The 71,717-nt window shown below is 48.2% G+C and overlaps 1 protein-coding gene across 1 annotated transcript; it reads right to left on the reverse strand.

Moving 5' to 3' along the window:
* Positions 1-12,206: 12,206 nt before the first annotated feature.
* Positions 12,207-57,151, reverse strand: SMAD6 (SMAD family member 6). Its single transcript, XM_054388046.1, has 5 exons — positions 57,037-57,151; positions 56,368-56,877; positions 54,075-54,131; positions 51,825-51,902; positions 12,207-12,748 (listed from the first exon to the last, which is right to left on the reverse strand). Exons 1-5 carry the CDS (start codon positions 57,149-57,151, stop codon positions 12,207-12,209), a joined length of 1,302 nt encoding a protein of 433 aa, XP_054244021.1.
* Positions 57,152-71,717: the final 14,566 nt, after the last annotated feature.

Genomic DNA, 71,717 nt, shown 5'->3' on the forward strand with positions numbered 1-71,717 from the left:
ACCAGGGACTGTAGGTTCATCTGCAGAGCAGCAAGATGGCTTTATGACCCACAGCCTCACCAGGACTTCCTACTGACCAGAAGGTTCTAAGAGGTCTCCTTAATATGCACCACACCAAGGCCACACCCACCACAATATTGCCTACAGCTGACTTCTCCTGGAGAAGTGCAGTCGTTAAGAGCTAGGGGAGGGGGCTCCACGGGAGGGTTTTACTCCAAAAGAAGACATGTTCTTCCTGATAATGTGTTCCAGTTTCCTTTTCCCTACTAACATCTGGGATATATTTATAGGTAGCCAATTTAGCTCAGCAATTGCACACATGGTGCTGTAGCATTGCCTTCGAGCCCTCACTGGGTGCCCTCAGAGCTCAGAGAAACCTTTCTTCTGGAGAGCAGCAAGAAACCATCTCCAGCACTTTCTAAAGTTGAACACATGAAGAAACAACAGGGGGGAAAAGGAACAGAACTGTGAATAAAGTGGTGCAAAAGGTCTGGAAAAATAAAAAACCCAGGCACAAATTATCCAGTTTGTCTAAGATATTCCAAACCCCAGTGTCAGTCCATCTTGGTTTGTATTAAACCCAGATGTATATCATCTTCTCATCAAAGAGAAGTGGCTGTAGCTGTTACAGTTGGCCAGCTGGTTTGAAGCTCCCCTTTCCCCCGTAGTGTAATATATCCCATCCTCCTTGGAGCTCCCATCCCATGGAATATCTTTGCAATTTGCAACCAGCACACAATAGGCTCAGCTCTAATTCCATAAATCACCCTTCAGCCTCCGTTTGATCATAAATCTTCCCATAGCTCTGGGTTGCAAGGGACCCAGCAAAGAGGCTTGAAAGTGGATTTTTTTTTCCTTTTGAAGGGAGAGTTAAAAAAAAAAAAAGGAAAGAAAAAAGAAGCTGCAAAGACATTTGCAAACTCCACAAGGGGTCAGTGTCTTGGCAGAAATCCTCCTTCCACGTTCAGCGGAACAAGCGTGGTCCCACATCCAGGATGTTTTTAATACTCCCAAAACAAGGATAGGATTTGTGGGGGCATAGAGTTGATTTTGATGTTTCTTCCTCCCTTTTTAATGAAAAGAAACACCAAACCCAAAACTCGAGAATCAGCTCTGCTGTTCTGTGCTATTTTTCTGTTTGCTTCAGCACAAAGGGCTTCTTAGGAGTGGGAGCACCCAGGCAGAGCCCTGAAGGGTGATGCTGACCTTAGACCTGTGTTGCTCAATCAGGATGGATGCTGGGGCCCGGCAGGGGGGGGATGTCAGCATCACCAGCCCTCCCAGAAGAACTTTTCCATGTCAGAAACGTTCTCCTTGGCAGGAGAGCAATGCCACAAAGTGACAGCAGGATCACAACCTCTTGGGTTCATCTAGATCTCAACACTGGTACAAACCCATGGCAACCTCAGGGTTCTCCTCACCTGTCCTGGTGCTTCTCAGTTTGGTGGTGTCACCCCCACCACACCTGGAGTCATCAGCCAAGACTGGGCATGAGTGAGGATGGAGCAACATGAGGCTGCACAGCAAAGTCACAGTGGATCAGTGACAACCTGACTCGACCCAGAGAGCTGCCCAAACCACTGCCCAAACCCACATCTGGCCATGGGGCCTGTGGTGCAGTGAACTTGTGTACTCCTGATGCCTTGCAGCATCACACAGAGCTTTCCATAACTGAGCTTTGGAAGTTCACCTGCTACATCTCCCTGTACCATTCTCCTGCCCATGTGGAGGACTGCGGGATTGTTCTGCAGATGTCTTCTGTTGACTCAATGACCACAGCTCCTCGAGGCGATGTCCAGAGGCTTCGAGTCTTTGTTTCCCTTTCTGTTGTGTTGAACAGAATCAGCTCAAGCACTGAAGTGGGTTTATTACAGGGCAGTGTGAGTTGGTGAGGGGGAGGGAGAATTACCCAAATCATACTCAAGGAGCAGCTCTGACTTTCCGCTCCTCCTCCACACACCACCACTTGTCTTGAAGAAAACATTTCACATCATCACATTAAAAAAAAGAAAATAAATTGCTTCAGAGCTTTGTTTTACATTTAATAGACCAAAGTTAGTGAATGTTAAGCTGATACCAAAACCTTCTGGAAATTTCATCTCAGCTTGCCTAGTTCCATGGATGGAAGACTGCACTCCTGCAGAGAAATTCTCCTTACGAAAGCTGCTGGAGGTTTATGTGGAGGACACCACTGGGACCTTCATGCTTTGCACCTAGTACTGTGGGGGATCCATGCAAGGATGCAAAACCTCAATCCCCAAATTCCAAGTGCAGAGGAGAACACTTTTGAGCTCTAAAGGAGCAGAGGACAGCTCCAGCAACTGCTGGCACAGGGTGAAGGATCTGGCAACAAGGAGCATGCCACAGCTTCAAAAGTCACTTCCAAAGCAAGGTTAGCAGCCACTGGCTGCCTATAGTAGAAACAAAACTACTGATTTTATTAAACAGAGTCCACTGGAAGAGGAATCTCCATTTTGCTATCTGTTATGCTGCTGCTTCTTGGGCTTTTCAAGAACTTCACAGGCAAGACAGGCAAACCCAAAAGTTGGTAACTAACTATGCATAGATCTTTCCCCAGACACACAAGGCAAGGGAACAGCAAAAGCAGAGGACATTAAAACAGTCACATGAGCCACAAGAAAAGCCCAGAGCTCTTAAAATTGAGAGAGTACTTCTTGATCAGAAAGCTCTGATCTGATAGAACTGGCACAATGTGCAAGATCACAGCCTTTGAGATTAAGTGTAGGTGGAAACTGCAAAGCTGAATGTTCTTCAAACTAATCAGGTTCCCAGTTTGATTAAAGCAGGAAGTTCAAGAAGTCCAGTGCTACAGGAAAAAAAGAGCTCTTGGTTCAGAAGGGCATTCTGGACATCCTTTCTCTGGAGAAGTAATTTGGATGTTTCCTTTAGAGTTCATCCTCCAGTTTACACATGAAACCCCTCGACAGCAGTCTGGTGGTGCTACCAGATTGCTGATCTAGATCATTAATTCATCACCATGCACACATCAGAACCGAGTGACAGGTCGCAGAGCAAGCAGACAGAAATCTGGCACCCAACACCACTGAAGCCAGAAGACTCAGGTGGATGTGTCTCCTGCTGTAATCCACATTTCATCTCATAGTCTCCAGTCTGAAGAGAAGGAAAGCCTTGCCAGGGATCTAAGGCCATAATCTCAGGCAGCTGAACACCTTTCTACTCCCCCTTGCCAAGCATCATAACCCATGGAGGCAGAGACCAGCTGTCAAGGCCATGCTTTTTCAAGCAACTGGTTCCTTGACTCATCCAAGAGGCTCCCACCAGGCACCCAAGCAGTCTGCCACTGAGACTACACAGACCCACAAGGCACTGACAAAGCTTTCAGAGCTACTTTAGATCAATGAAGTCAAAGGCTCCTTCCAGCCAATTTCTGGAGCAGAGTGTAGGCCATGTAAGGGTTTTACTCTGCAAACACACAACCAAGTGGAGGAGGAGGATTAGCCCTTATGAAATACCAGAAGCAATGACCAGAGGGGAGTCTTTGTGCAGTTCATTGCACGCAGCAGAAAGACAACTCAGCAGGGACTTCCCTGGTGAGACACATTTGGAGTGAAGCAGAACAGTCTCACTGACCATCCATGCGCAGCCGCTCCTTGAAGAGCTGCAAGTAGAGCAGCTGTAAACCAGAGGAGCACAGGGAGAGAAGCATGAGGGACATTTTAGCAATAAAAGCATCAACCCCCCAAAGTTAGAGCTCTGAAGGCATTCACACACACTTCTTTCACGAGAACAGAGAAAAAACATTTGTGGGAGGAGAAAGCTTTTTAAAGTTTCAGTGCTGAGGGTTCAACTCCCAAAGTGTCAGTTTGCAGGGGTCCTCCTCTGCTCTACACCATGGTCAGGACTGAGAGAATACTTGAGCAGCCTGGAAGGCCTTGGGGTCTGCAGCACAGCTTGAAGAGGAGCATCAGGACATGAGCCACAAAATAAACCACAGAATCATTTGGGTTGGAAGGGACTTTTAAAGCACATCTAGTCTATCCCCCTCCCCTGCAGTCAGCAGGGAAGTCTGCAACTAGAGCAGGTTGCTCAGAGCCCCAAAAAACCTGACCTGCAATGGTTCCAGGGGTGGGGCATCTACCACCTCTCTATGCAACCTGGGCCAGGCTGTCACCACCCTCAGTGTCAAAAAACCATCACTCCTTGTCCTGGCACAAGAGGTCCTGCTAAAAAGTCTGTCCCCAGATAATTTCTAAATGATGATATGCTTCAGTTTCCAGTTTAATTTCTAAGACTTCAAACCAAATCACCCTCAGAGACCAGTGTTATGGACTACTTTCTATTGACATAAGTATTTACCTCCACCTCCTTTGCCATGAGGTTTGGGGCTCTTGAACCCCAGCCATGCCTGCATGGACCACGGTGTTTGCAGTGAGGGAGTAAATCAAATCTCTTGAGGCACCATGACAACTGTGCCTGCTGGGAAAAACAGAAACGTTGGTACCCAGGAGACCAGACATGGACCATACATGAGAGAAAGGATGATTCTATAGGATTCAGACATTCAACAGTTCTAAGAAGTTTCTGCCAAAATCTCTAATGCGTTTTATCTTGATTCTTGGTCTACCTAGGCTAAAAACCAGCACTCCCTAGGAAAGCAAACCCCTTCCTGTGAAAACTGTCCCTGTGTGAATCCAAAGAGTACACAAAGACCTCTGCAGAGGTGAGCAAGAATAGGGCCACTGAAAGGTCCAAGATCCATCAGTGCCAAGCATACGTGGAGAGACTGTCCCACAGATCCAGCATCAAACCATTGCAAACAGCAATTCCCATGTGGGAGTTTCCATAGGCAGCAAAGGGTTAATTATTGACTCACTATAGCTATTTTTACAGTGCTGCTGTGACAGAAGAACTGCAGAAGCTGCTATAGCATCAGCTCCCCTGCACCGATGGTCCCACTCAATCCCCACCACGCAATCTGGACCATCAGCTGACTTAAAAGGTCCTCAGAAGAAAGAGAAAAATATGCTGAATTCTCCAGCACTGGGATCACATCAGTGTGTGCCAAGAATGGGCCTCCCTCGTTAGGGTTTCATAATTCTTCAGCCCTTCCAGACTGGCTCAGACACCGTTTGGGTAATAATTAACTGTTCCCCGTGCTCAGCGCCTGCTCGGTAGAGCTCTGCGTGTTCGAGCTTGGCATGAGAGACCTTCAAAATTAACAGCAGTGCAAAGCTTATTTCTGTTAATTATGCTATTTTGGAAGCTGAAAAGGAAGGGGAGGCATTTCCAGAGATTAGTGGGGGGTTTCTTCTCACCCTTCCCCCTCAGTGTCCTGTGGGAGAAGGCACTTCATGCTCATCACGTATCTTCCTCCAGAAATGGGTAATGGTTCCAGTTCTGCATCCCAAAAGTGAACATGGTGACATGTCAGTTATCCCTGCTGCCATGGGGGGAGGCACAGCACACACAGTCCTTCACGTGGTGGCTTAACCCTAGTCCAGGTTTCAGTTAGCTGCCCAGAGCAGTTTGTACAACCTGGCTGAAAAGCCTCATGTCCCAGATGCCATCCCATGCATGGCACCATGACCCAACCCAGGCCAGTGCTGAGAGTGAGAAGTATCATCCATCTTAAAACATACAACCTGAGTTAGAAGATGATGAAAGACATGAGTATCGGATTGAAGAGACAACCAGACACAAGTTGCAGAATCTTCTTCTTCCTAGAGTCCTTTGGGGACTCTTTTCTACCCATGTTTTCTCCCACTGCACATGCTCTTCCCTATGATGCTTTAGAAACGTGGCCAAGCTGTGACCTCCTGTCACTGCAACTGAGTGACATTACCACATGGCCTCCTCCAACACAGGCAGGACATCAAAAATGTTTTGTGGCCATTTCCTTTGGTTCCTGCCCCACCATGGGTCCCTGGTGTGAAGGCACTGGGTACTGAGCAGTGCCAATGTCCCCTGCACCATTCTCACATATTACTCAGCAATAGCAATGGGCACCTCCACTATGGCCATACTGGGAAGCAGACAACAGCTCAGAGTTTATCTCAACTTGTTATCTAGGGGAAAAAATAGGGAAAAAAATCAGGAAAGACATTTCTGGGAGTCTTTCATATGGACTGAACAATCCCATTTCCTCTTTCCCCTGTGTAACAAGTCAATGTCCACTTTCTGCAGGAGCTGTGGAGGATCAGACAGTCCCATCATATATTCCACAGGGCCATCAGCTTGTTACACAACTCAAATTGGCAGCTGAAGGCTGCTGAGCTTGAACCCACAGGGCTCTCACACCAGGGAGTGGTGGAAGGAGCTGGGAAGTACCAACACACAGATGAGGAACCTCTGAGCAGACCCTTGGCAGCAGTTGTAAAGATCTGAGGATCCTTTATCAGGACCACAGGCTGAGTGTGGGATGGAGAGATTCCACCAGCCCATGAGCCCTGGCAGTAGATATTCTGGCATCCCAGAGATCATTTCCCAGTGCCAGTGCTAACCCCCTCCTGCAGCTGTGACCATGCTGAACACAATCCCATAAACAGCATCCAGATGTGATTTGGAAAGCTGAATAACAGCTCTTGATCTTCTGACAATGGTGCCCAGAAGGATTTGGGAAACTGACAAAAAGCTTTGAACTTTTATGTAATGTGCTTAGACCTTCCACAGCAACAGCTTCACCGTCCCTGTCCCACCCAGCTAAGGAGCTGAGCACCCTTTCCACACCCAGAGGTGCTGCTGAGTCCAGAAATGCCTAAATTCTGGAGAAGTCTTGTTCTGTGTGTTCAGGAATTGGGCAGCTTGGATGCTGCCCTGCTGTTTATCTCCATCTTGGTGGTCTGGAAACCACACCAATGTTACCCAAGAAGACCTGCACTTAAGACACTTCCTATGTTTCCTGGTTTGGGTTGAAAACACTGTGGGGAAAAGTTATTCCCAGAAAAAAATTGGATAGCTCTAAAGCTGGATTGACAGCCAAGGGAAAGGAGGAGGCAGGAAAAACAGAGCAGCAACTTCTCAAAGCTGGAGAACAGGTGATGGGGTTTATCTTTCAACCAAGTTTCCTAAGGAACCATGGGAGTGAGCTGCCCTCTGAGCATCCCAGTGGATGGAGGTGGAGGGAGGGGATTCTGCTCTGCTCTGCTGAGACCCCACCTGCAATGCTGTGTCCAGCTCTGAAGTCCTCAGCACAAGAGAGAAATGGAACTGTTGGAGCAGGGCCAGAGGGGAGGCCACAGCAATGCTGGGAGGGCTGGAAGCCCTCTCATGCCAGGCTGAGAGAGTTGGGGTTGTTCAGCCTGGAGAAGAGAAAGCTCCAGACAGACCTACTGGTGGCCTTTCAGTACTTAAAGGGGCTGAGAAGAAAGTTGGGGAGAGACTTCTTATCAGGGCCTGTTGTGACAGAAGAAGGGATGATGGTTTAAATTGAGAGAGATGGAAGAAATTTTGTATGCTGAGGGTAGTGAGACACTGTCCCTTGTTGCTCAGAGGTGGTAGATGCCCTATCCTTGAAACCATTCCAGGTCAGGTTGTCTGGGGCTCTGTGCAACCTGCAGATGTCCCTGCTTACTGCAGAGGGTTGGACTAGATGAGTTTTCGAGGTTCCTTCCCACACAAGCCATTCTAAGATTCCATAAATCAGAAGCCTCCACAATTGGGATGCATTTCTCATTCCCCTCAAGCACATACCAGGTTCCACCTCTTTTCTCAGAGACTTGGTTTCAGTTTTGTCCCTCAAGCCCCCCTGAGCCTGGGTCAGAGGGTGGCTGCAAGATTCTCATTTCCCCAAGAAATTCTGGGAAAGGCACTCTGGTTTCTAACAAGAAGACTTCTTTTCTGCTGACTTCCATGGCCAAGCTAATAGAAATGGAGAGCAATTAGAAATTCCAGCAGAAGGCAGATGTGGGGGTAAGGAGGAGAGGGAAGACACCAACCATTTGAACCTCTCCTAAATTGGAGAAGATAATTAGCCCCATAGATCCCAGAAATTCTAGCACCAGCCTATGCAACTATTGGGAATGCACACTTTAAGAGGGCTTGCCAAAAATGCCTGCTTTTATTAAAAAGGAATGGTTTCACAAAGGCCCAACTGTAAGAAAGGTTGTAATTTGCCCAAATAAAACTTAATTTGATCCATGAAATAGCTGTGGTTTATTGTGTAATAGATGTGCTATGTGTTTTAATTTAATAGAATCCAATCGGATTGTCAAGCCAGGCGAGTTCTGCAGAGCAATTTTTGGGTTGTTCCCACAGTGTGTACACAGCACAGATGCGACTTTGTGCATCCCACCAGCACATCCAGAACTCGGGAATACAGAAGGGATTATCCACCCAGCAGCCAGCCATGCCTCGGCACGCACCGAACGGAAAATCAGACCTCGGAGGGAAGCGCAAGTTATTTACAGGAAATAACTCTGGATGCTCCACAGTTAACCACTCAGACTCCTGGATTCAGTCTCATGGGGCTGGGAGAGGGGCTGCAGGGATCAGCTCTGGGATGCCACCCAGCACCAAGCGATGCTGCAAGACCCCACTGCTGCAGTGCCATGTTGTCACCCCGCACACCACGTTTATCAATCCGATTTATAGATTCATAGAACGGTTTGGGTTGGAAGGGATCTTAAAGACCTAGTTTCAACCCCACTGCCAGGGGCACGGACTTTCCACTAGACCAGATTGCTCAAGGCCTCATCCAACCATGAGTATCTCCAGAGAGGGGGCATCCATGACCTCCCTGGGCAACCTGTTCCAGTGTCTCAGCCACACTTCCTGGAATACTGCCAGATTCAGCAACCCAGCCCACCTCAAAGGGAGATGAAGCTGTATTTTAGCCTTCTAGGAACGTCATGGTCCGTGTTGGCCATCTGTCAGATCAGAATCATGTTCAGAGCAGTGCAGTCCTGCTCAGGAGCAGCCATACATTGTGTCCTTCAGGGACTTCTTTGAGATACCATCGATGGCTGGAACCCTCCCTGCTGTGAGGCCAGGCTGAGAGAGTTTGGATTGTTCAGCCTGGAGAAGGCTCCAAAGAGACCTTCTGGTGGCCCTTCAGGACTTACAGGGGCCAATGAAAAAATAAGGAGAGACTTTTTAGCAGTGCCTCTTGTGACAGGATCTGGCTCCTGAGGCTTATACCATAACTTTTGGAAGCACCAGAAGCAGCTCTCCACCCTCAGCCACCCCAAGGGCTGCTCCAAGTGCTAACTTTCAGTCACCAAACAGTCATCCAGGTTCCAACTTAGAGCTAGAGATTGCAGCTGAGCTTTGTGAGGGTCCAGCGTGGAGCTGAAAAGCTTGGAAGTCCTAAAACTTCTTTAAAGTGTCTTCTAAATTTGAATGATTACTCTAAGGAATTAAAGGGGAGAAGTGGGACAGGAAAGAGTATTTCATGTTCTGCTCCATTGCCTCACCATCAAATCCTTTTTATTCTCTTTAAAGCTTCACTGTCAAGTGAAATAAACCCCCAGATTTATTCCTGGGGAAGTGCATGAGTAGTAACAAGAAGGAAAAATTATGTGGGTTGGAGAAGGGAAACCTCAAAGCTAACCCTCAGACTTCAACCCACAAAAATCCTTTTGCTGATACAAACCCAGAATGGATCTGAAAGGTGCCTGGCCAGCCTGGCCGCTGGAAGGAGTCAAGGATGTGAGCAACAGCTTCTGTGGGCACCAGGACAAGGTCTTCTGTGGATGGTATGAAAGCAAAAAACAAAACAATCAAAATTCTTGGTGTTATTTTGTCCAAAATATGGAAGAAGCTGGTAAGAAGTGGGAAATGATGGCACTGTTGCATCCGTGTGGCACACGAGGAGAAGGAGGAAGGCAGCAGCTTGAGATGTGAATGCAAAACTACCTGGATGGGAAATGCTTGGAAAGCACAGCAAAGGAAATAGGGAGAAACAACTCATCTTTTGGGTGATTCTTCCCAGATCAAACGAGGATGGTGCTAACAAAAATCTCTTTAAAAAAACCCCAAAGCCTCAGAACGGCCTTTTGACCAGGACTGCCTGAAATGCTGCAGTAGGTGATGGGGCAGGACTCACCAGATCTAAGCCAAAGCTCACAAAAGCCACCCTGTGAAGCTCTGGAGAGCTGGCTTTAAGCCATGGTGACACACTGTGGCACCATTCCCTGACAACAATGGCTGCAATGCAATGCAAACAAAGCTTCATGGTGTCAAGTATTAGCACTGATGTTGCAGGAACTCCACCAGTGTGGTCCCAGTTAGGTCTGGTTATAATCTGACAAATGGCTGTGGAAACGTCATTGAGACATTCCCTGCTCGTGTCTCTTCCCAACAGCCACCCTGTGTCTGTGTGTTTCTCTGGAAGCATGAGGCCCCTTCCTGGAGGGATGAAGTCCCTTCCCTAGAGGGATGAGGTCCCTTTCCCTGGTGGTATGGTTCCCATCCCTGTTCCCACCTTCCCCACCCTCACTCATAGCTGCTGTAGAAACACCAAAACGCACAACCCTGACCTGCATCAGGAGAGCTAATTTTTAACAGTAAGTTCAGTCCTGTTTCACCCTGAGGAGGTATTATGACATTTTTCTCCACAAACAGGAGCACTACAAACACATCCTCTAATGCTGAAAGCTGAGGAGCTCCTGCAGACCCTGGGACTGTAAGAGAATCAATGCAGAGGGATGTGCAATGCAAGGCTAGGACTTGGCAGTGCTCCTCACTAGCAGTAAATAACTTCCCCAACCAAGCAAAGCCAGACAATGTCCAACCTGCCCATGCAGGCACATGGCCACTGCAGCACTGACAGCAGTGGAGCTCAGGCAGAAGTCAGTAAAGAGCCTCATTTTAGCCAAGAGTTCCAAAAAGAGCTCATCAGCCAAGACAAGAAGCTTGTTGGACCAGGACTTCTTCTGGCTGCAGCAGCTTCTCACTGCCAAGTATGTTCTTCCCAAACAATTCTTTATCAGTTCATTGCCTGCACTGGGAGATCTACAGGACAAATCTGCAAGCAACTCATCCAATCTACCTCTGTCTTACCACAGTTACTGGAGAGGTTCCCAAAATTCAGGCCAAGCTATGGTGTCTACAACAGAGGATCCACCCAACCATGAATTGTCCAAAATCACCATTTGCTTCTCAACCACAAAATATGACTGGGAGACACCAGACTCACAGACAATCCCTGTGAAAACTGGTCCTACTGGGCAGCTTTTAGGGCCATGCTCTTCCCACCAGCACTGATACCCATCAGTTTGCAGAAGCGTGAACATAAACACTCATCTTCATGGCTTCCCCATCACACTGTGGTGCTATCAGACAGATCAGAGAGCCCAGAGCAAGAAGAGCCATGGGAGATTTCCTTCCCACCTTTGCTCCCTGGCTCTCAAGTTGTCCTCACTTACCCTTCTCTTGGAGACAGCTTGCAGCCTTCCTAGATAGAAGGAACAAATATTTTACACTGATGATGGCTTGACCCTGGCCCAAGCTGCCCAGACAGACACATTACCCAGGAACACATCCAGGCAGTTTTGAATGGCTCCAGAGATGGAGAGTCCGCAACCTCTCTGGGCAGCCTATTTCAGTGCTCTGAGTGTCACTCTACGGTCCCAGCAACTCATTCATGGTTTTCCTATGGGTCTTGGTTGGAATGGGGGACCATGGTCACCCCTCTGGCAACCCCCTGACTGTAGAAAGTCCAAGCATCCCCTGCTGCACACTTCAGTCAGCGGAGGGGTTAAAAAAAAAAAAGACAATTAAAATCCCCCCCTATAATGCGAATACTTTATTATCAATGAGTGACTGGTATTAGCTTTTTGTCTGGGTATTAATATTTCCAAAAAAAACCAACCAAAAAACAAACAAACCAAAAAAAACCCAAAAAAACCCCAAAAACTATACATCAAAAATTAGGGTTTTTCTCCTATTTTTTTGCTGTATAATTTTTCTTTTTTTTTTCCTTTCCTTTTTCTTAAAAAAAAAAAAAAATCTGTATTGAAAGAATTCTATTAGCCAAAGTGCATTTTCTGTTCTTTGTCCATATACACATTGCACCGTACATAAATAATTACATTGTAAAAATGACTCCATAATTACAAGTATAATATATATTTTCATATAATATATAAAACTTTATATTAAATCTAGGTAGATGATATTTGGGATAGTTTATGTCTCTGGGTTGGGGTTTGTTTTTTTTTTGGGGGGGGGGGGGGGGTTGGGTTTTTGTTTCCTTTTTTTGTTTTGTTTTGTCAGAGGCTTGAGCGTTATCGATTGTTACTGAGTAAGATCTCCAACCAACACGGGCAGGAGGTGATGAACTGCCTGGAGTAACACGGTCCCCAGCCCTTGGCGAAGCTGATGCGGACGCTGTTGGGGTCGTAGGGCCCGTCGGTGTAATCCAGATCGGCCGTGTGCTGCAAGAGGCAGGACTTCTCATAGTCAAACACCTTGATGGAATAGCCTGGCATCACCTTGCGCACGATCAGAGTCCTACAGTTGGGGATGTCCAGTGTCGGGGAGTTGACGAAGATGGGGTGCTCGCTGCGGTTGTAGGCCCACACACCGTCTGGTTCTTTGCTGAGTAAAATCCCGTAGCCGATTTTACTCCGAGTCCTTCTCACAGTCTCGCTCCTGTTCTCCAGGTTTAGCTGTCCGAGGCAGAAGCCATTTCCTTGAGGTAGGTCATAAAAGATACTGACAGACTGTTCGTACACTGTGTAGAGGCGGCCGACGCGCGTCCGGTGCTCCCAGTAGGCCACGTTGCACCAATGGCTCCTCTTCACGGCATCGGGGGACGTGCTGGCGTCTGTGGGGAAAGCAGAGGAGGAGTCAGGGTGTGCTGTGACCACCGGGGAAAGGATGGGTATGGAGGGTAGGCAAACAGCTCCTCCCACCCAGTGGCTTTGCTCACATGGGAATTGAGCCTGTGTTCGACCCAAAACTTGTGTTCGACCCAAAGCCCATCTCCAAACCAAAGCCTGTCTCTCAACCAGAATCTGCCTTCAACCCAAAGCCTATCTCCAGCCCAAAGCTGATCTCCAACCCAAAGCCCATCTTCAAACCAAGTTCATGCTCAAAGCTAATGCTCAAAACTCATGCTGAACCCAAAGCCCACCTTCAACTCAAAGCCTGTCTCTAACCCAAATCTCACCTCCAAACCCAAAACTTGTGCTCAGTGCAAAGCCTGTCTCCAACACAGCTCATGCCACCAAAAAAGAAGGCTCAAAAAAAGCTGGTGACCCAGTGGGCCACCCACCAGCTCCCAGGGAGCTCAACACCTCTTTCTCTTCTCTAATTTCATGCTCAATCCTGTATCCAGCAGCTAAGACCCTATGTACTTGAGATCTGCATTTCTACCATCAAGAGCTGGCACCAATATTGTACCACTGCAACTCAGCCACCCCAGGACCTGGTGGGTCCCCAGGCTCCTCCAGCGTTGCTGTTGTTGGTGTACCCTCATTTGCAAAGGCCAACTTGTGTCCATGAAGTGCTTGGATGACTGACCCAACAGTTATCTCTGCTATGTAATACTCTTTGACAGCAATGCCGACGTTCCCACAGGGAACATGAAATCTGAGGAGGCTGCTACGAGCTATACATGTCCTTCTACAAAGCCATTGGAACAGCAAGAAATGTCTCTTCTTTCTAGGAATTACATTCAAGGAAGATGGGAGAGATACAGACTGCCAGAAAACTGTTGAATTTATGATGCCTCTAGAAGGAAGATGGAAACTCTCAGTTCTTAAAGCACCCCAAAGAGGGCAAATTAACCTCTCCCTGAACATCATTCCACTGGTTAGCAGAAAGCCACCCTGGGATTTGAAGCAAGGAGCTCTGCTCCATGCCTGGCATTAAGCTCCCTGACAATCTATCACACGCCCGTGGCCTGCTGACCCCTCTGCCTTCGTGCCATCAGGTCCGATTAGCTCGCACGCGGGGTGATGCCATTATTTTGCTTCACAGACCCCATTGACACACCGGATTTCGAGCGTGGCCCTGCAGCCCCCGCTCCTTTTCAGGCTCAAATTACCCCTGAAGGGAAGGGGCTCTCCTCCCCATTAACGATCTTTGAGCTCAGCAGCTTTGTTAGAGTTTAACTCCACTTGGAACCATACAAATTTGAGGGAAGGGAGATGGGGGGTAATTGGGCAAGTGGGGAGGCAGCGGGGCTGGTGGGACGCCTTTTGCCTTGGGCAATGCTCATCATCTTGCACCCTTCACATGTCTAAAGCACATCACAGGTCTAAAGTACCTGCCATATGTAAAAAGAGAAGTTGGTTTTGTCAGCCTTGAGCTTAGGGGAGACCTTATCACCATATACCAGTATGTGAAGGCTGGCTACCAAGACAATGGAGATTCCCTTTTTACGAGTCCCAGAGAGAATACAAGGGGCAATGGGTACAAGTTACTGCTGAGGAGATTCCCACTGGACTCCAGAAGAAAACGTGCCCCCATGAGAACAGTCAGACATTGGAATCATTTCCCACCAGAAGTGGTGGATTCCCCTACATTGGACTGTTTCAAGACTCAGCTTGACAGGGTGCTGGGCCAGCTCATTTAAACTACATTATCACCTAGAAAGGCAGGACCAGATGATCCTTGGGGTCCCTTTCAACCTGGCATTCTGTGTGTAACTCTGGGTTAGAACCTCCCCCAGCTGCCTAATGCCCATATGATGCACTAAGATCTCCACCAACAACAGAAACTTTGATGAAATTGGTGATAAGAAGTTTCAGAATCTCTTTGCAGTATTTCTCCTGCAGCTGCAAAAATGATGCTAACCAAATTTATGGCATTAACACAAGTCTGACCCAAACAGTCTTATCTAACTGAACATTACTGAAGCAAGACCATCCTTAGCTACATTTGGACAAGCCCCTGAAATCAACAGCTTCACTTGGACTAAAATCTTTTGACCTTCTCTGATAACATCCCCTGGTCCACCACCATGCAGACAGTGCACATGCACTATGGTGAATAGTTCCAGATTTTAAGAGGTGAAACAAGATGTAGCTCATGAAGGACACAATAGCAGAAAAAAGAGGTACCAAGCAATTGAACTTCATCACCTTCCATAGTGCCCAGTTTCCACAGTCATCTTTCCTGTGGGACATCATGCAGCTGAGATGCTCCCAATGCCTTTCCAAAATTCTTCTCCAGCTCTCAGTCTTGCTGTTGTCCCCCTTGAATGATGCTGGGGGGGTTACAGGCAAGCTCAGAGCTTTTCATCTGCTGAGCCCAGGGGCTGGTAGCAATTACCAAGCTCTGCATCTGTTTAACCTCCCAACCTAAACAAAGCCCTGCATGCCCATTAGCTAAGTTGGTTTTGTTATTACATTTTGTAGAAACTACCACTCAGCCCCTGAATTTCCCTTACAGACTAAGAATGGGACAACTTCAAACCTCAAGTCTCTCCATCAGCTGAATTAACTGGAGGAACAGCCAGCAATAAACATTTAAATAGGTGTTTCCCATGGTTTATTGCAAATTAACATACCTAGTGGAGAAAAGTAAAGTGGGAGGAAACCAGTATCTGTTCTACCAGAGCATCTGTTAGGACCAGAACATTGTGATAGGATGAGAGGGAATGGATTTAAGCTTAAGGAGGGCAGATTTAGACTAGATATTAAGAAGAAATTCTTTACAGTGACGGTAGTGAGATATGGGAACAGGTTGCCCTGGGAGGTTGCAGATGCACCCTTCCTGGAGGTGGTTCAGGGTCAGGTTGGACAAGGCCTTGAGCAGTCTGATCTAGTGGGAGGTGTCCCTGCCCATGGCAGAGGGGTTGGAACTAGATGATCTTTAAGGTCCCTTTCAACCTAAACCATTCCATGATCTCACTGTAGGAGCCACCATCCCTGCTTTCCAAGAACTGGCAAGTATCTTGGCAGAGCCATCACACTGAAAAGAGGAGAAGGGTTTTTTCACACCTCCTGCTTTCATGCATCCAAAAAAGCACTTTCATGCGATTTATGGCATGAGCTTCATGTACCCACCCATCTCAAGGGGTGAAACTTTCCTTTCCATCTCTGTCACCCTGTCACAGTTCCTGCCCAGCAGTGACAGCTCTGCTAGCTCAAAGCAGTCCTGGAGATGCTGAGTTATCCTTCACACAGACATGAGTTTTAGGTAACTGCAGAACAAGATGCTAAAAGCTTCCTTCCCACCCCTCTTCCCCTGGTCAGGGGTGGAAAAAGGCTTTCAAAACCATGCACCAGATGCTAAATCAACCTGCCTGTGACCCACAAGACAATAAAACACCTTGAAAGGAGTCACTAAAAAGGTTCATCCGAAAAGCCTCTAGAAAGCCTTCATCATGTCCTTCTTCTCCCCCAGCCCCATCCATCGCCGCCCTTGCTGTCTGCCTTGCTCCCAGTGCCACAGTGGGTTCCTTTCCCTTCTTTTATCTCACAGTGCACTCAAGCAAACCCTGCTGAGATGAACTCGTCGTGCAGCCCTGACATAAAGCAAGAGCTTCAGCAAGGCCCTCAGACAGGGGGGCCTGGGCTGTATCTTATCCCCTGCCAAGGATAAGTTTCGCCTCCAGCTATTAGCCACTACCACTGGCAGAGAGCAGGGGCGGCCAGTAGTGAACCATCTCCTCTGCCTTTTAAACACACACTCTGGTTTTATCTATCCTTTTTTTTCCACGCTGCTCTTTATGCACAGACAAGAAAGTCTGGTATTTTTTTGGAGCTCTTTTCCCTTTTCTGCTGGAACAGAAGCAGGATTGTTAGCTTTCTGTTGGAAGAAAGGAAAATGTTTTGGTCCCGCAGTGCCTCCCTCGATGGTAAGGAGGCATTTTTAACCACACCATTGTAGGCAGCTACAACTTCCAACAGCTACATTTAGGCTGGCGTCAGGGCTATCTCCTCCATCAAAGCCACCTTGATCAGATGGTCAGACTGAAACTCTGGCTCTTGTTTACTCCTTCCTCCGAGTCACCGTTTCCGATGGCTCGCAGCAGACACAGCCAAAAGGAAATTCAAACAATTTAAGATAAAAAAAAGATAGAAAAGTAAAATGCAGAATGAAAAGCAGAACTTCAGAGAGAAAAAAAAAAAAAAAAAAAAAGTCCTGCATGGCTCAGGCAAAAGGAACCTGGGAAATGGGAATAAATGCAAAGAGCAAACACTGTGAATCCTCGTGGTGTTAGCAGCACTGCTGCTTTTGCTCCCTGCAAAGGGTGGAGGTAAAGAAAATAACTTGAGGTTTTGGGTTATTTGTGATTTGATGGCATTTTATGCCAGTAAAGTTCAAAGCAGTGCTCTAAAAGAGAAAAGAAAGACGCTTTTTTTCCCCAAACAAAAGGCTGCACGTTCCCACTGCTTGATGTTGCACTTAAAAGCAGGATGGAAAACATGGGCAGATCACAAAAGGCATGAAATATCTCTGATTCATGCTTCAGCTCTTCTGAAGCCACCAAAATCTCTTTTCAGCAGGTCAAGTCGCCCCCACAACATATGGCTGCAAGTCAGATCTTGCTACAGAAGGAAAGGAGGGTGAGATAAGAGATGAAGTGGGCTGTTCAGAAGTGTCCCCACGACTCAGCTCACCCCCTATTTTCACATACCATACTCTGGTACTCCTGCATCACAGGCAGCCTAATGCTCCTCTGGCCATGGAGCTCCATTACATCTTCCCATCCAGTTTTATTCCACTTTAGACTCTATTAGGTACATGCTGAGTCTTTTTTCTTCTCTCTGCTGTAGGTAGCTTATACCCAACAGGCAGGAGCATGGCAGCAGGAAGTTATAGCCTGTGAACAAGGTGCTGCTCTGGAGTCCTGAGCACCAGAGAGACATGGACCTGTTGGAGCAGGGCCAAAGGAGGCCACAGAAATGATGGGAGGGCTAGAAGCCCTCTGCTGCGAGGCCAGGCTGAGAGAGTCGGGGTTGTTCAGCCTGGAGAAGAAAAGGCTCCAGGGAGACCTTATTGGGGTGGTGAAACCCTGGCCCAGGTTGCCCAGAGAGGTGGTAGATGCCCCACGCCTGGAAGCATGTCAGGTCAGGTTGTCTGGGGCTCTGAGCAACCTGCTCCAGTTGCAGAGGTCCCTGATGACTGCAGGGATGTTGGACTAGATGACCTTTAGGGGTGCTTTCCAATCCAAACCATTCTATCATGAGCTGAGAAAGTCTCAGGGAGCATGGGCTTTTCCCCAACATCTTTTAACAGTTCACGAGGGAGCCCTGGGTTAAAATAATCACCCATTGAAAATGTTAGAAACAGGCTCCATGGTAAGGAAGGGCAGAAATGGAATTTTTATGGCTTTAAGTAAAAACATAAATTAATTGTCAATCTGCCCCAGCAAAGCTCACAACTGTTTTCTTTAAGCCAATACATTTAAAATACCTCTGCCTCACCACTTTCAGCTGGAATGCATTGCTGTGGCCCCCCAACAGACCCTGAGCTACAACCAGCACCACGACAGGTGCCATCATCCTGCCCATTTCAGTGGGGAAAAGCTGACTAGTTCAGTTCACTCGTCCAGTAAAAACCAACACCAAACCAAAAAGAGCCCTTGATGCCGTCATACCCACTATGGAGGAGGCATCTTCCTCCTTCTCCTTCAGTCTTTACCTTGGAGGAGATCTCTGGTGCTCCCCAGCCTCCTCTGTGAGCCGATTTAATTTGTTAACCCAGTAGATGATTAACTTAGAAGAACACTTGAGCTGGGCTAATTAATTAAATTAGTTCAAAAAAGGGTCTGACGGGCAGCAGAGCTGGTGGAAGAGACGCGTGGAGAGGTCTGGGGGGGAGAGGGGGACATTTCCATGGCAGCCCAAGAAAACAAAAGCAACACAGGACAGGAGCCAATGCCAAGAATTAAGATGAAAACAATTTTCTCTGCATAAAAGAAACCACTCTGCAAAATCACCAGCTCATGTTCACTGTTTTTTTATATCCTTCAAAGAAAAACACAGCCCCTGTTTAGTTCTGCCCGGAAATTTCGAAGTCATCATCACTTAGTTTATTTTCAAGCTACATTCAAGGAGTTTGCTTTGTACCTTCTCTGGCCATTAAATACACAGCCCAGAACATAATTTTAAGGTATTTTAGCAGTTTGGGTTTCTTTTTTTTTCTTTTTTTGTCAGCTCCCCTGCATGGTTTACAAAGGTCTTTTCAGCTGAGGGTGAAAAGTCCTAGAAAGAAAAAAAAAACACAACTGGAAAAGCCTAACTCAGGTATTTTTCACTGACATTTTTATGTGTTACTTCTCAAGCAAATGTTTTCAGAGATTTAGGTGAGTTTTGGGTTGGTTTTGAGTGGAACAGTCTCCATGCAATCTCAGTCTCCTTTGCTCACAGCTTTCACAGGTATATTCATCGCTTTCAAGTTGCAGGGCTGTGCCTTGTAGCTGGTGTGTAAAAGTTAACACAACAATGTAAATACCATCTTCAAAAGGAGCCCAAAACATAATCACCTATGTTGAGTTGCCAATTATGAAAGCACCAGACCCGTCATCAAACAGAATTTGGCTGAGACTTCTCTACTCTTGGAAACCAGCCCTGGGTAACTTCAAGCTGGGTAAAATCCTGGGGTGATGCTTGGCATCTCCATCAGTAACATCCCTACCCTGTACCCCAGCCAGCTGAAAAAGTGGGAAGAGAAACAAGCTGGTGAATGACATGGGGGATAAAGTGGGAGGAAGCTCATAGAACCATAGAATTGTTTTGGGTATAAAAGACCTCTCAGATCATCAAGTACAACCATCAACCTAAGACCACCACGGCCATTAAACAATATCCTGAAGTGACATGTATACATATTTCTTGAACACCTCCAAGGATGGTTGACTCCAGGTCTCCACCCCATTTTTCTGTAAAATCAGGGGGCTGAAAATATTCCAAGCATTGTCTAGTTGGGAGTGGATTTTTTCTCTGTCAGCTGGAAAAGGCACTATGTTTGGTGGAGAGAAGGTTCACAGAATGGTAGGGGTTGGAAGGGATCTCTGGAGATCACCAACACCTTAGCCAAAGCAGAATCACCCATGACAGGACACACAGGAACGTGTCCAAGCAGGTTTGTGATCTCTCCAGAGAAGATTCCACCACCTCCCTGGGCAGCCTGCTCCAGGGTTCCAGCATGCTTACAGCAAAGAAGTTGAGGTGGCACTTCCTGGATTGCAGTTTGTCTCTGTTGCCCCTTGTCCTATCACTGGGTACCAGTGAAAAGAGACTGGCCCCACTTTCTTGGCACCCACCCTTAAGGCATTTGTAACCGCTGATCAGATCTTCTCTCAGCCTTCTCTTCTCTAGTTCATTCCCTGAGTGCCTCCCACAGGGCAGAGACCAAAAAACAGGGGAAAAAAAAAATCCCTTTTCATCATTTCTAGGTGGAGAACTTGCATGTGTTCAGCTCCTCCAAACAATCATGCACGCAATCCCTGCTCTTTTTCCTGAGAGCCTGAAAAACATTGAGAATCCAGGAGAAACCACCCCATCAATCACCTGGTGGCAGGTTTCCCTTTTAGCCTCCACATCGTCCAACGCTCCCTTCGCTGCGCTGCTCCTGCCTGGCCCTGCTCCAGCCCTGGCTATTAATTAATCCGGGGGCCGCCGGCTGCGATCCCAGCGATGCCAACCACATCCGACTTGGGCTGGGCTGGTGGGCAAGAGCTGAGCTGCCCAAATCCTGTGGGAGCTCCTGAGCTCTCTCCTGCTCTTCCAAGCTGCTTTGGCTTTGCAGAATAGTTTTAGGTGCTCTTAAAAAATCCTGACTGTTGCCCTCAGGGAGGGGAATAACCTGCTGCAGGACCAGAGCTGCGGCACATTGGAGCATCCCGCGGTGGAGCAGAGGCTCTGGAAAATGGGATAAATAAATAATCATCGTTTTTGCTCACAGAGAAGTTTCGGCTGAGAGCTTCAAAGCGTTTTAAAAGCAGAAACTAATTAGTAGGTCCCTCTGAAGAGAAACAGGAATAACACCTCTTTCCACCTCCATCATGCCTCTCAGGCAGAGCATGCTGGGTGCTGGACTCGGCTCCTGGCTGAGCCTGGGAATCATCCTACCAGAGGGTGATGGTCCACAGGCTTGGGTTGTAACTGGTTCACATTGGCTTTAAATGAGGGGATTTCTGCCAGGGTGGAGAAGGGACTGAGGTGATAGGAATGTTTTAGAAAGCCAGATGCTGAGCTGGTGAGTACATCACTGAGGTGGCTGCAGAGATTACCCAGGTGGCAAAGAAAGCCAACAGCATCCTGACTGGTATTGGCAATAGCATTATCAGGTTTAGTGGGGACCTGGCAGTGCTGGGTTGGACTTGATGATCTTAAAGGAGTTTTCCAGCCAAATTGATTCAGTGAATCTATGTTCAAGCTTCCCCATTCCTTGCTGCCATGCTTGCTAAGAGCATCAGAACATCCCCATAGGCAGCAGGATCACTGACCCAGCACAGGATGCCTCTCACAGAAATGTCCTCAAGAGAAAAGCAGCAGCCTGAAAAAACAGGGTGTTTTTTCCCTTCAGTTGTTAGATAATTCAAGAGCACTGAGCTCTCCTGAACACAGAGGGCTGTCCTGCAAAGGCCACACAGCCAGGCAAGGAAACTGTTACCTCCTCACACTACTCTCTTCAACCCCAAACTGCAGTTCAGCTCCCTTCTGCAACAACTGAAATTTGCTATTTGATGGAGACAAATGCTCAGCAGTTTCCCTACAGGAGGCCTCCTTCAGATGTCCCAGGCTGGCCATGCAAAACCCACTCCCCAAAACACCATCAAAGCTCAAAGCTGTAAGCTCTGGGCTTCAGAGCTTGCAGAAGACATGGAAAATGAAGAAGGGCTGTGACTGCAGTAGCTTTGCCATGCTCTTCTATTTTAACAAACCTGAAAATGAGTAGAGACACTACCCGGGAGGCAAATCAAAGCAATACCAGATAAAAATGTCACCATCAGACAGATTTTGAGAGCTGCAATTGTGCTGCAGCCTCAGCTGTTCCTCCTGGAGCAAGCCTGAAGCCATCCTCTCCCTGCTACCTCAGCTCCATGGGATTTAGGGCTGAGAAGGAGCTGTGGGGTCTCAGAGTAGAGGCCGATGATGGTGAGAAGCAGCAGATGGTCTGAAAAAACCCAAGGCCACCCTGATTTCTCTGCAGCAAGGACGCCACATAGCCGTGAGCAGCATCCTGGAGAAGAGCAAGGCGCTGGAGGCAGATGTCTGTTGGCTCCATGCCAATACCACTGCAAATATCAAGGGCTGTGAAAGCTTTAGGAAACTATCACCGACCTGGAAAACAAGCTGTGATGGAGGAGTGCCGGGCTGGGGAGACTCCCTGGGGGCCACAAGCAGGAGTCCATCAAGTGTTTTTCTCCATATGGGCTGGGAATGAGCTGTTTTGCTCCTCCCTGGCTGGCTGGGTGCAGAGTCTGGCCCTGGGAAGCTCTAAGACACCAGCCAGGCACCTCTGGGAGAAAAGAAATCTTGGGCTTTCATTCACAGAATTATAGAATCACAGAAGTTGGAAAAGAGCTTTAAGATCATCGTGTCCAACTGTAACACAACTGCCCATACCACTAAACTATACCCTGAAGCAGCACATCTACAGCTTCTTGAACACCCCAGGGACAGTGACTCCACCACCTTCCTGGGCAGCCTGTTCCAATGCCTGACCACTCTTTCAGGAAAGAAATTGTTCCTAATAGCCAACCCAAACCTCCTCTGGCACAACTTAAGCCCATTTTTCTCTCATCCTATTCAAACCCTGCTGGTATCTCTACTGGTTCTGGCTTCCCCATCCCAACCCAGCCTCTGCTCTCAAGGACTCTGGCTGATTTACTCCGCTAAACAATTCTACCCCAGCATCCTTATAAAAGGGTTTTTTTCCCAGACTGGTTATGAGTGCCCTCACATATATGGGAAGCTTACAGAGGTTGACAGTGAAATGGCAAGTCAGGCTTTGTTCTCACTGGCCAAAGCCCAAGATCCTTCCCCTGATAAAGCTCTCCCTGAGCCTCACTGTCTGAGCAAGATGGGGAGTCACGGCTCCATGGCTGCCACCACATGCCACGTCGTTGTAGTTGCTTCACATCCTTGCTTGTGGTGGATTTGTCCAAGTTTTAGAGGGAATTAAAGGATTTTTGGCACCAGCAGGTTTTTGTGAGGGAACAGTCTCTCTAGTGTACAAGCCAATTTGGTCATGCGGAAAGGATAAACCTGTATGGGGAGGTCTTGGGGCTCTTATCTGTTGGAGAGGAATTAAAAGCTATGGGGATGGAGTCCGTAAGTGGTGTGAGCAGCCATGGGAAGAACCCAGAGGCAGGTGGCCAGCATCAGGGATCTCAGGGCTGTAATGGAGCATGGGGATGGCTCCTGCCCTGCTGCTCACACGTCTGCAGGGCTGCAGCCAGGGCAGGAGGAACGTGCAGAGGGATGCGTGCATGTGTGTGCACCCACACACACCACATTTTCCGATAGCTAGTTCATCTATTTATGTGCAAACATCTTCTGGGTCTAGTCCAGCCCTTACTCTAAGCAAACAGCTTGCTCCACTTGTGGCCAGCATCCATGGGTTCTTACTCCCACTTAAAGCAAAGACTAAACAATGACTTAAGCATCTCTAGTTGGTCCCTCACATCCATCAGTGAAGTAGCAAGGATGCTGTGCTAGTGGCTCCTACTTTGCAGGAGGACCTATCCCACCATGACTACGGTGGACAGTAAGCCTTGTGCCATCTGTGTGCCATGGAAGATGCTGCAGGAGGGGCCTCCTGCCCCTTTTTCTGTAAAATTCACAAATCAGCAAGGCAGAGGAGCAGATGCAGCACAGGGCATGCATTTCTGCTGACCTGGGATATGATCACCCCCAAAGACCAAACATACCTTGCCTTGTTTTGACAGTCCCTTGAATGGCACTTCAGGACATGGTTTAATGGCCATGGTGGTCGTTTGGACTTGATGATCTTAGAGGTCTTTTCCAACCAAAACAATTCTATGATTCTAAGCTGTCAATCTATTAAAGTGTGGATAAACAGCAAGAAAATTTGTGCAAGGGATAAGAAGGTGATAGAGAGGGTGAAAACTCAACATATCTGCATGAAATCCACAACACCTGCAAGCATCACTGCAGCAACATGTGGCCTCTGAAATTCCCTGAAAGCATCTATCACAGTCATCTCCCAGATGACAACTCTCCTAACCCTGTACTTGCGCATGGAGGGTGGAGGTGACTCATGCTAATTACCCTCCCTGGCCAAGAAGGAGATGTTTTCATTTCTCAAAACCACAGTTTCTGTTAAAAAAATGAGGGGGGGAATAGGAAAATACCAAAATACACACAGAACTCCATGGGATACATCCTGTTCTGTTGCACTAATAGAAATCCCAGATACCCTGATACTCCTGCTTCACTTGGGATGATCAAAGAGAAAAGGATTAATGAGCTATTATATATAATATTAGATATTTTATATATATAGCACAGCCAGAGACACAGGGCAGAGACACTGTCAGCATTAGAATTATAGAATGCCAGGTTGGAAGGGATGCCAAGGATCATCTACTCCAGGTCTCCTGATTTCCAGTAATGCTCCTTCAGTATAACCCAGAGAAAATTTGTAAGTGGATGAAGGTCTTCCTTCAGATTTAAGACCCTTCCACACTTCTTGGACAAGTTCTCATTTTTCTTAAGAGGGCAGCTGAAATTTAAAGCTTAAAATAACCTTTTCAAGACTGGCCAACATAGGGTTTGTGGTTGCAACTCCTCCATGAGGTGTTTCAAGGGAGGGAAACGCACAAGCTGCAGTCCTAAACTCTGTAAATTAGGAACCAAAGCAAATGACCTTCCCATCAAGAGGAAAATGGGAAAGAGAGCAGGCTGGGCTCTCTGTAAATCAAGGACAGGGAGATTAAAGAGAGCATGTGAAAGCTTCATTACAGCTAATGAGTTCAAGACTGCACACCCTCAATGCAGCCCAGCACTGAAACACCAAATTCTTCTTCTTCCCTCAAGGGAAATCCATTAAAAAAAATAAAGGCATATTGGGGGAAATAGGCCTGGTATTGCACATTAAAAAGGCAGCCTGTCAGCAGCCTAAAGCAGACTCATTTCGCTTCCCAATTCTATATATATCACATATAAAAAATGTCCACATGGATGCAAAGAACCCCCCTGCACAAACCCCAAAACGTAACTCAGTGTAAAATCGGGGCCAGCTACTTTGCAGAAATGCACTCAAACCAGCAACCCAACTCCTACTTTGGACAACTTTTCCTCAGTATTTTCACCATTTCTGACTATATCTGATGTGGAAGCCTCATTGTTGCGTGGTATGAACAAACCAATGCCATCGACGTTACAAACTCTGTCGAGTTCCTGCTCCAGAATCCTTAAACTGTTAAAAATAGGAAAGAAACTGCACAGTTCACATATTTTATAAAGCTGGGTTAAATCAACATCTGCAAAAAATATCCCTGTTAAACGAAATAGCAGGATTTCATTAAGTAAATTGCAAGTTGGCAAAAATTCTGAAAGAAAGGGAAAAAGCCACAGCCAGCCCCATAATTTAAACCTTATTTTAACTGTGACAGCATGGCTGTGAGAGGCTGCATTTCCCCACCAAAAAATAAAGTTTAGAAACCCAGTACCTGTTCTCCTTGTTTCTCACCTCAGCACACCACAGTGTCTACAGCTATCATGCTAATGAGCTCTTCCCCAGGGAGATGAAGAGGGTGTAGGACCTGCTCCTGCCCTCGCATCCTCGTCCTGAACCCATCAAATTCAAAATCCATGATTTTCTACCACGGGAGCACCCAGATGCTTGGATGGTGGTGAGAGGTGATGGGTGACAATGTCTGTGGAGCAGCCAAGTGGGCTTGGGTATAGCCCTGTGGGTCTCCGAGACAGTGCTGAGCAAGCCCTTTGCCTGGAAGCCGAGCAGCTGAAAGCTGGGATTAGACATCTGTGGGTCTGAGAGACAGCTCAGTCTGGGTGGCACTTCATCACTTTCTACATTTTAAGTGCACCCTGCTCCTCTGCATGAGGCCAGGATCCAGCCAGGGGCCGGTGTCTGGGGAAGGGTAGCAGCACCTACCACATCCTGTGTGGGCACTCTGGTCCTCATGGGTACTCATGGGGTCTGGGTGCTGTGGGGCAAGTTGTGTGGCAGTAACTGGGCTCCTTAGGTAGGTATCATAGCATGGTTTGAGTGGGAAGGGACGTTTGAAGGTCATCTAGTCCAACCCGCTGTCTCCATCTTTCTTCTCAGCCCCTTTAAGTTCTGAAATGCCACCAGAAGGTCTCCCTGGAGCCTTCCCTTCTCCAAGCTGAACAAGCCCAACTCTTCTCAGCCTGGCCTCACAGCATAGGACTTCCCACCCCCAGAGATATGTCCTTGAAGGGACAGAATGTATGGCTGCTACTGAGCAGGACAGTGGTGCTCACCCACAGGGAGCTGATTTGGAGATTTCCTTTGGAACTGTTTTTTTTTAAATTTTTGGGTGGTTGTGGCACCATGTGCACAAAGTCAGGATGCACCACCAGCCCCAGCTCCAGAGATTCAGGACTAACCTGCATCTCCTGGGGAGGCAGAGAACAGGCAGGGGGGAGGCAGGGAGCAGGCAGGGCATCGCCTGCCCTTCCAGCCAGTTCTCCAAACCTGCCGAGCGCCTTTCCTGCCTGGGGTGACTCAGGAGGGCTGGGCTAGAGACGCTAGGCTCTTCCCACAGCACCTGCCAAAAGCCTCTGCAGGAGCTATTCCACAGGGAATGGGGACAGACACGGCCCAGCTGGGTGGGCTTCTGCTGCGAGGACATCCCAGTGGGCACCACCCTAAGTAGCCACTGCCTCCAGGGTAACACCCAGCACTGGGCACCTGGGGTCCAAATATTGTCTCCAGAATTACAGTTTTCCACCCAAAACCTCTACTGTCCTAAGGAAACCACCTGGAAGCAGCACTCTGAGATGAGTGAAATCTCTTAACTGGCACGGACTGCATCTCTTTCCTTTGAAAATAATTGCAAAAACTCAATCTAAAACCTAAAGCCAGCCATGCCAATATGCAAACTGAGGAGCTGAAGAGGAGACCTTTAACAAAAAGAGCAATTATTTGCTTACAACATTTTGGCTTTTCTATTTTTCCTGGCACTTACGACACGGGAGTTATTTTGAAGGGCTGTTTGCTTCAAGAGGAGCCGAGAAAACAGCGATCCTGTTTCCTTTCTGATCTAAACATCCGTTTGCCGTGCGAGCAGGAGGAACAAAAAACCAACACAAAAAAACTCCCTGCATCTCAGGAAGCACAAGGAAAGGAGTGCTGGGTGCCAGCAGGGAGGTGAGCTGGGAGCACCCACCCTTCTGCTCCCCACTCAGCAAGCTTTGACTGACCCCCTGTACCTGAGCACATTGGTAAGGATTCTCTACAAGAAGGACACTGAGGTACTGGAGCATGTCCAGACAAGGGCAACAAAGCTGTCAAGGAGTCTAGAGCACAGCTCTTCTGAGCAGGGGCTGAGGGAATTGGGGTGGTTCAGCCTGGAGAAAAGGAGGCTGAGGGGAGACATTCTTGCTCTCTACAACTACCTGAAAGGAGGTTGGAGCCAGGTGGGAGTCAGTCACTTCTCCCAAGTACTAAGTGGCAGGACAAGAGGAAATGACCTCATGTTGCCCCAGGGGATCTTTAGGTTGGACATGAGGAACAATTTCTTCATGGAAAGGACTGTCAAGGTTTGGCCCAGGCTGCCCAGGGCAGTGGTGGAGTCCCCATCCCTAGAAGGCTTTCACAGCCATGTAGATGTGCTGCTGAGGGACATGGTTTAGTGGTGATCTGTCAGTGCTGGGTTAAGAGCCAGACTCAATGATCTTAAAGGTGTCTCCCAACTCAAATGATTCTATGGTTCTTTTGCCATCCAAGGGGACACCCATTCCACACCAGCCCTAGATAAAAGGGAACACCCACCCCAAGGGATCTGGCCCAGGACTCCTGACTGAACCCTTGCATCTTTCTCAACACCTCCATGAAAGCAAAAGGCTGCCCAGCTCAACATCACCAGCAGCTGCCTTCTCTTACAGCAGGACTGAGCAGGTCCTGTGTGTCTGAGCAACAGGCAGTCTCACAGTCTTGTGCCACATGAAGCAAAAAATAAAAGCTGCAGGAGCACCCAACCCCCAGAACTCCGTAACAGGAGACCCCAAGGCTGCAAGTCATCAAAATCAAACCCTGCCAGAAGATGAGATCTTGCAGGTACAGTTGCTGCATCTCCAACAAGGTGCCTCCTGCCAGGACTCAGTGGCTGTGGGCATTGCACCTCCCCATTTGGAGACACATGTGTCACCCCAGGACCTGTGCTGTTCTCATCAGCATCTCCTCCCAGCTATAGCTTCCACCCTTCAGTGAGGGAAGGGCCAGCTTGCCGTCATGTTCCTAAATTTCCTGGCTTTTGAGGATACAAGCCAGGTCATTAACATTATTTATAGGTTCCTGTGTATGAGTTTCCATTTGTTTGCCTGCTTAAAAACAGTTAGGTGAAAAAAAAAATTCTGGAGGTCAGACAGTTAAAAAAACCTCCATGTCTATGGTCTGATGGACCTAAAGGAAGAGCAGCTCCTTTAGAGACATAACAGTTTCCTTAAATGCTTATTGTGTAAATATTTAAGCTACTTTATAAAATTTTTACAATGTCCTTAGGAAGCATAAATCTCCCCATCCCAGCACAGCAGGCATCACTGCAGAGGCTTCTAAGAACACAAAGAGGGACATTTTCAATGCTAATGCTGGACCCAAGAGGCCCTGAGGTCACAATCCTACGGAAATAATCACCAAGCTGATCCCCTTCATTCACCCCAAAACAGAGACTGGTTTTGTGCTGCAGCAAGTTAGTGGAAGAAGTGTAACTCCAGTGTCACTGGTTTTGAAAAGATCTATTCCCAGTTGCTGTGTAGTGGTTGGAATTATGGATGAAAGTCCTGAGATTCTTCTCTTTTGAAATGCAGATTTAGTGTCATACAGACACAAATGATCTAAGTCCACAATCATCCACTAATATGCATCAATCTCAAGAATTAAATGATTTTTCTTTGGAATGCCATGTGGCAGGTTCAAAACAAAGCCAAATTCACCCCAGCCCACTTCTGCACCCCTCTCTGGTGCAGATGACCACAACCAAACCAGCATCAACCACCCACTGCAGCTACTCTCATGGGTGCTACACGCAGAGATCATAGAACAATGGGAATTGGAAGAGACCTCTGGAGATCACTGAGTCCAACCCCCTGACAAAGCAAGATCACCTGGGGCAGGCCACAAAGAAATGCATCCAGGTGGGCTTTGAAACTCTCCAGAGAAAGAGACTCCACCACCTATCTGGGCATCCTGCTCTAGGGCTCTGTCACACTCACATCAAAGAAGTTTTTCCTTATGCTGAGGTGGAACTTCCTGTGTTCCAGTTTGTATCCATTGCCCCTTGTCCTATCTCAGAGCACCAGTGAAAAAAGACTGCCCCTTCTTGACACCCACCCTTCAGATATTTGTGAACATTATTAAGGTCCCCTCTCCATCTTCTCTGAGATGTGCTTCTCAGAGGTGAACACTCCCTTGCATCAGGGAAGAGATGATGTTGTGCTCACTGACACGTCTGCATTCAGGGTGGTTTCCATATGGAAAACTGTCTGGCTTTATGAGATTTGCTTGGAGACGGTGTTTCCCAGCTCAAACTCTTCAAAATACACACAGATCTTCTCTAATGCAGGAAATAACATTTAGCTATTTTTTTCCCTTGGAATGGCTTCTTTGCTCTAATTTAGGTGTGTTTGAGGCAAGAACAGCAACAAATGAGAAGGGGGAACTGGAAGTTTACTCCCTTTGCAGAGCACAGCTCTCTGTTGTATATGATGAAGTACATAGAAAGTCCTGAAAAAACTTGGATGGGAGTTCAAACAGCAATGTTGTAAAGATGAAAGCGTGCTCCTCGATTAAATGTTTAAATAAAGTTCTCTCATACTAAATCATTTAAACATTTTCACATTCCTGGCATTTCTAGAAGTGCTGCTCACTTCTATTTATTGTCATAACCCAATGCCCTCAGCAAGCGACCACGGCTATTTGAGGCAACCTGCTTTCTACAGGGAAAGTTCTTGCAGGACAGTAAAACTTCATGATGAGCAGGGTAGCCTTGACTCTTCGTTCTCCAACCCCCACTTATTCTCCAGCCACCATCATATTTTCCTCTTTTTCTTACAAATAAATTCTTCCACACTGCAAATGGAGACAGCCATGGCTCTGCTCTAAATATTGACTAGAAATTCAAAGTAACTCAACTGACTTCACCATGGTTGTATTTAGACAGCTGTAAGTCAGGGCAGAAATTGGCCTGGGTGTTCAAATTGTCTTTTTTAGAAGCACTCAGGCTGTTCCAGTCTGCTGTCAGTGATGAGGTCAGCCTCACTTATCCAAACAGGGACTATGGTGCTGCCACCAGCACCATGATACAGCCCCAAAAGCTTAAAGTTTGCATGTAATTCCTTCTTTTAATGGTGCATCTACAGCCAGTGGAAGTGTCTGCCCAGGTAATTTCAACATTTGAAGACAACAGCAATGGCCAAGAAACGGGTGTTCTGCTGCCACCATGATGTGAGATGCTGTGACTATGGAGCCATGCTCAGACCATGCAGATCTGTGATGTCTCATTCACTGAGGTGCCCATCTCAAGTCCTTGAGTTTGTGGAGAAAGTAGACCTTCTAGGACCATGAAGCACAACGTTCAAGCACTGTGATGCAGTGAAGCTCTAACCTGCCCTCTCCCAGCCTATGCTACAAACCTTAAAGTAACTACAGAGAGATCCAGAATAAATGGGGATGAACGTGCAGTGAGGCAATTCAGAGCAGAAACACCAGGAAGGCTTCTATGGCAGGACTAGGGGGCAGTGGTAGAGGAATGGAAATCTGAATTTCTTTCAAGACTTCTTGATAAACATTAATGTGGTTTCTAAAGACAGAAGGTAACAGGGCTAAGTCATCCAGCATGCTGTTACCAACCTTCACGTTCTTTCTTCCTTGAAAATCCATCATCAAAGAAAAAAAACAACAACCTAGACCCAAGGGGACATTAGTCTTCATGACTCCCCCATCCCACTCAACACTCAGGGTGCCCTGATGATTTCATCCCCGCTGTACTCCACTGAACCTCTCCCCACGAGCTCACAGGGCTGTTTAGTTAGCGTGTCCCAGTATAAAACTCCCTATTTATTTTGGCACTGGTCATTTAGAAGGCCCTAAAACCCAAATAAAGTCCATTCCCCTTTCTGTGTATCTCCAGCTATTGACACTGCTCATGACCAATTTGCAAAACCAAACAAACGCGCGTTGTGTAATGGGGCTGGAAAAACAATCAGGAAGGGGCTGGAGATCTGCTCGCAGGTTCCCGCGGGGAGGGCTGGAAGGGGCGGCAGCCCAGGAAAGGATTACAAGAAATTAAAACTTTTACTCTGATAACAACAGGAGCTATTTTCTGCCCATGACATCATGCTCCTGACCGCTATTAAACAATGGAGGTAGTCCCGCGCTGGTTGAAGTCGTGGAGAACTTCGCTGCTTGTTTCAGTGGCCAGCATGGTTCATTTCCCTCTTTTAAAAATAGATTGGTTTTTTTTCTTTTGCCTTTCACATGCCTCACAACCACCCAAATCCACTCAGATGACACAAGAACAAATCAAGGTGACCCAGGTCCACATGAAGCAAGCCTAGACCATCATGGCTGCACTCCCAAGCAGCAAATCATAGAATTGTTTTGGTTGGAAAAGTTGAGCCCAACCATCAACTGAAGACCACCATGGCCATTAAACCACGTCCCAGAGTGCCATGTCCATACGGTTTTTGAACACCTTCAGGGAGGGATGGCGACTCCACCATCTCCCTGGGCAGCCTGTTCTAATGCCTATGTTTCCTAATACCCAACCTATACCTTCCCTGGCACAGTTTGGAGCCATTTCCTCTTGTTCTGTCACTTGATACTAGGGAGAAGAGACCAACCTCTACCTGACTACAGTCTCCCTTCTGGTAAATGATGAGAGAGAAATCCTTTAGGGGCACAACTCATCTGATTTTTAGACTTCTCCCATACAAAGAAGAATTGTGCCCCAGACGTGGCTCTCTCTCCCTGCTGACCACAGTTAAGTATCTAGAAGAACAGCTCAGACATGGACATCTGTATTAATCTAAAGTGAAGTATGAGGACTGCTGCTACCCAGACAGCATTAAAATGGGCCCCCAAAAATCTCAGCTCTTAAATTACATCCAAAAGCAACACCTCACTGGGAGAATACAAACCTTATGGGTAATGTGTCATCCTCCTACATTACTCTGGCTATGAGATCAAGCTGGAAATGGACTATGAATATAAATACATTAGTGGATCCTTCTACCTGCAGACACAAAATTGAAGTGTAATGGGTGGCATTTAGCTACACCCAAATGACTAAAGGATGTCTTCTGTATTTTCCGGTGTTGCTAAAAGCAAAGCACATTCCCATGCTTTAAAGAAGGTAAATGAGATCTCCCTGATGGTCTTTTACAGCTACAAACTGCATGCTCCAGCTTGGCAAAAAACAGAGGCTGATATTAAGATTAAATAGACAATTAGGAGGAACATGGGGCTGAAAAAACACAGTGCTGGAGATGGCAAAGGTTGAACTCACATTCATGCATGCCCACTCAGAATCAATTCTTCGACATCAGAGCTGTCACTAACTTCTCTCTTGCAGTTTGAAGGACCCAGTAAATGGACAAGCCCAGGATGTTATTGGAGAGACCCACCCCAGCCATGAAATGGTCTCTGCACCAGCAGAAAAGGGTTTCTTCTCATGTACACAATGCAAAAGGCAGAGCATTGAGTCTTTTTTAGCCCTGTTGCTAAGAAAGACATCTACAAAAGTAAGCTGTGCTTGTACCTTCCCTTAGGCACATCCTCGTTCCACTCCACAGCATGGAGATCTGGTAGGAGATAGGGTGAGGAGTGACACAGCCCCAGACACCTTCCCTTGCCTCAGCCAAACTCACCTGGTTTCAGGTTTCCTTACAAACCCCGAAACACAAATAGGATCCAAAATCTGCTGGTGGAGCTGAGCCAAGTTTCTGGTAGGGCTGTGCTTGGGATTGAAGCAAGAGGGGGAAAAACCCACAATGTTTTTGACCCAAAACCAAGATCTCCCCCGCAAAACTTGGCCGTTCCCACTGCCTTTTATTTTGTCTCAAAATTCAAGGCTCCAACACCCTACTACTTTGGGGAAGGGTAGGATTTTCAGAGCCCTGCAAGACACCCAGCTCCCTGCCTGATACAGGACATCTTGGACACATGCTGCAACATCCAGTGCGAAGATGAGGCAATCTCAGCTTTTAATGCAGCATCCCAAAAGGATGGGAACCCCTTGCTAAGCCCTCACTGCAATCCCATCCGTGCCCAGAGCCCAACTCTGCAGTAGTCAGAGGCTGCACACAAATTTAGCTGCAGGCATCGTTCCGACTGCTGCAAAGCCGAGTTTAAAAGCAGGATGTTTGGCTGAGCTGCTCTTCCCTCAAATAAACACCCACAACCTTACTCAAAACAGAGAGGCACCGCTCTGGGAGTACTCGAGTTGTCATATTCACAAAAACTCAGCCTTGAATTTTCCCCCCTTTGCTGCAGGAATGTCACAGGGCTGGATACAACCTTGGGAAAGGAGCAACTGAGAGAGCACTCCAAGGGACACAAACAGCATCCCAGTAACACATAGACAAGAGTTTTCTCACCAGTCCTTTTGCAGTGAGCTGCTGGAACTAGCCAGAAAAATCATGTTTCTGAAGCTCTGGAATGTTGAGTTGTTGAGAGTTTCTCACTGCATCATCCCTTCCACCATGATCTCCTTCACCGCACCACAGGAAAGTAATTCAATGTATCAGAGCGACTAAATGCCTCAAGTCTGGGAGTTCATTTGCATTTAACACTCACTGCTGCCTTTGTAGCATCAAAGTAAGCCAGTCTGGAGACCACAAAAGTCTCTGGTCTTGTACAGTTCCACAATGGTCACAGCACCAGTGCAAAAGCATCACACTGTAGAGCTGCAGTTCCATCCCTGTACCATCACTTAAGATGGAACAAAGCTGCAGCACTTTGGAAAAACATTTCTGCTTCCTGCACGTTACGCACCTTACAGAGTGTTTCAGCTTCCTCACATGAGACAAGCATTAAATGCAACTTTAAAGGAGAAATAAGTAACAAAAGCTCAAAGTTAAGCCCATGCTGCTTACTGCAGATGAAAGTACTTATTCGGGCACTGGAGAAATGCTCATTCCCTCTGTCAGGGCAGTAATTTGCAGTTCCTTTGCCACCCGCAGGGCTCAATTGAAGCCAGCAAATATCCCTGCCTGGGTGAGGAGTCCAAGATGTTAATCCTGATCTGTGTTCCAGCTACACTCTCCGGTTCTCCAGTTTGTGCTGCCTGCACCCTTCTGGGGCACTGAAGGCTGGACCTAAGCAGGCATTTTGGTACACAATGAAGCATAGTGGTGTGAGTCGCTAATGCTTTAACCAATTTCGGTTGCTGCTAAATCCTCAGCTTGCTCACCTGCTTTGAAAGCAGCCACTGAACGCCCAAAACCTTCATGGAAAACCTGGCTCAAATTCCCAGTGGATGGTTTCTGAGCTCAACACACCAGAAGCACTCACACCCAGGGATCTGCAGAAAGCAGCCTCACCAGATAGCTTGAGGTACATGTCTTAACAACCTGCTAATCAAAGCAAGCTTTTGCTGTGATGGCCACAGCACATCCTGCATCCCAGTCCTCACTCCACATGGGCAGCCAGGAAATGCTCTGACACGGGCTGGCTCAGAAGCCAACCCAAGATGCCACGCATGAAGCCACTATGTTTCAAAGAGGAGGGAGCCAGGAAAAAAAGCATTTTGATGCTGAGGAAGAGAGCCAGGCAGCAGTGAGGAGGAGTAAGGGCTGAACACGCCCCAGCACTGCACGGTGCCAGCTTCGCCCTCGGCTGGCCCCTCTGCGCAGCTTGTTCCTGCTCCGAGGGGAAACTCGCTTCTCCAGCCAGATGTTTCTCATTGTGTGCCTCTTGCAGCCGGCATGGGGGGAAGACAGCCTGCAGGGAAGGGGAGAGGGAAAAGGAGGGGCTGGAGTATGGGATTAAAATAATATTGTGTAGAAATCTCAATGAGAGGGAGAAAAGGAGGGGGGAGAGGAACAAATGTTTTCTGCAAGGCAGCGATGGAGTGGCAGCAACTGGAGCCATGGCTGATATGGGATTATCTTCTGGCTCTCAGAACATGCTGGTCTTGGATAGTTTGTCCTCATTTCAACCCTGATTGATCATATCACACACATCCAGCCAGGGCAGTCCCTTCCCATCAGAGCAAGTGGGCAGCCCAAAAGCATCATCAGGAATGAAGCCTCTGTGTCTATAGAGCCATTGAACTTTTGAGGTTGGAAGACACTTTGAGATCATGAAGTCCAACAGTCCACCCAGCATTCCCAATCCCACCACTATCAACACCAAATCATGTCCCTCAGCACCACATCCACAGTCTTGTAAATCCCTCTAGGGATACTAACTCCACCACCTCCCTGGGCAGCCCGTTTCAAGGCTCAACAACCCCTTCTGTGAAGAAGTTTTTATCACAGACCACACACTCTCTGCTCACATCAAGCATCCATCTTCACAGCCCAGGACTTTTGAGAAGTGACATCCCTTCCACTAGCACCTTTTTTTTGTTGTTGTTGTTGCTGCTGCTTATGTATTTTCAAATGAACAATTAAGGTTTGCAGCACGTTGGGATGAGCATGCTCATGTCAAGGCTGGAGGGGAAAGGGCTTCCTGCCCCACCATGAACAGAACCTGTTTGGTGACAGATGTGATCCAAACATGCAAAACACCCCAACGTTAGACAGGTTTTTGCAGTTTTACTTTTGAGATTACTTCTGGAAAAAATAGACTTTAAGCCAAGAATCTGGAAACTCTCCTTAATTATTTTCACTGTTTACCTTTTTTTAACAGCTATGGTGCAACTGCATCTCTTGGGTTGGCTTCAGGCTGCAAAGATCTCAGCTGAACTGTGTAGGACCAACTTCTCCTAAATCCCCAGATGCCATGCAGGTCACCCACAGGCTCCTTTAGTCTGCTGCCAAAGCAAGCAGGAAAGGGGTGGGGAGGGAACCACATCCAGGGCTCTATCAATCACAGAGACCAAACCCAAGGTGACAGCAACCACCCAAATATCTGACTACACGCTGCAGCAAAAAAAGCTCCAGTGACCCCTCCAAACCTCCCAGCTCTAAAATGCCCATCTCCTCAATCCTGAACATCTCATGGGTCAGGGGGCCAAACTGTCCCAGGTCAGCATGTAAGCCTCATTTAGGACAATTAAAAAGGCAGCTAAAGCCCCACTGCATCTACAACATGTATGTAGGTATCTCGTCTCCATGCAGCCCCCACATGGGAAGGCTGGTGGTGCATTGCTGGAGCAGGGCCAGAGGAGGCCACAACAATGCTGGGAGAGCTGGAAGCCCACTCCTGTGAGGCCAAGCTGAGAGAGTTGGGGTTCTTCAGCCTGGTGAAAAGAAGGCTCCCAGGCGACCTTCTGGTGGCTTTTCAGGACTTAAAGGGACTGAGAAATAAGATGGGGATAGACTGTTCAGCAGGGGCTGTTGTGACAGGACAAGGGGTGGTGGTTTGAACTAAAAGGGGCAATTCAGACTAGACAGAAAGACATTTTTGATGCTGAGGGTAGTGAGACACAGTCCTGGGTCACCCACAGAGGTGGCAGATGCCACATCCCTGGAACCACAGCAAGTGAGGCTGTTTAGGGCTCTGAGCAACTTGCCCTAGTTGAAAATGTCCCTGCTGACTGCAGAGGGATTGGACTAGATAACCTTTGAAGGTCCCTTCCAACCCAAACCATTCTATGATCCTCACATGTGTATTACAGGACAGGGGAAGAGAATGCACACCAGCACATGTGAGTCCCTGACAGAGCTCCAGCACCAGTTTCCTACCAGGAATGAGCTCTGGGCATCCAGTTTCCTTGAGGGCTTCGAACAGCTACGCTCTGCTCTTCCTTCCTGCCCATTTTAACGAAGCCATTAGAGTCATTAGCTGACGCTCCCCCCCGACGAAGCAGAGCCTCACAGACAGCAGAGCTCAGCCTATGAAACGCCCAGAGCAAGCAGCCTTTGAAGCCAAGCCCTTCAAAGACAGACACATACCAAATCCACTGAGGTTTTTTTTTTTTTTTAACACAAACAAATTCAGCATAGCAAGAGCAAAACTAATTTGCAAAGATCTTTAATGTTGAAAGTCTCAAATGACTGACCCTTTCAAGTACAGCTGAATTCAATCCAGTTCTGAAGGTCTACAATGATGATTCAACATGGAAAAGACCATGGATTCAAAATACGTGGCTGGAATTAACTGGAAATGAAAAAACTCCTCAGATTTTCTTGTTTCAGCACTGAAGAAGCTGCCCAGAGCTCTAAAGCCAGCGATGTGAATGACTTTTTTTTTTTTAAACATACTTTTGCTGACATTTCCCTTTCATTAAAATAGCTCAACAATGAGGGGAAGAGCAACTCACCCAGCACATAGGATCTTTACCTTACTTTGTGCTCGCAAAGGAATTTCCTCACTCTCCTCTGGGCTGGAAGCTTCCACATTCACACGCAAGTGGCTTTAGCTGAGTGACCCATGGCATCCCAGGCACTGGTTCACTCCCTTTTTCCAGGGGATGGCCATAAATCTTTCAAGGCTGCATATGAACCAGCTCAGCTAAGAGAAGTCTGGGGACTTCTCCTCTGCACAAGCCATCACCTGACTGAGAAACAACTTCGGGTTTCAGTGGGGCCAGGATGTCTCCACCAGAGACATGGGCTTGAGAAGTAAAGCACATGGTGCATCAACAGCTCACTGAGGAGCACAAAACAGCCTGAGAGCCTTCTTTCTTTTGCCCACCCCTTATCCCAGGAACACCTCAACACCAGAGCAACACTGCTGTCTCTGGTGGAATTAGGACAGGGATCTAATGAGGGATTAAGAGCCAGATTGGTCCCACCCAGTGCTGAGGACCCAAAACCAGAGCAGTCCTGTGGCTTGGACCCCTTGGGTGCTTCCTGAACAGCTTAATGTGAGCCTGTAGTTTCCTACTACATGAGAGCATCAAAATGCCAAAGTCTTGGATCAGGTTCTTGCCAAGTGCTGGTGAACCACTCAATACACCTAACTCTCCTTGCAACATGCCTGCATCAGCATGCCCACCACAACCCAGCTCTTCTGCTTGCATAGAATCTGGAGAGAAGACTGAATGTGCCATGGATGTAACTCATCCTCACCTGCCCTATGGAAACCCAGCAGAAACCCACCTGAGACAGAGCAGAAAACCCCCAACTACGTTTTGCAACTCTGGAGCTAGCTAGAGCTGTCGCCCTTGCCCAACTTGGGCCCCAACCATAAAACAAGCTCCACAATAGTGTTATTTATTTTTTTTGAGTCACAAATTATTTCCAGCAGCAGGAGGGTAGAAGGATGCAGCGTGCTGGACCCTGCTTGCCGGCACCCAGCCAGTCTCATAAATGGTTGGCAGCCAGCAGAGCAGCAAACCCATTTCTATTGAAATGAGCTTGTTACTACTAATTTTTACTGGCTTCCTGGTTGATTCATAAAGTTTTGGTGGTGGTTTGGTTACCTTTTTTTTTTTTTTTTTTTTTTTTTTGGTGTTCAGTTGAGTTTTTTGCAGATCTCAGAAAGCAATTCCTGAGACACTTGGGGAAAAGCAAGGCCTAACCTCCCTATGAATGGCTGCTCCTGCACCCTGGCATAGGTATGTACATGGCCCTCAAAACTACAGCATCATGTTTTCAGGGCTTCATAAAAATATTACTAGAAAGAGTTCTCCAGATTGGACCAAAACCAAAACCTCATGGATTGAGTTTTACCATTATCAGCCTTGCAGCAGAACCAGCTCAAGAGTCCAATGTCAGCTGCAGACTCACATTTCATTGGGATGGTTTGGGGCTGAGACATTGAAACTCATCTTTCCATCTGCTCTCTCTCTCCAGAGCTGAAGGCACCAAGATACTGCACTAGACAAACCCAACCTGACATAATCTTGGAGCCCAGGCTTTTTTAAGCACCAGCGACCATTAGCTATGAGTCTCAGCACAGTGCTGCTCACTGATCTCAACATCTGCATGGAGGAAAGCTCCTCATTTTGGATGCTCAAGGACAGCCACAGTGATATGGCCTGCAAGCATGAGAAGAGCCACAGCAGTTTTCCTCCATCCAAAACCCCAACACAGCCCGTGTAACACAACACATACCCACTTAGCACTGAGATAGGCCCCTAGACATCAGCTGAGAGCCTGACCTGGAATGATTCAAGGGATGGGGCATCTACCACCTCTCTGGCCAACCTGGGACGGTATTTTACCACCTTCGTTGTCAAAAACTTCCTTCTCTCTGGTCTAAATCTCCCTCTTTTAGTTTAAACCATCACCCCTTGACCTGTCACAACAGGCCCTGATAAAAAGATTGTCCCCATCTTTGTTGTTGGCCCCCTTACGTACTGGTAGGTCACAAAGTCATGTTCTGATATGGCTTGTCTCATTTTAAGAATGGGAAAAACCATGTTCATATCACTCATTTTCAGATACAGCTCAAAGAGTAACAAAGATAAAAGTCATAGGAAGAATTCAGGGCATGACTGTGTGTGTCTACAGAGCTCAGGGAAAGATGTGATGGTGCTGTGCAAGGCATCACTGGAGATGAGTGGAACCATGTCTTTAACTCCAAAGCAAGAGAAAGCAGAAGCAGGGGAACTCCCAGACACCAATGTCCAAGTCTGCCTTCCTTGCTGTTGGTGGAAGAAGGGAGGCAGGGATGCTCCCAAGATCCCACAGCCCTTTCTTGAGATGACGAATCAACCACCTCATTCTTCCAAGTGGACAAACTCTCATTTTGTCACCGGGGCTCTCACAGACAGACTGTTGTCTGAGTGCAGCAGCAGGAGCTCCCCCTAGAATAGGCCATGCTTTGTAACAACCAGAAGCAAAAAAATTAAGAAAGGAAACCAAAGCGATGTGCTCTAAGCAGTACATCCACCCCTCCAGGGCCCTCTGGAGACAGGTGGACCAAATCCACAGACAACACAGCATTATCATCACCCCTCAGCCAGACACCCAAGTGCTGTATCTGCTTGCACATATCTACAGGGCTTTTTTCAAACCCTTCACTCAGTGCTTTTTCTTCTTTATTAACTAGACAACAGTGGTTTGCATCACTATGTGTGAAAGCAGAAAGCAGATGGCATTTTTTAAAAGTCTTTAACATTCTTTGGCTCCTTGAATGGAAAAATCTTAGCAAATGAGCCCTTAATAAATGGAAAAGAGCTGAAAAATAGCCTTTCTGCTGGCACATTTCACTCCTGCTAATGGAATATGTAGATAAAACTGACACATTGTGTCTCAAACCCTTCCGTAGTGCTGCTACGAGAAATCCCGCCCAAGTATCCCCAGTGTGGTCCTCCTTGCACAAAGAGGTGCCCCAGCAGCAGGATAAAGCCTTCCAACTCCTCCTCTAGTCTCTAAACCACAGGCAAACTGAGGAAAGGGCAAAGTGATCTTCTTCAGCTGATGAGGAACAATGAAGAAGAGAAACATCTCTGAACCCATAAAACTCAAATGCAGGCAGAGGAAGGGGAGAGCAGCAGTTCTCCAAAGCCTGGGCAGGGAGATGACCAAGCTGCAGTGCGCCCAGCGGAGCATCAGTGTCCAGCTGGGAGTGGAAATGTGACATGAGGGCACTCGCATAAATTGCCATTTGGGGAGGGAAAGGTGGCTTTGGTCTGGGGTTTGCTCTGGGAATGATGGGGAGCAGGACAGGGTGGGCTAGAGCACAACTCTTCTGAGTCATGGCTGAAAGGAGCTCAACAAACCATATGGCAGGAGCTGCTTGCCTTGAAAGGTCTGAAAAAGGGCTGATGAAAGAGACGCTCAGCTGGGAACAGGGTCTTGGTTTTAACTGTATTTATCTCCTGGTGCTTTCCCATAAGCAAAGCCAGGGATGAGGAACTGAAGCAATGCTCAGCTTTTCACTAAAGGAAAAGCACCTCTGGGAAGGGGGCAGCAGGGCAGCAATGTGCTCCAGAGCTTCAAGGCTGGAGACCATTTAATCCTTGCTCCAGCCCCAGGAGCTGCAAAGGCCATTACAAGTCAGTGTTTAGCAGCTCTGAAGAGGTCAGCCAAGACAGGCATTTCCATGTGAAATGTTTTTGTTCTTACAGAAAAAAAACAACCCAAGCAAACAGGAATTCCAACGGTTCTCAGCATCCAGAGTCCAGACCCCAGCACTCTGCAGTGCATTGTACAATTCCTCAACCACCTCTCTCAGTGCTCAGTCCCCACAATAATGCTTTTTCCAGGCTGAACACCCAATTTGTGGTGGAATTAACAAAGGGAGCAGTGTAGAACAGGAGGGAATGAGCACAGCTTGCTAATGGGACAAGCACCATCCAAACCCCATGGGCAACGTGGGACCTTGATGACCCAGCCTCCTTCCTTATCCTCAGTGACAAAATACCTCAATCCCCAGAGGACAGGGAGGCAGCAGGCTCTGCTCCTCCCTCCCAGAGCCCACTGCATGGCAGGACACACGGCAGGGCTGGGAATCACAGCAGCCGCATGCCTAATCCCTTTCAATCCCAAGCACTTTGGAAGGACAAAGAGCTGAGTCTCCTTTGCCAGTAAATTGAACCTGTGGTTCCAGGGACTCAAGGCACTTCAAAGCCCACAGCAGCCTGGCCAGCAGCAGCAAAGGGATGTACTTTTCAGCTGTCGAGCAGCAAAGTCAAATCCACACAAATAAGCAGTGTTCCAGAAAGCCAGGTTTAACCATCAGTGGCTCTGAACCACAGGAGATGTTTTTCCTGAAGGGCTTTCCCCCCACCCCCCTCAACTCTTCTTCCTCTTTTCCAGTTTGTCTTGTGTGTTTTTTTATTTGTTTTATTATTCCTTACTCAAAACACGTCCCAGGCTTCCGTACCACCTAGCCTTTTCAGGTCTAAGCGTTCTCCAGAGGCAAAATGCTGAGTTAGGTATTGGAAGGCTGGGAAAGGAGGTGCCTTTGATGAACAGCAACATCTACAGACTTCAATCGTTTCGGTGAGCGCCACAGATTTAATAAGTTATTTCCGTGGAAAACCTTAGTAACTCGGTTATGAATCAAGCCTATAAACACCTCTCGCTCATCAAAGTGCCACCAAGAAAAAAAATAATCTCTTACTGTAACTGTGAATACAAGCCTCTCTCTACAGGTCCCTATAAGAAGCCAAAATCCCTCCTTCAAAACATTCACCATTTTCAAAGGTCATAAATACACTGCATCCAGTATTCAGCAAATCTGGATAAAAAGCAAAACACAGGCACGGGGGGCGGGGGGGGAAGTGAAGTTCAAACAAAGAGGTACCCTCAGATACACACTGTTTAAAAGACAGAGTGACATCAAAAGAACTTTTTACTACCTAGAAAGCCATTTCCAACTCCTAATAGGGTGCAAGAATGTAATGGTTTGGCTACAAAGATTAAACTAATTTACTTTTAAGTAACTTGCTTACTTCCTGATGTTTCTTTTTTTTTCCTTTCCCTTTTTTCTCTCTAAAGTGTGATGCTTAGGTGCTTGGAGAAGTGAGGGATGTGAATATTCTGTGATTCCAGGCCAAACATCATAACTACTCAATGAACCACAGACAAAACCATATTTTATCTGGGTGTTGCACTTACTCCAAGAACTTCTAGGCTGAAAATAGCCTGGTTAGCTGCAAAAAGTCATCCCAGTTCCAGGCGAGGGAAGAAGTGAAAGAGCAACTCTTTCTCCTTCTCTACAGAACATACTGAGAAATTCAGTGTATTGCCAACAAAAAAAAGGTGCTCCCCAAACACTGCCCATGGTACTTTCATTTCAGGTCCTCATCCTACCTGGCTCCAAAACTGCAATATCCTTCTGAGCTGGGGTGCTGCGTGTCCATGCACAAAGGAGTAATTTCTAGCTTTAATCCCTGCAATAGGCACAGGGCCAAATACTGATAAGACTAACTTTCTTCCACCCCTTGTGCAGCACCCTATCTGTTACCTCAGACATGATCCTAAGGCTCCAACATCTAGTTTTGCTCTTTTCTTTCTTTCTGGATTAAGGACAGCTCTGATTGTCCACATTTTTCTAAGTGCTGTCTGTGTTGGAGGGTTAAAGCAGTAGTATCCTAATAATTAAAGAGGAAAGATGTTCTTGGATGTGAAGCAATGCAAGCAATGGATGGTGATGGGAGATTTCACAGCTCTGCAACATCCACCTGGGAAAATCACTGACTCCCTGGCTCCTTACAGGGGAAGGAGACATGGAAGGAGGTTGACCACTGTTTTGTTAGTTCAGATGAACTTCGCTGGAACTATCTCAACTAAAGATGTTCCTTGGGGCTGGCAGGTTCCTGGGACACAGCAGCCCCAGCTGAACATAGGATGCCACAGGAGCATCCTCCTGTCCTCCCTGCTCAGCATGATCAATGTGTGTGAGAAGCTCATTGCTCTCACAAACCATTTGTGCAGTAGCGAAGGGACTCTTCATCTCCCAGTCTAGAAAACATCTTCCCTCCTGGAAGTTCCTATTTTTAGAGGCTGGTGTGATGCTGCCGCTGCACAAGATGCAAAGCCTCAGAAGAAACTTTATTTCTGTCCTGGAGAGACTTTCAGCACACATCACCTCTTTCCCAGCTCCACCCAATTCCCCAGAGGCCACTCATCCTTCACAAATTGATTTCTCCTCCTCGTTTTATTATCCTGGCTCAGCCCAGAATTCTTTTGAGACCAAAAGGCTTCCACTGCAAGCTCATAACCTGTAGGGTATATTTTTGTGAACAGGTGTCACTTGCTTTAGAAACCCTTCTACAGTTGCATGGCCACTGCTGAAATGTCATCTTCCTTCCCATGTTCCACACTCTGCACAGATTGGGTCATCAGCACTTCTGCTTCTCCAAACAGGATGTTGTACCACTGACATCACCCAACCATGGTCATCCACAAGCTCTGAAACTGCAAGCTCCTGAAGACCTCAACACTGCAGCTCTTGGGTTTGGTGACCCAACAAGAGCTGCCCTGCAGGGGTTTGATGAAGAAGCAAGCACATGCAGGGAATAACTTCCCCAGTTTTGATCTAAGGTGCTCTTTAATTAATAGACATGGGTGCATTTGCTCAGCCTCAATGCTCTGGGCAACACAGAACCATTTTGGTTGGGTAAGACCTTTAAGATCAAGTCCCACCATTATTACAGCACTGCCTGCTCATCACCAAACTATATCCACCAGCACCGCAGCTACAGGGCTTTGAAAGCCCTCCAAGGCTGGGGACTCCACCAGTGCCCTGAGGAGCCTGGGACAGGGCTTGACAACCCTCAAGGAGAAAAAATACTGTTCCTCATGTCGAACCTAAAGCTCCCCTGGCACAATGTGAAGCCACTTCCTCTTGTCCTATCACTTACTACTTGGGAAAAGAGACAACCTCCACCTTGGCTTCAATCTCCTTTCAGAGAATTACAGAGAACAAGAAGGTCTCCCCTCAACCTCCTTTTCTCCAGGTTAAACAACCCCAGTTCCCTCTGCCCCTGGTCAGAAGAACTATGCTCTAGACCCTTCAACAACTTTGTTGCCCTTCTTTGGGCATGCTCCAGAAATTCATCATCTCCAGCATCTTCAACTGCATATTCACAACTCAAGTGGAGCAGTCTCCGCTGGGTTATGTTGCTGGTGGAGCCATCGACAGGCTTTGGACAAAACATGGAGCCACCAGGCTGCAGGATCAATGATCCCTTCCCCTTCAGCTCCAGAGAGAGAAAAAAAAAAAAAAAAAAAAAAGTGTTGGAACTTCAGAAGCTGCCACCTGAGTCACCTGCTGTGCTAAGCATAAATGTAATAAAAAAAACCTGCAGCCCTCCTGTAAATCTGCAGGCTCCACTGAATTTATCATCAAGCCAGAACAACATCTGCTGAGGAATAAAACAGCACACCTGCACCTCTCTGAAAAGGACAAGGCACTGAAAGCCCAGGGATGCTGTCTCCAAGAGCTTCCTTATATTCCCTTTCAGGGATTAATTCTGTGATTCACTCTGTAGTTTCCAAAGCTGTCTTTGATGTCAGCCCCAGGCAGGGCTAGAAGCTGCACATGAACAAACCCAAAGCAAAGGTAGGTTATTGTTCTGAAGTTCAGCCCTTGGGAAGGATACTGCTCTCTAAAGGACATGACAACCTTTGTGGCCATCCATGGTCATGTGGGGAAAACCCTATTGCCAAGCAAAGAGCTGTGCACACTGGAAAATAGATGCACTTTATTTCCCATTGGCAAACTAAAACTATGGAGGAAAAATGTTTAATATAAAAACATCTGACAAAGCACCTCCAGGATGTATTTTTTTGCATCAAAGAAGTAGCTCTTGGCAACAGACTCTCTGCTCCAACAAGAGAAGTTTTTAGCCAAACCCTGATTGTTCTAGACTGTGCTGAGGTAAGACACACCAGAGAAAGAATTTAAAGTTAAATATGAAAGAAAAAGGAAACCAAAACCATTACTGGCCCAAACAAACATCTGTCTGTGATTAAACTGGATTCACAGATATGGTCTGCTTAGATTTTTTGGGTAGTTTTTTTTTTTTTTGCCTTCTAAATGGATTTATGTTCCTGCAATTAGATGGGGGGAAGAAAGGATCAAAAGGCTCCATGGTGCTTTTGGGTCAGACAAAACATGCAGTCCCCAGCCCATGGTCCTGCCACCTCAACCCAGCATCTACACCTGGTGCTGTGATGAGTGCCCAAGGACTGAGACACACCAAAGCCAGAAGAGATCACAGAATCTTTTTGGTTGGAAAAGAACTCTCAAGATCAAGTCCAACCATCAAACTAAGACCACCACGGCCATTAAACCATGTCCCCATATGCTGTGTCCATGCATTTCTTGAATGCCTCCAGGGATGCTGACTCCACCACCTCACTGGGCAGCCTGTTCTGAATGCCTGACCACTCTTGCAGGAAAGAAGTTTTTCCAAATACCCAATCTAAGCCTCCCCTGGCACAATTTCAGGCTATTTCCTCTCATCCTATCGCCTGATACCAGGGAGAAGAGACAGACTCCCACCTCCCTCCAAGCTGCTTTCAGGGAATCGTAGAGAGAAATGAGATCTTCCTTCAGGCTCCTCACACCCGAAAGAAATTGCTGCCCTATTACTGAGGAAAAAAAAAAAAAAATCTTATTTTCCTCTATTAACAGGTAATTTCCCCATCCCTGCTCCGATCTGGAAAGGCTGATGTTTGATGTTTGCCCAGTTTCCACACATATCCGCCTTAAATATTTAATGGGCTTTTTTTTCCCCTACTCCTAACACACAGGATCTTCATAAATTTCCTTGTTAGCATAAATCTGTGCAGTCTGTTATTTCTGGGGGGGGGAAAGGAAGACAGACCTTCACTTTCTCCATTCAGTGGGTTTTAAAATATGCTTCCTTAAGTTCATCCTAAATATTGCTGGAAGCAGAAAAAAATCCTCCGGCTCTCTTGTTGGAGATGTGGCACCACTCCAGCAGGACTGAGTCATCAGCCAGGATGGATGGAAATGCTCTTCCTTTTCAGGGTATGGGGACCCTGCTCCCCAAATCTAACACTTCCAGCACCATCACTGCCCCACAAGCAATTTCTCCATCCTCCCAAGCCTTGTAAAAACTCCAAAATGAGTAAAATAAGCTCGAGGCCATTCAGACTGTTTCTCCTCTATTAATTCACAGTTATCCTCCACCAACTTTGGAGTGAATAACAGAGTAAGTCATGAAGCAAACCCCGTAACTTCATGGAGCACATCATCTTCTAGGGTTCAGAACTGCTGCTCAAAGCAGACTCCTGTGTGCTTCCACTTTTGGGAACAGCCCCCCACAGCTCTGGAGTGCAGAGGAGATAATCACTGCTCCAGCAAACCATCAACTCATGATTTCTTCTTTCAGATTGCATGTTCCCAGCTACAGATGGGTTCACCAGAGCTGAAACTCTTAAACAATCTGAGCACACAGGAAGTGAATTGATTTCAAGGTCTGAAAAAAAGTTACTAATTCTGGAAAAATCAAAAGCACCTTCCCTAGCCTCCTCCAAAGCTGCTGATGCAAACACCACGGCTGGCCCCTCCTGCCTCTCTCCCGTTCCCAGCTCTCACCTCTCCCCAGCAGCACTTATTTCTCCTCTTGTCTCTCCCAGGTGCCCTGCTCAGCACCAATCTGCCCTCACTTCTATCTGAATCTGCTTGGTGCCAAGCATCCCCAACACTGGGTGCCAGCCTGGCCAGTCAGATGCAGGATGTGGTTGGAGGCAGGTTGGACACCCCACACTCAGCAAGGAGCCCTTTCCCTCTGGAATGTCCTGCCAGGCTCAGGGCTGAGCCTCACAGACAGCAGCACTTCACAAGGGCATAGAGGCACACCACCACAGAATCATAATCCCACCACTACTGCTAAGCTGCTACCACTAAAACATGTCCCTCAGTGTCTTTTAAATCCTTCCAGGGATGGTGACTCTACCACCTTCCTGGGCAGCCTGTTCCAGTACCCTTTCTGGGAAGAAATGTTTCCTCATGTCCACCCTGAACCTCCCCTGGCACCACTTGAGGCTATTTCCTCTTGTCCTATCACTTTTTCCTTGGGAGAGGAGACCAAGCCTCACCTAGTTCCAACCTCCTTTCAGGAAGCTGTAGAGTGAGAATGTCTCCCCTCAGCCTCCTTTTCTTCAGGCTGAACAACCCCAGGTCCTTCAGCTGCTCCTCACAAGACTTGTGCTCTAGACCCTTCACCAGCTACTCTGCTCTTCTCTGGACCTGCTCCAGCACCTCAATGTCCTTCTTGCAGTGAGGGGCTCAAACACAGGATTCAAGGTGTTGCTTCACTAGTGCTGAACAGAAGGGGAATTTCCACACCAAGAAAGGCATTTCCATACCAACAAAGAGCCTTTCACACTAACATTAGTATGAGTTCCAATGAAGCAAGGAGTAATGAGCAGACGTGTAGGGACACATGAGGCAGACTCCAGTGACAAGTGGCTGGCTCATTTTGAGGGAAAAAAAAAAGAGCTCTCACCAGAGCTTGGCACTGATTGCTGCAGGCACAGTCATTGTTAAGGATCTTCAGTAGACACCCAACTAGCGTGGCACTTCTGCATCATGGCTGGAGACCTTGCTGCAAGGCAGTGGTGAGCTGCACCCATCATGACCTATCAGCTCCTACAGCTCATTACTCATCCTCAGTTATTACTGCTCCAAAGAAAACCCATGTCCCAACATTTCTGCATTCTCTAGAGGATTGACAAGTTGCTCCAGATCTGCAGCAGCCATGAGTGATGGTCAAGTCAACACCTCGAGAAGGCTTCCAAGCAGCACCACCATCTTTTGGCCTCCCATCTGTGCTGAAACCTTTCTCTCCTTAAGGCCTCCATTCCTTAAAAACTCCTGTTTTTAAACTAGAGCAGGGTAGATTTAGGCTGGACATTAGGAAGTTCTTCACAATGAGGGCAGTGAAATACTGGAACAGGTTGCCCAGGGAGGTGGTAGACACTCCACCCTTGGAGACATTCAAGGCCAAACTTGATGGGACCCTGAGCAATTTGATCTAGTTGGGGATGTCCCTGCTCACTGCAGAGGGGTTGGACAAGATGACCTTCAAGGGTCCCTTCCAACCTAATGCATTGTGAGATTCTAATTTTATGCCACCACTAAGGAGAACTCTGGTTGCTACTTACAGGAATTCATGGAGCTTTTTCAGTCAGAAAGGCAAACTGACAGTGTGCTGTACAAGGGGAACACTGGAGTTCATGGTCCAGGGAAGGTGAGGGATAGCCCTGTGGAATTTAGGGAAAGGAGGGAATCCCAAAGCCCATGGCCCCACACCATCTGCTCCAGCATGTCCCCACTATACTGAACCAGTTCCTGCAGCAGCAGCAGAGCCCTCTACAAGCCTGGCAAGTCTAACGGGTACAGCAGCTTCTTGGCATGTGGTGGAGGAGCCAAGTCTGAGAAGAAGGAAAAAAAAATTACTACAAATGTTCCACCAATTATGAGTCACGGGGCTGAGCTTTTGTTCCTGCCTTGCTAGATTTTGTCCTTTCCCTGGTATTTCCCCAGCTCTGGCTGGAGTAGCGGTAGGGATGTTGACACTGGCCAAGGTACTGGGGGCACAGACAACCCCAAGGAGAGGAACCACCTGGGCTCACAACACAACTCCCAAAGAAGCAGGTTTGCTTCACTCCCACTCTCTAGCTCAGAAAGACATCCAATGAGGAAAAAAAGATGGAAGCCCTCTTTGTACTCCTACAAGCCTGAATGCGAACACTGCTTGTACTCAGAAGATGGAAACTTCGGGATCAAACACCTCCAAGGGCCTTTTCCCACCAACCCAGGTATTCCCAAGCCACTGCACCTCACTGAGAAATCAGGAGCATCCTCAGTTCAACTACATGTGCTCCTAAAACCTCTTCTCTAGGGAAATACTGTGTCTGGACACTGGTCCATGGACAGACAGCTTCATTTTGTGATCCAAACACTTCAAACCTCAGATGGACAGGACTCTGGGGTGCCATCCATCAATCCAGCTTACCATACAGAAGGCTGAATCCACACAACTGCTCACAACTTTGCTTCCAGTTAGCAGTGACTCCTACAATGAATTTTATAGCAAGCTGCTAGCTCATTTATAGCAAGCTGCCAGCTCACTGAAGACTTGATCGTGTTTTTAAGAGCAGCATTAAAGCCATGAAAAGGTTTACTTCAAAAAGAGAAGGTTGGGGCTTTTTAAACTTCTACACATGACAGAGATGATCTTTGACTTCATGCTAAAACTTCCTGTTTAGAAGTTCATCAAGTAAACGAGTAACAGCAGAAGAATGGTTCTCTGTTATCCAAAATTGAATTTTGTGGTTTTAGTAGGAAAAGCCTTTTTGATGATCAAAGCTGAAGCAATAAATAGTCATGGCCTGATGTTGGATTCAAAATATACTGATTTTTGGAACGGAAGTTCAACACACATTGGTACAGAGAAAAGGCAGGGCAGACCATGTGCTTTGTATATCACCTACACAGCCCTATATCTCCAGCAGATCTATTCAATCAGTTGAAATGGAGAATAAACAAACCGAAACAGGGCAGAGAGTCTACAGATAAGTGGTTTCCCTCCTTTTACTTCCCCATGATGACAAGTATGGGTTAACTCCAGCAAAGCTCTTATCCTCTTTCAGCAATCATGAGCACTGGGGAAAAATAAATCACAGAGCCCCAGACTCTTATTAGAAGTTACACCATTGGAAACTGCATGGGGGGAAAGAAGGTGTCCGATTGCAGTACAAGCTTGGTCACGTGTTACCACTATATTGTTCAAGGAAAAGTTAAAATCTCTTTTCTATTGCGGAAAACCCACCAGATGTCCCATAAAGGGCTCTGCTGTGAGAGAAGCTAAACCATTACATCCTCAGGAACCCCAGGTTTCCAACCGGGCTGCTATAATTAATGGCAATTATCAAGTGACAATGAAAGACATGAGTATGGGGAGCATTATGGATTCCTATCTAGCCCCAGGAAGGTTTGTTGGGAATTGCAAAGTTGTATTTATTACAGCACAGCCTCATCCAACTCCTGGCTATCAAGTGCTATGTTCCCCTGCTATGGACAGACACTTGGCAGCACCACAAAAGCAAGGCAGGTTGGCACGCTGCATTCAGTACGCAGCAGCACCGACCTGGCCATAGCAGGACAGCCTTAGAGAAGGAAGAGTCCCCAGAGGAACATGTCACCATGACACTGCACTACCATGCTGTTTAAACGTTCTTTAAGTGCTGCAGAGTCAGGACGGGCTTCAACACCCCAAGGAAGCCACTGGTCTCACCAAACCAGCACAGAGTAACAGAAAAGCCATTGCTAACAGATGCCCCGAGGGTCATCTCCACCACCATCAACTTACAGCATCCCCCATAGAAAGCAGCAAACCCATCCACAAGTTCAGCATCCAGCAACTCAGCTCTGAGGTGCCCAAGTCCTACCCTGACACAAAACCCACCTAAACCACTGAAGGTGGCATTTGGGGCTCCACCAGGATGAAGGTTTTTCTATCTCCATCTGATCTCTCAGACCATTAACCAAGTAGTCTCTTCTGTAGAAATTAAACCTGATCCTACACACAGGTCCCTCCTCCTCTCCATGCACCCAGTCCCTGGCCTGGGACAGGACACCAGAAGGGAAAGGATGTGAAACCATCACTAAGAGTCCAATGCCAAGCCAGAGTCTCACTCTACCTGCTTGCAGGTAAAGCCTTACAGAGCACTATTAAATTAAAGAAAGGTTGCAGGGGTGGGGCAGAGCAAAAACCAGGACCTAATTAAGCAAAGCTTTGTTCAGGAGCTTCAATAGCATCATAGCTGGGAACTCTGCTCATGAAAACAGGTTTTGTACCATAATATCAGGACCTGCCAGGTAGTGCAAGTTAGATGGACTCAGCAAGACACACCAGAAAGCAGCATCGTTTGAAATGACCTCACTGCCATGAAGCAGTAACGGGTACAGCTCAGTCCTACACCAGATCACAATCCCAGGGCTCAGGCAAGTTCTAGGTGACTTCACGAGAGAACACAAGTAGCCTCATGGCCACCTCCCTGCTAGTCCCAACGTGTTCATCCCACAAACAGCATCACATCACAATACGTCGAGTGCAGACAGAAGAATCAACTCAAGTAACTGCTCCTTTTCTCCTTTTCACACTAAGATAAACCAACAGCAGGACCACAACTCCCGATCTCTGCCTGCATTCCTGCCCCAGCCACCAGCTCCCCATCGCAGATGTGTGTGGGTAGGCGCAAGCATCTGCCAACCTGAGAAGTCTCCAGGCGTGATGTTGGGAGAGTTCGTAGCCTCTGTTTCAGTGTAAGACAATGTGGAATCTGATAGATCTGGAGGGAAAAAAAAAAAAAAGAAAAGGATTAAAAAGTGCTTTTAGACCTCCTGAGTTTGCAAGTGCTACATGAGCACCCATGGCTCTGCAGCTTCCCATCATCTGCCCAAGAGAAATTCATCACTGGGCCAGAAAGCAAAGATCAACTTTGTACCATGCAAATGCAAAGTCTGAATTGCTCCAACCACAAAAATATCTGCAGTTAAGTTGATCAAACAAGTAGGAACTTGGTGCTTACTGGATAAAGTTACATCAAGCTTCTAAACAACTCATAGTTACTATACTTAATTATCACCATTAAAATTCTTGAAGCTGTTTATTCTTGCTTCCTTCCTTCCTCTTTGCTGAAGCAAAGGAAACTTTGTTTTAACAAGTTAAGAGTCTTTGTTATTCTCCCTTGCTTACACCCCTCTAATTAAGTGCTCAACTGTTTGCTCACAGATTAACTATTATTTTTCCAATCAAACGAGCCAGTGAGGCAAATTTCAATCCCTGGCTGTTGTTTCAATAAAGTCACGTGTCACTCATTATCATCTGTCCCTTCAGCACAGTTTCTGGAGGGAATTAACTCAGAAGGGGGAGCACAGGGAGAGACGAGCCCTTTTTTCCTTCACACACCTAAGAAAAATAAAAAAGCAAAAATGGAAATACTCCATGACCAACCAATTTTGCTTTGCAGGACACTGCAGTCACCACATGGCTGAAGTGATGGAGCCAGTCCCTTCAGCAGGCACTGGGTGCAGGAGCAGCCGCATTGCATCCAGAGCTGGCAGGGCAGGGACTCACCTTTGGCACGGGGCAGCTCCTGCCTTCCCTGCAGGCTGGGTGGGACAGGCAGGCACTGCTGTCCTGCTCCTATCGCCCTGGCAAATCCTGCTGGCTCCTCCCTGGCTCACCATGGTCACTGCCCTCTGCAAATCAGAGCCACTGACTGCGGGACAAAGGGTGGAATCCCATGCTCTGTTTGTGGCCACAGTTAAAGCAAGCCCAGCAAGAAACCTAAGACGGAAGTGGGATCCCTCCCTTCCCTCTTGTGCCTTTTGCTTCTTTACTTGAGCAAGAGGAGGTTGCTGAGAGAACACCATCAGGGTGTAGTGATGCTAATTCAAACACCTCCAAGACAACATGTACCACACAGGATGAGGATACATGGTTATCCAGCAACCTTCACCTCATACCCAGCCTCCCCAAGGAGGCTCTGCTTTCATAGTATGCTAGAATGGTTTGGGTGGGAAGGGACCTTTAAAGGTCATCTAGTCCAACCCCCTGCAGCTAGCAGACATCTGCAACTACAGCAGGATGCTCAGTGCCACAAGAAATCTGACCTGCAATGGGTCCAGGGATGAGGCATCTGCCACCTCTCTGTGCAACCTGGGACAGGGTCTCACCACCTTCATAGCACAAAATTTCTTTCTCATATCCAATCTAAACCACCTCTTTTTTAGTTTAAAATGATTACCCCTTGTCCTGTCACAACAGGCCCTGCTGAAAATTCCATCCCCAACTTTCTGATCGGCCCCTTTAAGCACTGAAAGGCCACCAGAAGGTCGCCCTGGAGTCCTCTCTTCTCCAGGCTGAACAAGCCCAATTCTCTCAGCCTGGCCTCACAGTAGAGGGCTTCCAGCCCTCCCAGCATTGCTGTGGCCTTCTCTGGCCCCAGGCCAACAGACCCATGTCTCTCCAGTGCTCAGTACTCCACAGCTAAACTTCATTTTACAACACCTTTTAGAATCCACAAGGAAAAGTGAAAGGCCATTCAACTATATTTCAAAGGGTTTATGTCTCGTTTGTAATGAGCACCTATTGGTGGCTCCTCCAGCATGGTGCAGCCAGGGCCCTATGGCAATTGGCACCCAGGAGCTCCCATTCCCTCTCGGCTCCATCATCCCACAGATTACACAGACAAAACACGTCTGGAAACCCTTCATTAGAAATAGTGCTTCGTATTATTTAGTCAAACCTCCATGTGTCTACAGGGTCATTTGGGATTAAACAGCCATCAGCTGCTTCTGAAAGCCCATCAGCTGACACCTGCTCAGAAATAATGAGCAGCCACAAAATCCCAACTTGTTGGCTTCTACCTGATATGCCATGCAAGGATGTGTCTTAAAACCAGCACCAAAACTGCACCATGAAAAAGCTGCTGGGAGATCAAAAGAGAAACACGTACCCAGTGGCTTTTGCTCATCATTAGGAGACAGCCGAGAGTAGGGAGGTGGTGGAGACTCTGCAACAAATAAAACTTTGTATTAGTGCTGTGTTTAATTTATCAACCAAAGTAGAAACTCTTCCATAGTTACAAACATCCACTGGAAGAAAACTCACTTGGAAGCCACTCAAGACCAGAGTTTTACAAATCTCTGAAGAATGGGGGTTCCACCTTGACCTATCGAAGTGCTGCCGTTCTGCCCTACATCCCCACCCCACATCCCTGCATCCATGACAGCTTCTTTCATCATTTGTGCTGAAGACAACCACTGCTCAAACAAACTTCACAGAAGCTCCTCCTGTGCTCCATTAGACTGAAAAGGGTGATGGGTGACCACACAATGATGGGTGATCAAATGACTCTCCTTTCTTAGCACACAAAATGGGCCAGGCCAGCTTCAGCCAACCAAAACTAACTCTGGTCTAATTCCAACAAGCATCCCATGATCCTGCAACAGCACCCAGCCTCTCCTGCCCTGCTCACCCTGACTTCCATGCGGCAAAGCTCCCAACCACATGCTGGGTTTTAAGCAGCAGCACATCAGCAGTCATGCGCTTGAAGAAAGCCCTCAGCAGCACTTTGCTGAATCAGGTAATCTAACTGGCTTCTGCTGCCCTTCTGAGAGTCAAGACCATGTGAAAGCTCCCAGAGGTACTCCATCCACCTTGCACACTGGTTATAGATTTTTTTTTTCCTCTCTGAATTATGGCAGTGATGTGTTTCTTGTAACTTGCTAAAACTGAGGGGTGTGCAGACAGCTGGGCTCTGTCATGGCACCAGCACTGCACAGCCAGTGAACTTCAGTGAGAAACTGTCCTGAGAAGTGAAAGGCGTAACACTGACCCTGGACCACTGACAAGAGTTTGCTCCTCTGTTCACCCCCAGATGCAAGGGCACTTGGCCCAAAAAATGCGACTCAGCTTGGGTTAGTACATCAAGAACTACTTCAGCTTCCAGTGCGAGATGATTCTGGGAAGGCGAATAGTTACTTATTGCTTCTAAGAAAACGCTCCTCCGAGCAAGCAGCAAGATGCATTTCTCACAGGGTGCTCAAGAGCCTGAAAATAAAAAATACTGGTGCAAATGTCCCTACCTAGATGTCATGGCCCACCCTGGACCATGCACAGAAGACTGGTCCCACACTAGAGCCAGACCTGCTGCCACAGGGGACTTCTTGGAAGCTTTTTCACAGTACTCACAGTGAAGTGGGTGACAAACAGGGATGGTCTCTGCAGTGAGTTGTGCAAACACTTGCAGTAAAGGGCATCAAGGCCTTTCCCAGGCTCCTACTGCCATCTCCAGCGCCCAGTTGGAGCGGGTGGGGCCCTGGCACAGACACCCACTATCAAAATCATAAGGAGCCACTCAAGAAAAGCTCTGCTCTCTACCATCACCTGCACAGAGCTTGTAGGGGTATACGGCTGGGAAACAGCCACCACTGCAAGAAAGCCGACTAGAAACTTTGCCTCTTTCTCAGATAAATTTCTTACGAATTTCTAGAGTAAGTTCCCTACAAAAGCACATCTGCTGCAAGGGAGGGGAAAAAAAACTGCTTCCAGCCTCTAGCGATCTTCGAGGGAAGCACGCCCAGCAACGAAGTTTCTTTCAAAGAAGTGATGCAAAGCGAGGCAGGATCCCGGATTGCAAAATAAACATAAAAAACTCCAAGCTTCTGCCAAGACAAGGACCGTCAGCAGGAGGTTGTGTCCTCCGGGATCCCTCTGCCCACGGTAACAAAGTAAGAAAACCCCGAGGAATGCACGAGCTGGATCTCCCCCGCTTCCACGCGGGTTCCACGGTCCCCCGTGGCCAGGGCATCCCCAGCAGCCCCTCCCGGCCCCGGTCCCGGTGCGACCGGCGGGGCCCTGCGGCTTTAAGCCGGCGGCGATAATTGCCCGGCCCCGCGGCCGCTCCGATAACCGCCGAGCCAGGCTGGCGCCAGCAGGATGCAAACCGCATATTATCGCCCCTTCTGCACCTAAATAGCAGGGGAACCTCCGCGGCAAGGGGGGGCTGGGGGGAACCAGAAAGGGTTTTTAAAGCACAACTGGAAACCGCTCTGGGATGAAGAGGGGGGATGTGCCATCCTGGGGGACCCCCGGGTCAGGCGCTTCCCGGTACTGCACGGGGTCAAGCCAACGCTGCCCACGAGGGATCAAATAAATCGAAAGAGACCAAAGCCCCAAACCCCCAGATCGAAGGCAGGGAAAGGATCCTGACCTTCGCCCCCACCACCCCCCTCTCCGCTCCTCACCTGGCCCACAGAGACGGCTGAAGTGGTAGGGGTTGCAGCACACTGTGGGTCCGTCGGCGACGCCGAAGCTCTGGCACTCGCAAAGGGGTTTCAGCTCGGCCGGGTGCTGCAGGTCGGGCCAGCGGAAGAGCTTCCCCAGGAGGAGATGTGGGGGTGCCGTCTGGCCCCCTAGGCGCACCTCGGTGCGGGCCACCAGCACACAGCCGCTGGGCATGCCCCCGCGGGACTCCACCGCCTCCAGCAGGCTGTCCAGCGAGCGCTCCTTCAGCCGCTTCAGCAGCGAGTAGGTGACGGCCTTCAGCTCCTGCTCCAGCAGCAGCAACCGCGACCGCGCCTCCCGGCCCCGCCGCTCCGGGGAGCCACCGTCGGTCATGTCGTCGGGGCTGGAGGGATCGAGGAGGACGGCGGCGGGGGAGAGCTGGGGGCCGCCCGCTTCTCGCTCCTTGAAGAGACAGCAGGTCACCGTCCTCCCGTCGCTCTCTTGTGCCCGCCGCGGGCTCGCCCCTTCGGCTCCCTCCCGCCGCGGTAGGGCGCGGAGCCGGGCCCCGCGTGGTTCCTCCGCCATGGGGTCCCCGCGGGCCGCCGCCTCGCCCGCCGCCTCCCGCAGCAGGCTGCGCGCTACCGCGCGGATCTCCACTGAAGGGTTTTTCTCCGCGATCTTGAAAGTACCGGTGGCTCCGAGGTCGTGGCCGCTCCTGGCGCTCCCATCTCCGCCGTCCCTGTCCGGTATGACGCGGCTCCTCCAAAGTCGCCGCACCAGCCCTGAGCGTTTGGACCTGAACATACGACAGGCGGGCGGCCGGGGGTCGCGTCGCTCTCCGCCGCCAACCCCCGGCCCCGCTCCTCCGCGGGGCTCCTGGCTCCGCCGCCGCTTTTATCTCATCTCAGACCTGCCGCCTTCGCGGCTTGCCCGCAGCACCGGCGGTTTCTCCGCGGCCCTGCCCAGCGACTCGCCAACGGCCCGCGGCGGGGCCGCACCATGGGGGAGGCGGCGGGGAAGGAGCGCGGCTCGGGCATAGACGGCGCCGCGGGGGCTGCGGGGCCGCTCCCGTGGCGGCGCTGGGGCTCGGGCGCGCCGCGCCGTGCCCTACATCGGCTGCCAACGCGGGGCCAGGCGGGGAGCGGCAGAGGAGCGGGACGGGGAGAGCCCGGGGCAGCGCTCGGCTGCGCCTCTCACTGGTCCCACCATACAAGGTGGGAGGGCGGCGGGAGCGCCCCGGTGGAGGGGGGGGTGCAGCCCTGTGGGGAACCAGCGCTCGGGAGGTATCCGGTTAAAAAAAAAAAAAAAATTAAAAATTGGTAAAATGCAAATAGGGGGAAAAACACCCCAAATTACCAAACCAAATAAAAAATCGCAAAACCCAGCAGCAGAAGGCAGAGCGAAGGCCGGTGTCAGCACACGTGAGTTGTACGTATCCCAGCGGCGCGGGGGACCGGTGTGACGGGGGTGCAGGGTGCAGAGCGCAGAGCAGCGCGGTTCTGCTCCGGTTCGGTTCGGTCCGATCCGGTTGGCTCCGGTTCTGTCCGGCTCGGCACCACTCGACTGCCTCCGACGATGTCCCCCCGCGCTCCCCTGCGCGCGGCTGGCTCGCGCCCGGCCCTCCGCTGGCTTTTGTGTGGCTGGGGGGCGCGCGCGCAGGGGCCACCTCGCGAGCGGCGGTGCGATTGGCTGGCGCCCATCATGTGCCAGTCTAGACACTTTGGCGGCTCCGCGCGGCACCGGGCGTTGCGCAAACACCGGCTCCGGTTTCCCAACTCTTAAAGGGACACGTACACCGCTAGCACCCCCCGCCCCCCTCCCACCACAACCCCTCACCACTACCCCGCCTCGCCTTCCCACCGCTTTACCGCTCCCCACACCGTGCTTCCAGCCGCCTGATCGCCAAAGGTAGGCGAGGGTACCGAGACCTGCACCGCAATGAAAGGGGAGGTTTGCCCGCCTGGAGGAAAGTAGGTCATGACGGCGGAAGGGTTAACACCGCTTTCCCCCCACCGGAGCCGCCGCGGCGGGACACACCCCCGCGATGTATCAACTTGTCCGCCGTGGCAAAAGTTCAGGCCCGGCGCACACCCATTGGCTCGCCGCCGCGTGACGCGAGCAGAGCCGCTGCTGATTGGCTAGAGATCCTCGCCGGCACGGCCCACTGTCCCCCTCCCCGCCCTAGCGCGGCGTGTCCGTGAATGAAAGACATTCCGCGGGCGCCGCCGGCTGCGCCGCGTTGGGTCCTTGTGCCCACTGCCACCGCCGCTGCCGCCGCGAGGGTTAAGGGCGACTGGGAGCGGCGTGCCACGGCTGCGGACCCGCGGGCTGGCACCGACAGCGGAGTCCCGCGGAAGAAGGGGTGGGTCAGGACGGTGGAAGAAGCGTGGCGGTGTGGAGCTGCGGATGGGAGCGCACCTGCGAAAAGAATTTGAAAATTAAGTAAGTTCGCCTAAAATGTGGCATTTTTAGATCTATGGGCAGGGACTTTGTGTGAATTGCAGGAACCTGCTGCCGAGTATGAAGGAACTTTGAAGGATCAACTCAAGAACATACTGAAGAACTTCAGTCAGACTCGATAATCTTGAAGGTCATTTACAACTTAAATGATTTTCTGATTCACTAATGAATAAAACCCAATATTGGCCATTTATTTCTGAGAACTTGAAAGAAAAACCCCAAAACATAACAATAAAAGTATTTCAGCCAACATATTGTAGACAATCTGAATGTTCCACTTTTTTCTCTTGGCATCTTTGGGCAGTCATTGCCCCAAACCTGCACTAACACACCCCAGAACATCATTTCAATACACTTGGCTGAATTAGCACCATTTTTCAAAGGCAAATTGGAGTTGTGTGCAAAACACTCCATTTGAAATCAAGACCACTGAGGTTTGCACTAACATGATTAGAACATGTAGATGTGGTGCTGAGGGACACGGCTCAAGAAACATGTGGACATGGCACTTTGGGACATTGTTTAATGGTCATAGTGTTGTTGGGTTGACTGTTGGACTTGCTGATCTTAGAGGTCTTTTCCAACCAAAACAATTCCATGATTCTGTGCTACCTGAGTACTGATTAAACTTGTATGGAAACATTCTGTGATAGCCCTGCTGAAACCCCGGAACGTTTTCTGCCTAGGTCACAGTTTAGAGCTCTACAAAAGTCAGCTAACATCCCACTGGGGTTGGAAGATGCTCTTTAGCCTTTTCTCTTTTTTTTTCATGTTAAAAAGCATGGAAGAGCTGCAAAAATCATCCATCCTTCAGAAGCAGCAATCAGGATTTCCTGAATCTCAGAGCCACGCAGGATCCCTGCCCACACCCAGGCTGCTCATTCATCTAAACATTCATCTAGACATTCATCTAAAATCCACATGGATCACCCCATCCTGCTTGACCCCAAAATTTACCTCTCTAAATGCAGCTGATGCTTTTCTTTCCCGTATGATATTTACAAACTGCCATCAAAATTATGTCACCAATGTGCAATTACCAGCATTTAAATATAAATAAATCTTAAAGATAGCACTGCTGGGACTAAGGACAGGTTATTACTTCAGCAAGCAGCGTCTGACTGCATACCCCACGCTATATAATCATGGAGTGTGCAATATGGCAGGAAGAACAATGGAGCTTTCATGGGACCATCTCTGCAGGCACAGGTATGTGATGGAGAGGTCCCAGTTTCACCCACAGTGCCATCCATTTCAACTCCTGCAACAAGAGGACATTGTTCTGTGCTCTAACGTGGGCAAGAAAAACAGAGCCCTCAATTGTACTTGTCATAATGCATATATAATTTATAGTAATGTTTGCTATTAAAGGATTTCTAGTAATTAACAGCAATGTGCTCTTTCGCTGCCCTTTTTGCCCCCTCCCTACTTTATTTTTTAAAATTTTTTTCTGCCTGTCATTAAAGCAAACATTCCTGGGAGATGCTCTGGAAAGCATTCTATAGGTCTTGGCACAAAAGCTGGAGAGAAGGTTTTGAAAGCCTGCCACACTTATCTGACATGGATCTCTCAGGTACTTTATAAAGCCAAATCCTTTTGGGCCCAGGAAAACTGTGGGTGGCCTGGAGGGCACTGGCACTGACCTCTTCCCAAAGCCCAACTGCGATTGGGGTGGTGGGGAGAGGGGCCAGAGCTACCAGCATGGCTGCTACAACTACCTGAAAGGAGGCTGGATTGAGGTGGGGGTTGATCTCTTCTCCATAGTAACAAGCTGTTTGGACTTGCTGATTTTAGAGGTCTTTCCCAGCCATGGTGATTCTGCAAGTCTGTGAAGGCATCTGCAGAGCCCAGACCTGCAGGCATGGATTACTGTGCTCCAGGTTTTCAGTCAGGAAAAATAATCTCCTAATTTTCTGCCCTTTTAAAATCTCTAGTATTTTATGTTTCTGGTCAAGAAGGAGGATGCAGAGATTAAAACACAAAAAGAATAATTGCCACTTATATAATGTTTTAAGCAGTTGGATGGTTTAGACAGGTAGAGGTTGAGAGGGACCTCTGGAAGCCATCCAGTCCAACCCCTCTGCTAAAGCAGGGCCACCAAGAGCACCTTGCCCAGAATCACAATGGCCAGGTGGGTTCAGAGTCCTCCAGAGAAGGAGACTCCACAACCTCTCTGGACAGCCTGCTCCAGGGCTCCAGCACCCTCACCACAAAGAATTTTCTCCTCCTGTTCAGATGGAACCTCCTGGGTTCCAGTTTGTGCCTTTTGCCTCTTGTCCTATCACTGGACACCACTGAGAACAGTCTGGCCCCATCCTCTTGCCCCCCACCCTTTAGCTCTTGATGAAGTCTTCCTCAGGCTGCTCTTCTCCAGGCTTAAGAGTCCCAGGTCTCTTAGCCTTTCCTCCTCAGCATCTTCACAGCCTCCACTGGACTCTGTCCAGTAGTCTCCTGTCTCTCTTGAACTGTGAAGCCCAGAACTGTGCACAATACTCCAGATGCAGTCTCAATAGGGCAGAGGAGGAGAAGAACCTCCCTTGACTTGCTGGCCATAACTTTCTTCATGCACCCTGGGAGGCCATTGGCCATCTTGGCCACAGGGACACATTGCTTGCTCATGGGGAACTTGTTGCCAATTCCTTGGTGTCCTTCAATAATTTGTAGATTATTTTAATGCCTCAAAAATAGGGATGAGATGAGGACCTCACTGACTTGCTGCCGAGGGTCGGGGAAGGCTGTGGGACACATTCCTTCCTCATTTCCCCTCAGCAATGGGAGCACAAATCATATGAGCCTGGCCAGAGAAACCACCACAAAACTGCTGCACCAGAGCAAGGAGCTCTGCCAAAAAACTAAAAAGCCTCATAAAATCAGGCTGGATTTGCTGGAAGCTGATTTTTGAAAGGAACCAGAGGAAAAAAAAGAAGTTTTGACAACATCAGAATGTCCCGTTTCCTTTGTTTTAATGACAGGGCTGTGATTTTCCAGTTCAGACTGACTTTTCATGTTACTCTTGCAAATGTTATCCTCTGTGCAGTAACACACTCTGATAGGACTTTGGATCATCTTCAAATTGAAAAAAAAAAAAAAAAGGTAAATATGGCATTTTGATTATTCTAGAGTTAAAAATAGTAAATGCTTGAAGAATTTTCCTTAATGGAGAATTTCTCGGCTGCTGGGCTCCCTGCTCCTAGACCTTGGCATCTCGGATTCCTTTGTGCAGAAGGTTTGATCTCACCCCATCACCTTGGTGAATATGCCCCTGCAGAGCCCATCCCAGCTCCTCCAGGCTCAGGTGGTGGCCACCTTTGGCCATAGCTTCTGGGCCATCTGTGAGGTTGTGTGTCAGGGGAATACAGGACTTGTTTCTCAGCACAGTATGCTGTGTTAAGACCTGAGGTTTGCCACCTTCATGTGTTCTGGTTGGCTGTAGATGAAGTTTGGACATGGCTCTGAGACAGCCTGAGTACAGCTTATGTCCCAACAACCTCACACCACAGCAGGGCTTGGACATGGAACCTGAATGCATCACACCCAGACCCTAAGCCACTTGAGGAAGCCCCAGTGTGTGTGACAACACACCATGGCCACCACTAGTGTGGGCAGACAGGATGCTGGAAGGGATGGCCAGCTCCCATAGGACCTTTGCCTGCATGCCCATGGGAAACAGAGCAGCTGCACATCTCCTGGTGAGGAGGGACATTATTGCATTCCCCTCCTCCCTGCCAGGAGATGCCCAACACATTTATGTCCCAGCAAAGCGATACAGTCAGGAGGGTTTGCACCAGTGATGTTTGAGTTGGGATCTTGCCTCCAACATGGGATGAAAGTTTTTCCATCCAGTGCCTCCATCCAAATCCCCACCGGATCTGGTGACACCATGGCCAGGTGCTTCATTTGCTGCCCGTGTTTGTCCTGTCCCATGGGACTCAGGGGGTTGATCTGGGTCCATGTAGGTGAATTGCTTAGGGATGAGTTGAAATTAAATACCCTCCAAAATGATCAAAATCAGGAAATGGATGGGGGGAAAAGGGACAAAATCTGAGAGAAATTCACCAAATACTGCATTTCACCAGACCTGAAATTAAAGTTAATGGGTTAATGGAAACTGCACAAGGCAAGAGCTGCTGAGTTTCCAGACTTTTCAAGGCCCTTCCCACGAGTATCTGCTGTGGGTGGGGACAAGCTGACTCACACTTTCCAGGGCTGTAGTAACATTTCAACACCCCGGCGCTCCAGCCTTGGGGACTGATGGCAAAGAGCACATTCCCAGCAGAGTGGTTGGGAAGTTTTTCTGACAACATGTTTTCTTCTGTCAGAAAATGTCAGTTTGGCAAAACCAAAAATTTGTTGCTGTTGTTACGGTTTTTGGTTTTTGGTTGTTTTTTTTTTTTTTTGGTAGCAAACTACCACTTCCCATGAAGTGCTGCTTGGAAAGGATGCCTGGGCTCAAGCCTGCATTTCTAGTCCAACCCACAGAGGTAAAGTCATCTCCCAACAGGTCTTTGTTGGTGGGTGATGGTGCCCATCCATGTGTTCACTGCTCCAGAAAAGTTCCTGCATGGAGCAGGGATGTGGACTCAGATTCCAGAAGATGACCCAGCTCTATGGGCATTTGTAACTTCACTTCTTTAAATTTCTTCTGAATGGAGCTGGGCCAATTTGTGTAAATCACTCAGGGAGAAAGAGTTAAACTTTAACGTTGGACATGACAGCACCCATCTGAGATATGAGGTATTAGGTTCAGTTCCCTGGTTTGGGTCAGAAGGAGCAGGGACTGAACCACAAATCAGGCAAGTACAGGATCATCCCATGATGCTGCTTTCATTCCATAAGAAAACAAACTCAAGTCATGCCAGTAAAGTGCTGCTGCAATCCAAGGAAAGCACTGGTGTCTCAGGTTCTGTAGGACAGAACATCTGATTCATCGAAGCCCAATTCCAGGCTCCACAGCATGGAAAGGTGGGGTTCCCCTCAATAAAAGCTGTGTTTCCATCTATCTCAAGCTGCCCTGCTCCCCAAACACAGCCAGAGGGACTTTGTTTAGTCCCACTACCATATGGAGTCATTTCACACTCAGCCAGAGACAAATATTCATACAGTTGATGTGCCTGGAAAATACAGATCAACTATGACTGTGTACTTGCTGTGAAGTTTTGTTGTTATACATCCCAGGCAGGGCAAAGTGAAATGAGAAATTTTGGGGAGTATTGGAGAACGTGCATCTCACTCACAGGGAGAAGCTGGCTGTGCTGGATCAGTGGTGGCTTCTCAGCCTGAAGTCATTCTCTGTCAGCCTTAATTGAGGGCAAAGGATGCTGAAGCAGAGAGAGCTGCAGGGTGCAGTTTCCCATGGGATCCTGAGCCAGCAGCATGTATCCCAGCAATGAATACAGACCTCTTACACCTTCCAAGCTGCATGCACCTGATAAACTGCAATTCTTCCAATGGAAGAACAAGGCAAAGGGACACCTTGGCTCTTGGGTCAGTACTTGGGCACATGGTGAGACATGGAAGAGGAGCAGCAGCACCTCCTGTCTTTCGCAGTGGTGCTGAAAAGCTCTCCCAGAAGACCACTTGTCTCTATACAGCCTCAAACAGACACTTTCAAAAACCCTCAGCAAAAAACAGTTGGGCTGCACACTGAAACAATGAAGACTCCATGAACTGTGCCAAGACTTCCCTTCACTGGCATGGTGGGGAAGGAGATGGGTGAGGGCATGCTGCTGTAGCCCATCCAGCTTTCTGCTGGCCAGCACACCTTTCAGAGTCTTTCCAGATGCCATTGATGTGATTTTCTATGTCTTTTTGGACTGCTGATCTGAAAAAATGAGATATGTGTGTGAAGAGGATGAAGACATTGACTCCTGAGCCTTAATCTAGATCTCTAGCCAGGAGGACATTCTACCCTGTGGTCAATTATGAGTGACCACCCTCCAGTGGATCCTGCAGCAGTATGAGCACAGTCAATGGCTACCAGGACTCACATAAGGAGAGGAGGTACCAGCGCAAGATGGAGAAGTGGATGGGGAGGAGAACTCACATTCAGCCAGTCCAAGGATGGTGCAGCCTCTGAGACCCCTGTGGGAGGGAGATGGATGTGGTGAGTCCAGCCATCTGTTGCCATGAAGAGTAGTTTGCGGATTTCTAGGCCCACAGAAACCCACAGCATCTACCTCTGCCTCATTCTTCCTTTCTCCAGTTGCAGGCAGAACAGCATAGAATCATAGAATCAGTCAGGGTTGGAAGGGACCACAAGGATCAGCCAGTTCCAACCCCCCTGCCATGGGCAGGGACACCTCACACTAGATCAGGCTGGCCAGAGCCTCATCCAGCCTGGCTGCAAACACCTCCAGGGATGGGGCCTCAACCACCTCCCTGGACAACCCATTCCAGGCTCTCACCACTCTCATGGGGAAGAACTTCTTCCTCACCTCCAGCCTGAATCTCCCCACTTCCAGCTTCATTCCATTCCCCCCTAGTCCTTTCACTACCTGATAGCCTAAAAAGTCCCTCTCCAGCTTTCTTGTAGCCCCCTTCAGATACTGGAAGGCCACAATAAGGTCACCTTGGAGCCTTCTTTTCTCCAGACTGAACAGCCCCAACTCTTTCAGTCTGTGAAAGTCTGTGCAGTCCTGCTCTGGCTACAGGAGTCAAGGGATATCACATAAACCAGATGCTCTGCTCAAGTAGGAAGGGAATTAAACCACCCATGTCCACCAGAGGATACTTCTCAAAACCACACCACCCATAACAAACATGCAGGAGTTTGTCCTTTTTATCAGCATTTATTCAGCAGCCTGTGGGGACAGTCTGCCTTTCTGGAGCCTTTTCCAGGCTGATAACACCCATTTCTGAAACTGCCCTTTGCTTTTGTTTGGTTTTTGTTTTTTTTTTTCCCAGTTTTGGTGAATTGTCATTTTTGAGCTGGAAAGGGTCTGTCAGAGTAAGAAAAGCAGCCCAGCACTGCATGAGGCCACCACACTGATCAAAGAACAAAGTGCATCATGTGCCAAGCCCAGTGTCCTTAAAACAAAATAACATTTACTTCTGTCCATATCATGGAATCATGGAATGGTTTGGGTGGAAAGGGATCTTTAAAGGTGAAACAGTCCAACCCCTCAACAATGAGCAAGGACATCTGCAACTAGAGCAGGTTGCTCAGAGCCTCAAACAACCTGAGCTGGAATGGTTCTAGGAACAGGGCATCTACCACCTCTCTGGGAAACCTGGGCCAGGGCTTCACCACCCTCACAGTGATGAATCTCTTCCTCATACCTAACCTAAATCTCCCCTTTTTCAGTTTGAAACCTTTGTCCTGTCACTACATGTCCCTGTGAAATGCCCCTCTCCATCTCTTTTTTCAGCCCCTTTAAGCACTGAAAAGCCACAGGAAGGTCTCCCTGGAGCCTTCTCCAGACTCAACAACCCCAGCTCTCTCATAAAGAGAAAAGGCTTCCAGCCCTCCCTTCATTGCTGCATCCTCCTCTGGCCCTGCTCCAACAGGTCCATGTCCCTCCTGTGCTGAGGACTCCAGAGCTGGCCCCAGCACTGCAGGTGGGGTCTCAGCAGATCATAGTAGAGGGGCAGAATCCCCTCACTCCACCTGCTGCCCCATCTGCAAATACAAACCTGGAAGATCCCTGGGAGGATTACAGAAAGGATGATTCTGTTTGGAGATGGTCCAGAGCCCAGAGGGAGTCTACATATATGTCAAAAATGGATTTTAATTGAGGTTTGCTGTGTCCAGTGGTGCTCTCCCAGAGCAGGAGCTAAAACCATGGAGAAGAAGGAAGCACAGTTTGACGAAGACATCAAAGCAGCTCTGAGAAAGGTCAGATATAAATGGCAACCTGTCCATTTATGCAATAGTTTGCTCTTCTATTTACGATGGTATTTTCTGGGAAGAGCTGGTCAGAGCCAACTAGGGCAGGCTTGTAAAAAGATAATTTTTCTCCCTTAGAAAACACAAAGACAGACAGACTGGGCTGCTGGCTTTTCTCCCTTCCCAAGATCTGCTGCCCTGGGCAATTTGTTCTGTTGCAGCAGCTCTTTGCTGAAGTGACTGGCGTCTGGTCCGCTTCAGAGCAGACGCCAGTCACTCCAGTAAAGAGCTGCTTACCACATCTTGGGTAAATATTTTCTGCAGTGGTGCAGCAGTGTCTTAAAGAGCAGCTCTGTTATTTCGTAGGCATCTCCAATAATACCTCGGAGAGAAGCAGCCACAAGACATTAGCAAAAGCTGCTGCCACTGACCAAAACTTTAGAGGAACAAGAACAGAAGTGGGAAGAGAATAGAAATAGGGACTGAGTCATTGGCTGGGGAGGCTGAGTGTAGCATGGGCATACACCAAAAAACCCCAAGCAGACTTCAAAAGCTGGTCCCAGGACATGTTTGTGGGATCAGCAAGCACTGGTCTGATGCTTCCTCTAATTTCATGCAACCTCAAAATGGGGATATGAAAATCATTAGGGGAAAAAGAGAATATTGTCTTCTCTCTTTTCAGCCTGGACCAAAGGTAGCCAGAGGCAATCAGCGCTAAAGTACCAAAACTGCAGCTCTTTTTGTGCTGAAATTGGATTTTGAGTATCTCTTCTGGCAGCTGGCTGCAGGATCTCCAGGGCTTGCTCATGCAGAAGTATGTGAAAATAGAAAGCAGGGTTAGGGAGGAAAGGAGGTGACCCTAAAGTCATTGGCACTGCTACCGAGAGCAAATCATCTTAAACAGACACAGAACTTTGCAGTCTGACCCAGCAACAGCACAGCTACTTCTTAGACACCCAGCACATGGGGCACACTCAGGCTTTGCTAAGAAAGGAGATGCTGATTGGAAGCCAATTGGTTTTCCAGCAGATCTTCTCCATCCCATTGCCACATCATGGAATGAGAAACCCCCTCTCTGAGCAGGCACCCCTCAGGTCCTACGTTACCTTAAACTGCACTGAGAAGTTATCTCTGTCCAGGAAACTGCTGTCTCCAACAGGATGTTGTGAGATGATCAGAAGCAGCCCCTTCTCCCCTTGGGTGCCAGCAGCATATCTCCCTGCTGGGCAACTGTCCCAGCCACCAGCATGGCCACATGTGGGCACAGACCTGGAGGAAAGAACGCCTGAGTCAGGCAGCTCTGGAGATGGAGGTCTCCTTTGCAGACTCTTTGTCAACCCTTTGGAAACATTACCAGGGGTTTCCAGAGTTCAGCGTGGATTTATAGCACTAAACCCTTGCTCTGGTACTTTGGTGCCAGCTGCCTCTAGCAGCCAAGTCCACAGAGGGTGTAAACTGGTGTCAAGGGTCCTCAAATCAGGACAACTGGCATAGCTCCTATCAGCCTGAGTGGACAGATTCCAGCCAAAATTTGACCATTTATTTACCTTCTCACAATTCTCACCTGGGACCATGCCCAACCACCAGCCTGACCCTGCATGCTGGCTCTTCCCCACCTGACCCAAGTCCAGCCCACACCTAAGCCAACCTGGCACAGGGATGCAAAACTGTCCTGCTGTCTGTAAACCGTGGAAGATTTCCCATGGGCCATCAAGCTGTCCCAGCATGATTTGGGATGAAAGCAAGAGGACGGAGCACTGAGTGGAGAAAACACCTGGTGACAACATCTGAAAGGAAACAGATTTGATATTAGGTGAGTGATTTTAAGCTCTCAGCCTTTTTCTTCCTCTAGTGAGTGAATAATGATTAACGTGCGGTGATCAAATGCGGTGAACCAAAACCACAAAAGCAAAGAGAGAGAGAGGAGTGCAGAAGAGCTCAGCTGAGGGTTTGAACTGAGTACCCCCAGCAATTCTTGTCCCATTTTTCATGGTACCATCTCTCTCTTCATTGAGCTTCATCCAGCCATGTGGTAAGGGCCAGCAGCTGGTCAACAACAGCTAAAGACAGGATTCATTTGGAAGGAAAGACAATAAATTGATGTGACAGGACAAGGGGTGATTGGTTTAAACTAAAAGAGGGAGATTCAGACCAGATGGAAGAAAACTTTTTACACTGAGGGTGGTAAGACCTGGCTGAGGTTGCCCAGAGAGGTGGTAGATGCCCCATCCCTGGACCCATTCCATGTCAGATTGTTTGGGGCTCTAAGCAACCTGCCCTAATTGCAGGTATCCCCACTGACTGCAGGGTGGTTGGACTAGATGGACTTTAAAGCTCTCTTCAAACCATTCTACAATTCTAAGAAATTGTGTGCATTTAAAAAAAAAAAAAAATCCCCAAAGCCAGGTTAGGACATGTCTCAACTGCAAGGCCTGGCAACACCTCCAACTGAGGGCTGCTGCTCACCCCTACTCCCATGTCACCTCGCTGTGCTGGTGAACAATCCCAGAATTTGAGCATGTTTGGTTTTGGAAGGGACCTCTGGGAATCATCTAGTCCAACCCCCCCTGCTAAAGCAGGGGCACCAAGGGCAGGTTGGTCAGGATCACAATGTCTGGGTGGGTTTGGAATTTCTCCAGAGAAAGAGACTCTACAACCTCTCTGGGCAGCCTGCTCCAGGGTTACAGCATACTCAAAAGAAAGAGGTTTCTCCTCTTCAGTTTGTGCCCATTGCCTTTTGTCCTGTCACTGGGCACCACTGAAAAGAGTCTGTCTCCATCCTCTTGTTCCCTACCCTTTAGCTCTTGCTGAGTGAGCAGATCCCCTCTGGGGCTGCTCTTCTCCAGGCTAAACAGCCCCAGGGCTCTCAGCCTTTCCCCCTCACAGAGATGCCCCAGGCCCCTCAGCACTTTTGTAGCCTTCACTGGACTCTCTCCATTGAGAGTCATTGGCATCACCAGTGCCTCACACCAACCACCAGCACGCTGCTGAGCGTGGGCACACAATTCCTGTATTCCCAATCCAAATGTGAAATGTGCAGGACAAAAGGGTGACATCAACCATCCCAACACAAGTTATTCATATGGTCATTAGCTCAACAACAAACGCTTCTCGTGGGGCTGTAAAGCAAGGGTGGCATTTTTATTAGCTGAGGTTTCCTCCTGCTTTTTTGTTTTATTTCATTTTCCCCCCTTCTTTTTTATGACCTTATCCACAAACAGAGAGCCAGAGGGAATTATTTGTTACTTACATTAAAGCAAGAAGCCATCAGACCACAGGGCTGCAGCCACTCCCCGTATCATTATTTTCTTCTTTTGGGTTTATATGAACCTCGTTATTAAACCTGAGCTAACGCAGACATCCTAACAATGCACCCAGCACTAATAACTGCTAAGCAGCATTATTAATTAGGCTAATTACAGCATTTAAAAGTATACTCTGATTAAACGAAAGAGAATACTTTCCTATTTTTCCAACCCCCCAAAAATCCACAAATGTAGCTTATTAATGTTAATTCTATTCTTATTGGTAAAACTATTGTTAGATTTCAAAGGCAGCTAGTCTGAGCCCTAAAAAAAAATACATTATGCTGGGATGGTGTGGCATGTCCCCAGGCTGGTGTCACTGAGCTGGGGTGGGGGCTGGATGTTAGCCTTAGTGAGGACTCAGATGAGGAATTCAGTCCTTGAAGTCTGACAGCACCCAGAGCTAATGGCCTTTGGGAGAAGTATAAATCCATACACCCCCCCTTAAGAGTTTGCATCTTTCTTAAAGGTGATGTCAGCAGATGCTGGTGAGCTCCAAACGGGCTTGGAGGAAGCAGGATCACCTATCTGAGGGGTATTCATGGGCAGTAGCTGGAAATCCAAAGAAGAATGCTGTCAAGCACCTATGGTGGGTTATAGAACTGCTGCTTGGACAGACTGGAGAGATGGGCAGAGTCCTGTGCCTGCGGGGAACAGCACTATGCTCTTGTACAGATTACAGGTGGACCTGCTGGAAAGCAACTCCTTGGAGAAGGATTTTGGAGTCCTGATAAGTTATCCATCCGACAACAATGTGCCCTTGTGGCCAAGAAGGCAAATGGTATCCTGGGTTGCATTAAGAGGAGTGTGTCCAATAGGTCAAGAGAGGTTCTCTTCCCCCTCTTCTCTGCCCCAGTGAGATCACATCTTGAGTATTGTGTCCAGTTGTGGGCTCCCCAGCCCAAGATGGACAGGCAAATACTATAGAGTCCAACAGAAGCTACAAGGATGGTGAAGGGACTGGAGCATGTCTGATGAGAATAGGCTGAGAGATCTGGGGCTGTTTAGTCTGGAGAAGAGCAGCCTGAGAGGGGATTTTAGAAATGTTTATAAATATCTGAAGGGTGGGTGTCAAGAAGAAGAGGCCAGATTCTTTTCAGTGGTGCCCTGTGATAGGACAAGGGGTAACAGATACAAGCTGGAACCCAGGAAGTTCCACCTCAACATTAGGGAAAACTTCTTTACTGCGAGAGTGGCAGAGCACTGGAGCAGGCTGCCCAGAGAGCTTGTGAAGTTTCCTTCTGTAGAGATGTTTAAGACCCATTTGGATGTGCTCCTGTGTGACCTGCCCTAGGTGACCCTGCTTTGGCAGGGGGGTTGGACTCGATCTCTGGAGGTCCTTTCCCACCCCCACCGTTCTATGATTTTATGATTCTATGCTTCTATGCTCTAGGTACAATGTAGGCTTATGGGTGCAAGTTAGACCCATGGGTACAATATAGGGCTCTGGCCCTGTGACAGACACTCATGTCACAAAGCCTTCCTTGTAACCTCCAGTGGAATTATTCACACTGAACCCAGACACACAAATGGCCACATAAACACATAGCCCCACTTTTAATTAAAGATGTGCTGAGATAAAAAGCTTCAGAAAGCAATTATAAACAATTAAAAATATTACTAGAAGTGTTTGGTTACCCAGTCTGCATCTGTCCTGAGCAGCTGGGGGAAGCTTGCTGTGCTTGACCATGGCCAGAACAGTTTGCAGCCATTCCCCATCCTGCTCTACAGATAGGTTGAAGACCTATCCAGACATTTGTTTGCACTAAAGAGTTAAGAT

This window comes from Indicator indicator, chromosome 16 (assembly GCF_027791375.1).
Source record: "Indicator indicator isolate 239-I01 chromosome 16, UM_Iind_1.1, whole genome shotgun sequence".
NCBI lineage: Eukaryota > Metazoa > Chordata > Aves > Piciformes > Indicatoridae > Indicator > Indicator indicator.

Excerpts from the sequence above, each read along its gene's own strand:
- SMAD6 (XM_054388046.1), bottom strand. The coding sequence starts at position 57,151 with ATGTTCAGGTCCAAACGCTCAGGGCTGGTGCGGCGACTTTGGAGGAGC. Across the intron at positions 56,878-57,036 it reads CCACGACCTCGGAGCCACCG|CCGAAGGGGCGAGCCCGCGG; the intron begins GTACTTTCAAGA and ends GGCGGGAGGGAG. Across the intron at positions 51,903-54,074 it reads TGATGAGCAAAAGCCACTGG|ATCTATCAGATTCCACATTG; the intron begins GTACGTGTTTCT and ends TTTTCCCTCCAG.